Here is a 72,089-nt window from a genome sequence, read left to right as displayed (position 1 = left end):
AGTATGGTGGGTCTGACACACCGGTGTCAATGTGTTCTTTTTTCCATTTCCAGGAGTGTAGTAAGGATCCCAAACATTCGGGCAGTACTCAAGAATAGGTCGCACCAGCGTTCTATATGCTGTTTCGTTTACAGGTGAACCACTCTTTCCTAAAATTCTCCCAATAAACCGAAGTCGACCATTTGCGTTCCCTATCACAGCTGTCACATGCTCGGTCCACTTCATATTGCAGCGTTACGCACAGATAATTAAACGACTTGACTGTGTCAAGCGGGACACTGGTAATACGGTATCCGAACATTAGAGGTTTGTTCTTTCTACTCATCCGCGTTAACTTACACATTTAGGGCTAGCTGCCGTTCATAGCACCAACTGGAAACTTCGTCTAAGTCGTCTTGTATCTTCCTACAGTCACTCAAACACTTTACCGTACACCATGGCATCATCAGCAAACAATCACAGATTGCTGCCCCCCCCCCCCCCCCCCCCCGCATTCGCCAAATCATTTATGTATATAGAGAACAATAGCAGTCCTATCACACTTCCCTCGAGCACCCCAGACGATGCCTTTGTCTCTTATGCACACTTTCCGTCGAGGACAGCATGCTATGTTCTATCATTTAAGAAGTCTTCGAGCCACTCAGATATCTGTGAACGCATTCTGTATGCTCGTATCTTCGTTAACGGCCTACACCGTGTCAAATGCTTTCCGGAAATCTAGAAATATGGAATCTGCCTGTTGTCCTTCATCCGTAGTTCTCAGAACATCAAGTGAGAAAAGGGCAAGATGAGTTCCGCACGAGCGAGGCTCTCTACGACCATGCTGATTCATGGACATAAGCTTCTTAGCCTCAAGAAAATTTATTATATTCAAACTGAGAATGTGTTCAAGGATTGTGCGGCAAACAGAAGTTAAAGACATTGGTCTCTAATCTGGCGGGCACGTTCTTTTACCTTTCTTATATACAGGGCTATTACAAATGATTGAAGCGATTTCATAAATTCACTGTAGCTCCATTCATTGACATATGCTCACGACACACTACAGATACGTAGAAAAACTCATAAAGTTTTGTTCGGCTGAAGCCGCACATCAGGTTTCTGCCGCCAGAGCGCTCGAGAGCGCAGTGAGACAAAGTGGCGACAGGAGCCGAGAAAGCGTATGTCGTGCTCGAAATGCACTCACATCAGTCAGTCATAACACTGCAACGACACTTCAGGACAAAGTTCAACAAAGATCCACCAACTGCTAACTCCATTCGGCGATGGTATGCGCAGTTTAAAGCTTCTGGATGCCTCTGTAAGGGGAAATCAACGGGTCAGCCTGCAGTGAGCGAAGAAACGGTTGAACGCGTGCGGGCAAGTTTCACGCGTAGCCCGCGGAAAATTGGCTCATGCCACAACTGGAGACCGACAGCGCCGACTTCATCTTTCAACAGGATGGTGCCCCACCGCACTTCCATCATGATGTTCGGCATTTCTTAAACAGGAGATTGGAAAACCGATGGATCGGTCGTGGTGGAGATCATGATCAGCAATTCATGTCATGGTCTCCACGCTCTCCCGACTTAACCCCATGCGATTTCTTTCTGTGGGGTTATGTCGAAGATTCAGTGTTTAAACCTCGTCTACCAAGAAACGTGCCAGAACTGCGAGCTCGCATCAACGATGCTTTCGAACTCATTGATGGGGACATGCTGCGCCGAGTGTGGGAGGAACTTGATTATCGGCTTGATGTCTGCCGAATCACTAAAGGGGCACATATCGAAAATTTGTGAATGCCTAAAAAAACTTTTTGAGTTTTTGTATGTGTGTGCAAAGCATTGTGAAAATATCTCAAATAATAAAGTTATTGTAGAGCTGTGAAATCGCTTCAATCATTTGTAATAACCCGGTACTGGAGTCACCTACGCTATTTTCCAGTCGCTTGGGACTTTTTGCTGGGCGAGAGATTCACGATAAATGCAAGCTAGATAAGCGGCCAATGCCGTAGAGTGCTCCTTGTAAAATCGAATTGGGATTCTGTCCGGATCTGGTGGTTTATGTGCTTTCAAACCTTTAAGTTGGTTCTCTGCGCCATGCATGCTTATTTCTATGTAGTCCATCGTGAAATGCCGGTATGTTCGCACGGTTCTCCAGTATGAAGGATTCCTTGAACGTGGAACTTAAAAAGTTCGCACCTGATTTTCAGCTTTCTTCTGTAGTGCCACACTTCAAAAACTGGTTTTGTCTTTTGGTATAAACTGTTTATCGTCCACGTTTCAATTCCATACATGGTTAAACTGCAGACAAATACCTTCGGAAAACACTTCCTAACACTTAAATATTTATTCGATTTTACCAAATTTTTCTTCTTCAGATACGCTTTTCTTGCTATTGCCAGTCCACATTTTATATCAACTGTACTTCGGCACCATCACTTATTCTGCTGCTCAGATATCAAAACTCATCTACTACTTTAAGTGTCTGTTTCCTAATCCAGTTGCCTCATCATTATCTGATCTGATTCGACCACATTCCATTATCCTTGTTTTGATTTTTGTAGATGTTCATCTTATATCCTCCTTTCAAGACACTGTACATTCCATTAAACTGCTCTTCCAGGTCCTTTGGAGTTTCTCACATGATTAGAATGTGATAGGCAATCCTCAAAGCATTTATTTCTTATCCCCGAACTTTATATCCTACTGTAAATTTGTCTTTGGTTTCCTGTACTTCTTGCTCTATGGACAGAATGAATAACATAGGAGTTAGCTTACAACTCCATCTCACTCTGTTTTCAACCATTGCTTCCCTTTCATGCCCCTCGACTCATAACTTGCAGCTGGTTTCTGTACATGTTGTAAATAGTCTTTCGCTCCCTGTATTTTATCCTGCTACCTTGAGAATTTCAAAGAGAGTATTCCAGTTAACTTTTTCAAAAGCTTTCTCTAAGTCGAGAAATGCTAAAACGTACGTTTGCCTTTCCTTAAGCTACGTGCTAAGAGAAGTCGTGGGGTCGGTATTACCTCGCGTGTTCCAACATTTCTACGGAATACAAACCGATCTTCCCGGAGATTGGCTTCTACCAGTTTTTCCATTTTGCCGCAAAGAATTCGTGGTATATTGCATCCATGACTTACTGTACTGACAGATCAGTAATATTGACACCTGTCGACATTTGCTTCCTTTGGAACTGGAATTATGATTTCTTCTGTACGTGTGACGGTATTTCCCTTGTGTCATACACCTTACGCACCAGATGGAAGAGTTTTGTCATGGCCCACCCAAGGCTAGCAGTAGTTCTGAAGGAATGTCGTCTTCTCCAGGGACCTTGTTTCGACTTAGATATCTCAGCACTCTGTCAAATTCTTCTCGCAATATCATATCTTTCATATCAGCTTCATCTATGTCCTCTTCCCTTTCTATATTATTTCATTCAAGTTCACCTCCCTTGTGTAGACAGGGATAACTGAATAGTAGTTTTGACAAGATTAACATTAGTCTGACAAAACACCCCCCCCCCTCCACCCCATCTGATTGCAGTTGTGAATAAAATCTGATTTTCTGTCCTTCGGGCATTCGTGCGGCATCAGTCAGTCGAGCACATCCCAAACACACACACAAAACAATGTGATGTTGGAGATTCGTTTAAGTTAGTCGACCAGTCTAATTTTAGAACTTTATTCTCATAAAGCAGTCTCCCCTCTTCTTTTCTTAGTGTTGATCCTGTATAGTACGGGCTCTGCTTTGCAGGATTTGGCAAATGTTATTTTATTATTTAAAGTTGTGGCCGTGTGTCCTGCCTGACGTCACAGTCGTAAAAGTAATCTAAGGTGTGCCTTCTGTCTGTGAACCGTGTAAAGTTTGTTCTGTGTGTTAAAATACGTTATCTACTTGAGTATGATTATCAGTTTGTTAGTTCCTTGTTCCATTCATAACATTAACGACACACATTATTATGTGTAACTTCTGGTACGATACATAGAACTTACGAAGTTTATAAAAGATTATGCACTGCGAGAAAAAATGTAACACTTTTAAAGACAAGACAATTTTATTGGAAAGTGATGTGACGGATAGTTCATTATTGAAAGGGCATGTGATAACAAATTCTGACAAATAAAACAAATATGTCACAGTAAAGGGTGTCCAAACAGTAACATAAACAGACAGTGTACCGCCCTCTAGCGGCAACGGAGAGCAGGAATGGCTCAAATGGCTCTGAGCACTATGGGACTCAACTGCTGTGGTCATAAGTCCCCTAGAACTTAGAACTACTTAAACCTAACTAACCTAAGGACAGCACACAACACCCAGCCATCACGAGGTAGAGAAAATCCCTGACCCCGCCGGGAATCGAACCCGGGAACCCGGGCGTGGGAAGCGAGAACGCTACTGCAGAGCAGGAATGTATTCTCTCATGTAAACAATAGTGAAGTGCCGAGGAGCATTCTGCTATAGACTGTCCCAATAATCTTGCACTTTTCATTGCAATTCTTAAATGGTTTTTGCTGGCCCTGGAGAACGAATAAGCTTCACCATGTCCCATACGTGTTCAGTAGGCAAGAGGTCTGACCAAAGCAATTGTTGCACAGCAAGTGGAGCACGTTGCGGTGTGCCAGCCGTATGTGGACGTGCGTACATTGTGACAGGCACTGTCTATTTCAGCCTGCAGGGACACCAAATGTCACCGCGAGTTGTAAATAATGGCCCCCACACCATGAAGCCAGGGGGGAGGGGGGGGGACACCTTTGTGTGTGCTCGAATACAATCCGAAACAGGCCGACCACCAAGTCCACGCTGTTCACGTGTACACCCACCATCATGACTGGAGACAACAAAATGCCGTTCCACTCACCAGCCGACCCTTTCGCCACATCAGAGCAGCCATGTTTGGCGGTGTCGTGGTGTCAGTGTGGCCTGGCCAAAGAAACGTGTGACCTTAGTCCTGCTTGAAGCATACGGTTGCCAACGGTCCTCGGTGATACGTCAAATGCGGCATGTGCCCACAGTTATTCCTTCGATGACGTTCAGTCGCCCATTGTTGCTATTACAATACGTCGATCTTATGTGCGTCGGTACCACGTGTACGTCCAGAGCCTGATCAAAGGGTGTGGAAATATTCCACCGACCACTGTTGACAGTAGCGACATGTCATCGGTACACTGTGCCCGACATGTGCAGCAGTCTGTGAATACGTTAGTCCAGCTTCCTGCAGGCCCACAGTGCCACCCCGTCGCGGGGCGTGGTTTTTCCCTAGAATGAATGCTGCACACAGTGTTCATCTCTAGCCTCAGCACAGTTACTGCCTGCGGAATCAAAATAGAAGACGCACAGACAGGCCTCCAGAGCGAAATCTTATCGCCGAAGACAGCAGCAAATGAATTGCTAACATCACAACGCCTCAGTATGCGCATATTATACCCCTATACCTCGGTGCTACTGAAGACAATCCGTGAGGGTGCTGCATTATTTTGCGGCAGTTTGTTTATATGACTATATGCTAGCCATTTACAGTTTTTTTAAATAACTAATTATCTATACTCAAGAATTCATCTACGATATAGATGGAGGAACATTTTTAACCTACATTTGAAAACACTTCAGCTATCTGTCAGACATATTATTTCCATTATCAAGCAGTCTTCTAGTTGTATATTTCACCCCTTTCTGTGCCAGAGTTAGATTCATGCAAGGATAATGCGAATCATTTTTCCTTTTACTGTTGTACTTTATCTCTGTTACTCTCATACTTAGATGGATTGTTGAAAGCAAATTTCACAAGTGTACTGTGAGGCTTTGGTTAATATTCCAAGCTGTTTAAAGAGAGGGCAACGGCCTTGCCGCAGTGGTTACACCGGTTCCCGTGGGATCACCGAAGTTAAGCGCTATCGGGCGTGGTCGGCACTTGGATGGGTGACCATCAAGGCCGCCATGCGCTGTTGCCATTTTTCGGGGTGCAATCAGCCTTGTGATGCCAATTGAGGAGCTACTCGACCGAATACTAGCGGCTTCGGTCATCATAACGACCAGGAGAGTCTCTCTTTATATCCGATATACACTCCTGGAAATTGAAATAAGAACACCGTGAATTCATTGTCCCAGGAAGGGGAAACTTTATTGACACATTCCTGGGGTCAGATACATCACATGATCACACTGACAGAACCACAGGCACATAGACACAGGCAACAGAGCATGCACAATGTCGGCACTAGTACAGTGTATATCCACCTTTCGCAGCAATGCAGGCTGCTATTCTCCCATGGAGACGATCGTAGAGATGCTGGATGTAGTCCTGTGGAACGGCTTGCCATGCCATTTCCACCTGGCGCCTCAGTTGGACCAGCGTTCGTGCTGGACGTGCAGACCGCGTGAGACGACGCTTCATCCAGTCCCAAACATGCTCAATGGGGGACAGATCCGGAGATCTTGCTGGCCAGGGTAGTTGACTTACACCTTCTAGAGCACGTTGGGTGGCACGGGATACATGCGGACGTGCATTGTCCTGTTGGAACAGCGAATTCCCTTGCCGGTCTAGGAATGGTAGAACGATGGGTTCGATGACGGTTTGGATGTACCGTGCACTATTCAGTGTCCCCTCGACGATCACCAGTGGTGTACGGCCAGTGTAGGAGATCGCTCCCCACACCATGATGCCGGGTGTTGGCCCTGTGTGCCTCGGTCGTATGCAGTCCTGATTGTGGCGCTCACCTGCACGGCGCCAAACACGCATACGACCATCATTGGCACCAAGGCAGAAGCGACTCTCATCGCTGAAGACGACACGTCTCCATTCGTCCCTCCATTCACGCCTGTCGCGACACCACTGGAGGCGGGCTGCACGATGTTGGGGCGTGAGCGGAAGACGGCCTAACGGTGTGCGGGACCGTAGCCCAGCTTCATGGAGACGGTTGCGGATGGTCCTCGCCGATACCCCAGGAGCAACAGTGTCCCTAATTTGCTGGGAAGTGGCGGTGCGGTCCCCTACGGCACTGCGTAGGATCCTACGGTCTTGGCGTGCATCCGTGCGTCGCTGCGGTCCGGTCCCAGGTCGACGGGCACGTGCACCTTCCGCCGACCACTGGCGACAACATCGATGTACTGTGGAGACCTCACGTCCCACGTGTTGAGCAATTCGGCGGTACGTCCACCCGGCCTCCCGCATGCCCACTATACGCCCTCGCTCAAAGTCCGTCAGCTGCACATACGGTTCACGTCCACGCTGTCGCGGCATGCTACCAGTGTTAAAGACTGCGATGGAGCTCCGTATGCCACGGCAAACTGGCTGACACTGACGGCGGCGGTGCACAAATGCTGCGCAGCTAACGCCATTCGACGGCCAACACCGCGGTTCCTGGTGTGTCCGCTGTGCCGTGCGTGTGATCATTGCTTGTACAGCCCTCTCGCAGTGTCCGGAGCATGTATGGTGGGTCTGACACACCGGTGTCAATGTGTTCTTTTTTCCATTTCCAGGAGTGTATACTATTCATGAAGAAATAGGTCAAATATTTATTGTGTTTTAGAAAGCACAGTGACATTACGCTACTGGCCTACCTTTGTCCTATTCCTGTGATATATGTTTATTTAATTTGTTTATGTATTTAATAATGTGTGTTGGAGCGTGTTTATGGTCCAGCCGTGAGAATATTTATTTAATTTCAAGTTACTTAAATGTAAATCCAGTATTTCGAATGTGTTTGATTATGTTTTTGTGGGCGCATTGGATTGAAGACATGGCGCGAGGTCTCTAGCCAATCACAGCGCTCGTGATTGGACGGAAGCGAGTTCCGAAGAGAGGACACGCGAGTACGGGAGAGGACACGGAAGGTGCTGGACAGTACGGCGACGGACGCAGAGTCGCGAGAGGGACTTGCAGAGTGTGGAGCGGTTTACGCGTGGTCGCGGCACATAGAAATATTTCTTAGTGCCGACTTGTGTACTTGTGAGATTTCCGAGGCTTATGCAGTGGAGACGTAGTATGCGTAGAAAGTGAATGTCTCGCGAGCTTTGTCGTTTTTCATAACTAATTATGTGCAGTAGGAATCTATTGTTTCCCTGTTATTCAACTTATATTTTATTTAATTGCTGGACCATCGACACCATTAAGTGTTTTGCAGAAATATACTGCATACTCAAAAGTACTTCTACTATCGTACTCATCATTTAAAGTCGTTAAGATAGTACCTGCAGATTTTATTTAATTGCAATCTTTCATTTATAAATTTATATGTTACATTCATAATTCGCAACTGCCGAGTGATAGAAACCTTCGACCATTCGATTCATGTGTGGATTCTTATCGTATACTGTAGTCTCAGCAGTATTTGGTCTTCCCGGGTTCGATTCCCGGCGGGGTCAGGGATTTTCTCTGCCTCGTGATGGCTGGGTGTTGTGTGATGTCCTTAGGTTAGTTAGGTTTAAGTAGTTCTAAGTTCTAGGGGACTGATGACCATAGATGTTAAGTCCCATAGTGCTCAGAGCCATTTGAACCATTTGAGTATTTGGTCTGTAACGCGGCAGCTGCGCATCCCAGCCCCTAGACGACGAAACCAGCCAAAACTTTTAATATTGGAACGTTGAGTCGGAGGGTACGACACCGAGCGAGGTGGCGCAGTGGTTAGCACACTGGACTCGCATTCGGGAGGACGACGGTTCAATCCCGTCTCCGGCCATCCTGATTTAGGTTTTCCGTGATTTCCCTAAATCGCTTCAGGCAAATGCCGGGATGGTTCCTTTGAAAGGGCACGGCCGATTTCCTTCCCCATCCTTCCCTCACCCGAGCTTGCGCTCCGTCTCTAATGACCTCGTTGTCGACGGGACGTTAAACACTAATCTCCTCCTCCTCCTCCTCCCGGAGGGTACGTAGTTGGGGGCCACCACACCATCATATTTTTCTGTTTCGAAGCCCGCAGTCACATTCACAGGAGCACTGCTATTAATTGTGTTCCGTTCTTCCGGGCTAGCCGCAACGCTTCCGCTATCTGTTGCTCCCCTCCTCTCATTAAAGTGGCCTCTAACCGCCTCCTACACCACCTGCGCCTACGCCTCCGGTTGCTGCCGGGTTTGCTCTAATGCAGTTTATCCAGTTTCAGAGCCACCTAATGACGCAGTTGACGACGACAGTCCAGCAGCTTATGCACACTGAAGCTGCTGCTGCATTTACAACGCCACAACAGCCAGCTATATTCACGACACCGCTTCCAACGTTTCGAGCTTTCAGGGAACACCAACAGTAACGGAACGAGTATTACTGTTCGACGCTCGTTGTGCTACACATCAACTGCAAGCTACTGTGAAACTTTCTCATTTCTTGCCAACGAACGGCACAGGAGTTTACTGCCTCACTCAAGAAGTTATTCTCGACTAGTAGGCCGGAGTTGCTAGTTTTTGAAGATTTAGTTTCTGCCCTAAGTTTTACGAGGCTCAGGAACAGGCTGCTGCAGCTCGCTACAAGCAGCTGTAGAGCAACTGTCAGTCCACTTCCGCGCACACCAGGAGGAAAACTTGCCGATGAGAAGCCGAACGCTGATTGGCGGACAGCTACCAATCGCTGACGACACGGACATCCACGAATAGCCTCTTTTCTTCCAGCTTTCCTTACGCCATGACTAGCCAATCATATTAGAGGGCCAATTAAAAGTTTTACAACAGTGACGTCAGATATAGTCTGTAATAAATAGAAGCACCTATCCCCATGCAAAACCAGTCGTGGCCTGAGGAAGGCCATTGCAATTCGGCCGAAACGTCGGTTTCAAGTTTATTATTGTTGTTAGTTTTTAGCAATGACGCGGCATAATACCCAGAAGGATTTTAATCACTATGACACCGGCCCCGGAAGCCTACGCTCTTATATCGCTACAAGTGCTTTCGAGTGCAGAAAAAGCTAGAGCAGACATACCGTCAGTGGGTCACTGAAATTCAGGGTTTAACATGACAGTGTCATTTTCAATGTAGCTGTTGACAATACTACAGTGACGCAGTATTTCGTGATGCAATTGCACAGAACGTGCCAGACAGTAGGATTCGTGAACAAATTCGGAAACATTCTGGTGGTTGTTAGTGGTGGTTGTTAGTGTTTAACGTCCCGTCGACAACGAGGTCATTAGAGACGGAGCGCAAGCTCGGGTTAGGGAAGGATTGGGAAGGAAATCAGCCGTGCCCTTTCAAAGGAACCATCCCGGCATTTGCCTGAAACGATTTAGGGAAATCACGGAAAACCTAAATCAGGATGGTCGGAGACGGGATTGAACCGTCGTCCTCCCGAATGCGAGTCCAGTGTGCTAACCACTGCGCCACCTCGCTCGGTGAAACATTCTGGTCCTACTTTGAAACAAGTGTTACAAGTTATTGAAAGTGAGGGCTCATGTGATAGTGCCCTGGAAAACTTTGAGGTAGCTCCCGTCTGCTGTGTAATGCAAAATGATAAACACATATGGCCTTGCAACCGACCGCCACGTGCAAACTCGCCACCACACCATGGAGATTGTAATCAAGTGTCATTGCGTATAGCTGCTGTGAAATCGTGTTCCCGCTGATTTTCCACGCATAACAGACAAAATTGTCCTTCGCGGAAAGAGACTTCCTTTGCTTGTGCGAAGCCAGGACATGTACAGTCTGTGTGTTCGCAACAGAAAATGAACTCTCCCGCGTTCACTCTCATTAGCACGGAGCACCTCCCCATTCAGTGACTAGTTTTTTCTAAGCCGGCTAGCATTGCTAGTAATGACCAAATTCAGGGTGTGCCTTCGCCCCACCCAAGTGCCGTGCAACGTCAATCAAAGTGTTTGTGAACTTAATGACTGCTGGACGCTGTGTGCGACTTCATTTAGACCGTAGAGCTTCCGTTACATTGCTTAATTGTGCCACTTATGAACAGCTGGGCTCGCCACAGTTGAAAAAACCTTGCACGCAAGTTGCAGTATATAACGCTCAGCACATTTCAGTGCTTGGTACATGCAGTTTGCCTGCCACATTACAGTCTCACACCAGAGCAGTGACATTTACAATTTTGCGTTCGCGAGGCTGCGAAAATATTTTTGGGTTAAGTTCTTTCGATTTGTTTGCTCTTTATGTTTAGGACAATATACTTTCTGTTACTGCTTTCCACACAAAAGACAGTGCCACTCCTTTGACTGAGGAGTTTCCTGATTTCTTTTCTGAAGGGTTGGCAGAGCAAATAATTTTGTGGCGCCTGTTACAATGAAGGTCAATACGTAACCCAAGTTTATTCGGGCGCTTCCCATCCCTCAAGCACTTAGAGACAAAGTTGCAAGTGACCTTAAAGAATGGCAACACAGTGGTGTTATTGCCGCTATCCACGATACTCAGTGGTATTCTTCCTTTGTAATCTCATGAAAGACTTCGTCTTTGTGTTGACTTTAAGTCCACTGTGCGTCCACAAACAATAATTGGCTCTTATCCGTTGCCACGCCCTGAGGAATGATTGGACAAACTTGGCGCAGGCCGCTATTAGGCCGCAATTTTTCAAAAATTGACTTACGTGTTGTGTATTTAAAAATTACGCTAGACGACGAGTCTCAGAAAATGTTTGTGGACAACACACATTTAGGGTTGCTCATACTTTGGCAGTGTTTCCGCGGCTGCCATATTGGCTCTGAGCACCATGCGACTTAACTTCTGAGGTCATCGGTCGCCTAGAACTTAGAACTAATTAAACCTAACTAAGGACATCACACACATCCATGCCCGAGGCAGGATTCGAACCTGCTACCGTAGCGGTCGCTCGGCTCCAGCCTGTAGCGCCTAGAACCGCACGGTCACTCCGGCCGGCGGCTGCCATATTCCAACGGTTTTTAGAACAGCTTACGGCAAAGGTTCCATTCTGTTCAAATCATTTGGACGATATTATGGTGTCAGGACGTACACCGGAGGAACATATAAGTAACCTTCGTACGCTTTTCCAAGTACTTTCAGCTGCAGGTTTGAAGTGTTGCCTGGACAAATGTGCCTTTTTTACAGACTGAAATTCAGTACTTAGGCCATTTTCATAATAGCCAAGACTTCAACCTCTTCACTCACATTTGCTGGCCATCCGGGATTTCCCTGCCCCGCGGAACGTGACGGAACTGTAGTCACTTCTCGGGAAGTTGACATATTCGGTTTATACCGAACGCAATCCAGATCGCGGCTCCGTTGCATCGTTTGCGCCTCAAGAATGTGCCCTTTGTCTGGACCAAAGAGTGTCAGGATGCATTCCAGAAACTTAAAAATGCCTTGTTGAGTGGCAGTTGCCTTTTCCATTTCGATCCCACTAAGCCTGTGGTTTTGGCAATGGACGCTTCATGGTACGGAATCGGAGCTGTGCTCTCGCACGGATTTGGTTCGTAGGACAAGCCGTTTGCTTTCGCTTCCAAGTTATTGACCAAGACTAAATGCAACTCTTCCCAAATCGAGAAGAAAGCGCTCACTACTATCTATGGCGTGAAAACGTTTCACCTTCATCTGCTTCGTCGCACGTTTAACCTAGTGACGGACCATAAACCGCTTTAGACTTCGTTTCATCCGTCCAAACCTGTTACGCCACGCACGGCTCAGAAGCTGCACCCTTAGCTTTGTTATTGCCTCAGGATCAGTAAGAAATATTGTACCGGCCCACTTCGAAGCATGCAAATGCGGACGCCCTTTGTCCTCTTCCTGTTGCTCCTGATTCTGAATTCGATGCTACTGCCTCATTTTGTTGTGCGAGGGACACTGATCTTTTATAGACTTTTCCACTACACTATAGGAAAATTGATCAGGCCACAGAAGGAGACCCTGACTTAAACCTTTTGTTGCACTACTTCCGTACTACTCGGCCTCGATGATAGAAGCCATTTAGAATTCCTTTGTGCGCCGATACTTGGTTCGTCGGCGTGGCAAAAAATGGTTCAAATGGCTCTGAGCACTATGGGACTTAACTACTGAGGTCATCAGTCCCCTAGAACTTAGAACTACTTAAACCTAACTAACCTAAGGACATCACACACATCCATGCCTGAGGCAGGATTCGAACCTGCGACCGTAGCGGTCACGCGGTTCCAGACTGACGCGCCTAGAACCGCTCGGCCACCGCGGCCGGCCGTCGGCGTGGCCTCTCCGCCCAGACGGTGTGATTTTATTGCAAGATGACTCTGGACAATCGCGTGTGCTTATTCCTAAAGTGTTGCAAAAAGATGCGTTGCGATTGCTCTACCAAGGACATGGAGGAATTGTTCGCACAAAATATTTGGCCCGTTGGCACTGTACTTGGTCGAATATGGACGCCCACACTGAAGAGATGTCACGAAGGTCGCGATTGTGCTGAGGATTTAACGGCCGCATCGCAAACACATCCACCTTGGCCGAAGTTTCAATTGCCGTGGCAACGTGCTCGTATTGACTTTGCTGGTCCCTTTTGGAACACTACTTGGGTTCCTGTTGTGGACTTTCTTTTTTTTTTTTAAAAAAACAAATATCTGTTTGCAATGGACTTAACTACATCGCTTAGTAACATTCAGGCTTTGTCATCTATTTTTTGCACAAAAGGTTTGCCTGAAGTGTTGGTTACAGAAGCGGACCACGGTTTACGGCTCAGGACTTTGAAAAGTATTGAATAGCCAGTTGTATGACTCACATTACCAGTGCTCCGTTTCACCCTCAGTCGAATGGAGAAGCTCAACGATTTGTGCGTATGTTGAAGCGACAGATGAACGAACAACGTGCCTCCCACACACGGGAGCTACAACTGCTGCTCTTTCTTGCAACGTACCACTCGCAGCCCTGCGACGGTCCGTCTCTGGTTCAAAATGGTTCAAATGGCTCTAAGCACTTCCCTGTGGTACCCCGGATATTACCTTTACATCTGACGATTTAGTTCCGTCAAGACTGACGCGTTGAGTTCTATCTGCAAAAAAGTCTTGAATCCAATTGCAGGTCTGCTCCGATACTCCGTAAGCTCGTATTTTTATCATTAAATGGCGATGCGGGACGGTGTCAAATGCGTTACTGAAATCAAGGAACACGGCATCAACCTGGGCGCCGTTGTCCACTGCGCTGAGGATCTCATGGGGGAACAGAGCGAGCTTAGTTTCGCACGATCTCTGTTTGCGGAATGCATATTGATTTTTATAGACGAGATGTTCATTTTCTAAGAACGTCATAATTCTTGTGCATAAAACATGTTCCATAATTCTACAACAGATTGACGTCACTGATATACGTCTGTAATTGTGTGGGTCTGTCTTATGGCCTTTTTTTTTTTAAAAAAAAGGGGATTATCTGCGCCTTTTTCCAGTCGTTAGGTACCTTTCGTTGCTCAAGCGATCTACGATAAATTACTGCTAGAAGGGTAGCAAGTTCTTTCGCATAATCTTCATAGAATCTTATAGGTATCTCATCTGGTCCTGAAGCCTTTCCACTACTAAGCGGTTGTAGCTGCTTTTCAATTCCGATATCTGTTATCTCAGTATCTGTCATTTCGACGTTCGAACGGCAATTGAAAGGAGGGACAGTGTTACGATCTTCCGCGGTCAAACAACTTCAGAAGACCGAATTCAGTAGTTCGGCCTTCTCTCTGTTATCTTCCGTTTCGATGCCGGTGTGGTCGCTAGAAGAATGAATAGATGATTTTCATCCACTTCCTAATTTTACATATGACCAAAATGTCTTTGGCTTTTTACTCAGTTCGGTTGGCAAGGTCTTACTTTAAAAATCATTAAACGCTTCTGTCATTGCTCACCTTACGCTCATTTTCGCTTCGTTCGGCTTTTGTTTGTCAGCTAGGTTTTTACTTGAGTAAATAAATCTCGGGTGTACAGCCAGGTGTGACTGTACAAAGGACACAATATTTCGGCAATCGACCTTGTTGCCGTCATCAGGTGTGCTGATATCACATCAGCACACCTGAAGATGGCAAGGTCGACTGCCGAAATATTGTCTCCTTTGTACACTCACACGAGGCTGTTCACCTGAGATTTATTTCGTCATGAAAAACGCCTTGGCCCGCATCTCGTGGTCGTGCGGTAGCGTTCTCGCTTCCCACGCCCGGGTTCCCGGGTTCGATTCCCGGCGGGGTCAGGGATTTTCTCTGCCTCGTGATGGCTGGGTGTTGTGTGCTGTCCTTAGGTTAGTTAGGTGTAAGTAGTTCTAAGTTCTAGGGGACTGATGACCATAGATGTTAAGTCCCATAGTGCTCAGAGTCATTTGAACCATTTTTTGAAAAACGCCTTGAGAAATTGAAGATCTCAGGTGTTTACTTCCCTCGAATCTGAGATGAAGTGCTCTTTATTTACGTAGCGCTTTTCTTCGAATGGCTCTAAGCACTGTGGGACTTAACATCTGAGGTCATCAGTCCCCTAGAACCTAGAACTGCTTAAACCTAACTAACCTAAGAACGTCACAGACATCCATGCCCGAGGCAGGATACGAACCTGCAACCACAGCAGCAGCGCGGTTCCGGACTGGAGCGCCTAGAACCGCTCGGCGACAGAGTCTTTCGCTGGCGGAGCTTCTAAATAGCCGGCGCCGCGGCACGCTGCTTCAACTGCTGTACCCACCGCGACGCACGGCGCCTCCCACGCTGCCCAATTATCACTCTGCGACTAATGATTCTATTCTTTTCAGAGTTTTGGTCGCACCAGGCGCAGGGAGAGAGGCACGATTCTTAGAAATCTGGCCCATTGAATGTATTTAATTCAAGATCCTGCTGGGGTACTGCGCCGCCATCACAGCCAGATTCGTGCCTGTCGATTGTGAGATTCTTCTGCAGTTGTTCTGGCCACATATTCGCATCCTGCCGGGATTCACTGAGGCTTTTTGCAGATGACGCTGTGGTGTATCGAGAGGTTGTAAAAATGGAAAATTGTACTGAAATGCAGGAGGATCTGCATCGAATTGACGCATGGTGCAGGGAATGGCAATTGAATCTCAATGTAGACAAGTGTAATGTGCTGCGAATACACAGAAAGATAGATCCTTTATCATTTAGCTACAAAATAGCAGGTCAGCAACTGAAAGCAGTTAATACCATAAATTATCTGGGAGTACGCATTAGGAGTGATTTAAAATGGAATGATCATATAATGTTGATCGTCGGTAAAGCAGATGCCAGACTGAGATTCATTGGAAGAATCCTAAGGAAATGCAATCCGAAAACAAAGGAAGTAGGTTACAGTACGCTTGTTCGCCCACTGCTTGAATACTGCTCAGCAGTGTGGGATCCGTACCAGATAGGGTTGATAGAAGATATAGAGAAGATTCAACGGAGAGCAGCGCGCTTCGTTACAGGATCATTTAGTAATCGCGAAAGCGTTACAGAGATGATAGATAAACTCCAGTGGAAGACTCTGCAGGAGAGACGCTCAGTAGCTCGGTACGGGCTTTTGTCAAAGTTTCGAGAATATGCCTTCACCGAAGAGTCAAGCAGTATATTGCTCCCTCTCCTACGTATATCTCGCGAAGAGACCATGAGGATAAAATCAGAGAGATTAGAGCCCACACAGAGGCATACCGACAATCCTTCTTTCCACGAACAATACGAGACTGGAATAGAAGGGAGAACCGATAGAGGTACTGAAGGTACCCTCCGCCACACACCGTCAGGTGGCTTGCGGAGTATGGATGTAGATGTAGATGTAGATAATTGCGACTGGCACGGCCGCCCACGGGTTCCTCTTCGGCACCGCCTGCAGAACCGATCGAGCTGGACCCGTCGCCTTCGCCGCCGCAGCAGCAGGATGATTTCCTGGCGCTCGTCGCGGCGCCCACTGAGAACGCGTTGGCGTCGTCGTCGTCGTCGTCGTGATCACCACCCTCCTTATCGTCAGACCAGCTAAGGAAGAGGGTGGGCACCTATCCGGGGGTTATCCGACAGACGTTCCAGTCGGAACGCAGGACGGATGTCGGGGCGCGGCAGGGGACTCGCCGTCGGTCCCAATTTTGCTCCTGGCTCCTCACACAACCCAGTTTCCTGTCCCTCCCCCCATCCCTCCCACCACCACATTGTCGTAAAATGGCTCCCTACACGACAACGGTGGGCGGCATTTTGGCGATGAGGAACGCGCAGTCCTAAGGCATCGACTGCACACTGACCACCGCAGCGCAGCGAAACGACATCAAGAGGGCGCTGACCCGTTCGCCAATGGAAAGAGTGGGCAGTGTCACATTTCTAGGCTGACTTATACAACTGCTCATCGCTAGTTGGCAGATTTCAAGAGAGTCTGTGCTGACAAGGGAACCTCCCCATCGCAGCCTCCTCAGATTTAGTTATAAATTGACACACTCGATAGGCCTTGAAAAACTGAACACGGATCAATCGAGAAAACAGGAAGAAGTTGTGTGGAAGTATGAAAAAATAAGCAAAATATACAAACTGAGTAGTCCATGTGCAAGATAGGCAACATCATGGCCGATGTGACCTGAGGAGCGCCGTGGTCCCGTGGTTAGCGAGAGCATCTGCGGAACGAGAGGTACCTTGGTTCGAGTATTCCCTCGAGTGAAAATTTTACTTTCTTTCTTTTCGCAAAGTTACGATCTGTCCGTTCATTCATTGACGTCTCTGTTCAATGTAATAAGTTTAGTGTCTGTGTTTTGCGACCGCACCGCAAAACCGTGCGATTAGTAGACGAAAGGACGTGTCTCGCCAATAGGAACCGAAAACATTTGATCGCAAGGTCATAGGTCAACCGATTCCTCGACAGGAAAACACGACTAAAATATTATATGCGACACTGGTGACGGCATGTGCGTCACTTGACAGGAATATGTTGTCGACCCACCCAACTTGCACACTTGGCGAATGGGTAAAAAGATTCTTCTACCTTGCCCGATTTAGGTTTTCTTGTGGATGTGATAATCACTCCCAAAAAAATGATGTAAACATAAGAGTTTGTCACATAAACTGAAACAAATTAATGCAACAGTTTCACAGTCGCACATATTTCCCTGTGATCTCTCAAAACATATGTTTTTTACGTTTTCAAATGTTTCCGTATGTAGACCGTCAAATCCTGCATATGTCCAAGCAAATCTGGAATTTTGGAGAGCGAAGTTGATTATGTGTGAGTGCCTGAACTTTGATAATCGTCTGAAAATAAGAAATTAAACTTTTCACTCGAGAGCAGACTTGAACCAAGGACCTCTCATTCCGCAGCTGCTCACGCTAACCCCGGGACCACGGCGCTACTAAGCTCACACTCTCCTTGATGTTGCCTACATTGCGCATGGACTACCCAGTTTGTATATTTTGCTTATTTTTTTTCATAGTTCCACACAACTTCTTCCCGTTTTCTCGATTGATCTGTGTTCAGTTTTTCAAGGCCTATCCCTGTGCTAACTTATAACTAAATCTGAGGGGGGGTGCGATGGGGAGGTTCTCTTGTGAGTAATACGAAGACGATACTTAGCCTGCATTCTGCGTCGTGTCAATGTTGACGGAGCCATGCGTGGCTCGTGTTCGTGCCATCTCTTATTTAACATCCTGATTTTTTTTGTCCCGTCCTACCACCTCGTTATTTAATTTCAATTACTTGTGTCACTGAGTTGCTGCTTTCCCTGCCCATGAGCGGCATCAGCGGCGCTTATCAATATAAGCCCTGTCGTATTTTCTTTGCTGGACTGCACTTACTTCCCGGTCGTCGAGTGTCGACCAGTGAGTTGGAACGTGCCAGCAGTTAGTTCGGACCTGGCAGTGCTTGAGTTGGCACGCGGCCCAAGTTCATTTGGGGCGCGGCAGCAGTGAGGTCCCGACCGTCATGACTCGCTCGACGGTTGCCGACACACACGATTGGAATGGGGACGACTTTGGTTGGTCGTCGGTCGGTCGTCTTGCCGGACGACGTGTATTTGGCTGGCGATCGCTTACGGGTTGGCTATGTGTGCCGACTCGTGATTCGTCCCTGTTATTGTACGGTCACTGCCGTTAGCATTGTCTGGCTCTTCGTGCAAGTGTTCCTGAAACTCTGTGTAGTTGGTGTGATTTTGATTGACAAGTTATTTTAAATGTTGTCGGTGTACTGGCTCTGAGCAGTCGGTTGGTTGGTGTGGATCAGCCACGAAATCTCCGCGCGACGCAGTGGGCTTGAGCCACTGGCCGTCTCTACACAGTGTCGGAGTGTGTGGGAGCTGTTCTGATTGCTACTAGGTTTGTGGCTCACCGACCCAGGACAACAGAGTTGAGCGGTGATTTAATTACCGAAGCCATTCTGCTCACACTGTGCCGTTGGTTTTCATAGTTGGCTGTTGGAGGTATTCCGTGAACAACTCCGAGTGTTCGAGTCGGCGAAAGTCTGGCCACCATCCGGTGGAGTTTAACTGTATTTTCGTTATTTGAAGTCCAAGTGCACCAGCGGAATTGTCTGCCTTTTGGCCGTTAGCGTTCCGGTTACCTGCCCGGGCCGCTGACGTAAAATTCAGGCAGTGCCCTTTCCTCACCGTGTTGGCGCTGTCCAATACGTGTGAATAGTTTGACAGTTTATGCATACTTGGTTGTGGACGGCTACGCCTTTTACATTTTGGCTTTGGAGTTCCTTGTGTACTGGTCGGGTGGAAAGCAAGTCGTCTTGTCGGTGGGTCCGTTGACTGTCTCTTGATTGGGTTGCCGGCGTATTGGATATAGTTGGGACGACTATCTGTCTGCCCTAAGCGAACGTTAATATTTCAAGTGCAGACCGACCCCCGGAAACTCCTGAGCGCCGCTGGCTGTACTGCCTTTTCTTATTGGTGTTTGATTGTATATTTTAATGGCTCGTAGCCAATGGTTTGAATTTGTATGCATTTAGTTGGGTTATATAATGGGCCTTCAGTCGTTTTAAAATTAAAATTCCTTACTTGTCGTGTCTTAGATTGTCTGGGCCTTCAGCCTCATTTGAAATATTATTTAAGGATAAAGCCTCGCGCCTTCTGCCTTTTAAAAATTTATTGTAGTTGTGTTTCAAATCATTACCTTCAGCCGTTTTAAAGATTTAAGAGGTTGTGCCCTTGTGTGCCCTTGTGTGAATATTCAGTCGATAGTTAAGCTCGGAAATTTCCGCTGTAATGTTTGGGCAACTAAACAAACTTTATGTGTTCGAGTGTAACTGACAGCCGCTCATTTTTGGCCCCTTTCCACAATTTCAACTACCTGTTCTGTCCTGCGGATTTAACCAGGCGTTTCACTGACTTCCACAGTAGTCGACACAGCATTGTTATGTGTTGTTTCCAGTTTAAGTTTTCATCAATATGCATATTACAATTTTCTATCCTGTTTAATAATTCATTTTGGTACCCCACGTCAATAGGAGGTGCGATATTTTTGCCATTTACAAAACTGAATGAATTGCGTTTTTTCAAAGTTTAAAGTGACTTTTACAAAACATTATTTACCATTTTCTCCGTTGATGCTTCTTTTGCTAGGCTTCACAACAATGCCTGTATCATGATGTTTCCTGAGGCGGAATCTGGGCATTAACCCAGCATTTGCCTAAACGAGAGTAGGAAACCGCCTAAACATCGCACTCAGGCCGGCTGATGTACCAGACCAACGAGCGTTAATCCGTTGCGCGGATTGTATCCAGCTCTGGCTAACCTCCCAGTCTCGCAAGCTAGCGCGTAGTAGATTACGCTATACGGGCATGTTATTCTAGTCAAGCATCGACTCGAAAGTAGCTTTTCAGATTACGAGGAGGGCATTCAAATAGGGTAGACCGAAATATTCTTGCTGTCTAGCTGCAGTAGAATGAGTCCTTGGATCCTTGGATGAAGCGTGCCTTGTATTAGCAAACGCGTCAGCCATGCATACCGCTCGTTGGCCGGCAGTTCGCTCGGCATCCGACGGTCGGACGCTCGCCCCTCTCAACACACTGAACCTTGTGTTTTAGGGCTGCGCGCTGCTTTCAGTGTTGGTGGAAGTCGGGAAGATGCCTCCTACTACGGTCCTATACGAACAGCTGCTTCGCCGATTATGCCTTGTACAATAATTCTTTTTTCCACATCTCCGAGCAGAATCAGCACCTCACCGAAGACTTCCATCTTTGATGCATCTTTGCTGCGTCCTCAGATAGAATCTGTACCCTTCTCATTAACTGACCACAGTCTCGCTCAAGACTCCAACGTTAGGCTGGTTATGGGGCCCCTTAGGGACTTGGCTGACAAGGAGGGTAAGAAAACCCATGTGCACTCCGTGTGCATACCGGGTGGAGTCATTCTAGATGTGGAAAGGGTCCTCCCGAATGCCATGAGGAGCACAGGGTGCAGCAAACTGCAGGTGGTTGCTCACGTCGGTATTAATGATGTGTGTCGCTTTGGATCAGAAGAGATTCTCTCTGGTTTCGAGCGGCTAACAGAAGTGGTAAAGGCTGCCAGTCTTGCTTGCAAGATGAAAGCAGAGCTGACCATTTGCAGCATAGTCGACAGGACATTGTAGACCTCTGGTACAGAGCCGAGTGGAGGGTCTGAAACAGAGGCTCAGACGGTTCTGCGACTGTGTAGGTTGCAGATTCCTCGACTTACGCCAAAGGGTGGTTGGGTTTCAGGTTCCGCTGAATAGGTCAGGTGTCCACTATACGCAGGAGGTGGCTACACGGGTAGCAGGGGCTGTGTGGCGTGGACTGGGAAGTTTTTTAGGTTAGAGGGTCTCGGGGAAAACACAAGAAGGACTTCAGTCACAAAGGGTGCAGGCTGAACACAGGAAGAACATAGATACAGGAACCATTGGTATAACAGTTGTAAATTGTCGCAGCTGTGTTGGGAAAGTACCAGAGCTCCAAGCGCTAATAGAAAGCACTGATTCTCAAATCGTTATAGGCACTGAAAGCTGGATATAAGCTCAGCCTAAATTTTTGCGAAGAACCTAACGGTGTTCCGAAAAGATAGGCTAAACACGGTTGGCAGTGGCTTGTTTGTTGCTGTTACAAGTAGTTTAACGTGCAGCGAAATTGAAGTAGATACTTCCTGTGAGTTAGTATGGGCAGAGGTCATTGTTGGCAACCGGAATAAAATAATAATTGGATCCTTTTACCGACCTCCCAGTTCAGATGATGTAGTTGCTGAAAGGTTCAAAGAAAACTTGAGTTTGATTTCAAACACGTATCCGACTCATACGATAATAGTTGGTGGTGACGTTAATTTACCCTCGATATGTTGGCGAAAATACATGTTTAATTCCGGAGGTACGCATAAAATATCATCCGAAATTGTGCTAAACGCATTCTCTGAAAATTATTTCGAGCAGCTAGTTCATGAGCCCACGCGAATAGTAAACCGTTGTGAAAACACACTTGACCTCCTAGCAACAAATAATCCTGAGTTAATAACCAGCATCAAAACCGATATAGGGATTAGTGAACACAGGGTTGTCTCAGCGAGATTGAATACTGTAATCCCAAATCCTCGAAAAATAAGCGAAAAATATACCTATTCAAAAAAGCAGATAAAAATTCACTTGACGCCTTCCTGAGAAACAATCTCCACTCATTCCAAATTAAAAATATAAGTGTAGACCAGATGTGGCTTAAATTCAAAGAAATAGCGTCAGCAGCAGTTGAGAGGTTTATACCAAATAAACTAACAAATGACGGAGCTGATGCTCCTTGGTACACAAAACGGGTTAGAACACTGTTGCAGCCCGCATCTCGTGGTCGTGCGGTAGAGTTCTCTCTTCCCACGCCCGGGTTCCCGGGTTCGATTCCCGGCGGGGTCAGGGATTTTCTCTGCCTCGTGATGGCTGGGTGTTGTGTGCTGTCCTTAGGTTAGTTAGATTTAAGTAGTTCTAAGTTCTAGGGGACTTATGACCACAGCAGTTGAATCCCATAGTGCTCAGAGCCATTTGAACCATTTGAACACTGTTGCAGAAAAAACGAAACAAACATGCCAAATTTAAACAGGCGCAAAATCGCCAAGATGGGCTATCATTTACAGAAACTCGAAACTTAGCGCGGAGTTCAATGCGAGACGTCTATAACAATTTCCACAACGAAACTTTGTCTCGAAACCTGGCAGAAAATCCAAAGAGATTGTGGTCGTATGTGAAGTATGTTAGCGGCAAGAAACAAATCAATGCCTTCTCTGCGAGACAACAATGGAGATACTATGGAAGGCAGTGCTGCCAAAGCAGATTTACTAAACACAGCCTTCCGTAATTCCTTCACAAAAGAAGACGAAGTAAATATCCCAGAATTCGAATACAGAACAACTGCCAACATGAGTAACGTAGAAGTAAATATCCTCGGAGTAGTGAAGCAAACAGGCCGGAGTGGCCGAGCGGTTCTAGGCGCTACAGTCCGAACCGCGCGACCGCTACGTTCGCAGGGTCGAATCCTGCCTCGGGCATGGATGTCCGTCATGTCCTTAGGTTAGTTAGGTTTAAGTAGTTCTACGTTATAGGGGACTGATGACCCGAGCAGTTAAGTCCTATAGTGCTCAGAGCCATTTGAACAATTTTTTATTGAAGCAACTCAAATCAATAAAATCACGTCTTCTGGTCCAGACTGTATACCAATTAGGTTAGTTTCGGAGTATACCGATGCATTAGCTCCATACTTAACAATCATATGCAACCGTTCGCTCGGCATCCGACGGTCGGACGCCTGACCCTCAGAAGACACTGAACCTTGTGTTTTTGAGCTGCGCGCTGCTTTCAGTGTTGGTGGAAGTCGGGAAGATGCCTCCTACTACGGTTCTATACGAACAGCTCCTTCGCCGATTATGTCTTGTACAAGAATTCTTTTTTCCACATTTCCGAACAGAAAAAGCACCTCACCGACGACTCCCATCTTTGATGCCTCTTTGCTGCGTCCTCAGATCGAATCTGCAACCTTCTCCTTAACTGACCAGTCTCGCTCAAGTCCGCTTTTTAACAAGCCGCATGATTGGCTGAAATACTCCTCGCCTTCATTTAGCAATGTTTGTCAGAGGAGATTTCCGTCCAAGAACTAGCCCTCGTGTTCCCATCACCGTTTGTTAACAAAGTATACAGTAGCCACCTACTGGTCTCCAGGGACTTTCATTCTTAACGGGGTTTACTGTCATAGGATGAGCCCCCCACCGTGGCAGATCTCAACTTTCTTAGGCGGGACGTTAAACCAAATGCAGCAAAATGAGTGGTGCACTCAGATATTTTCTGTTACCAGCAATAAATTTTAAACTACGACAATAAATTGTTTATTAGGATTCTTTCTTAATACAGGTACAATAAAATACATGTCAGAATGAGATTTTCACTCTGCGGCGGAGTGTGCGCTGGTATGAAACTTCCTGGCAGATTAAAACTGTATGGCGGTCCGAGACTCATACTGGAAACGTCACCCAGGCTGTGGCTAAGCCATGTCTCCGCAACATCCTTTCTTTCAGGAGTGCTAGTTCTGCAAGGTTCGCAGGAGAGCTTCTGTAAAGTTTGGAAGGTAGGAGACGAGGTACTGGCAGAAGTAAAGCTGTGAGGACGGGGTGTGAGTAGCCGGCACGGTAGCTCAGCGTGTTCGGTCAGAGAGCCGGTTGGCCTCTGTAATAAAAAACTGAGTGGAAGGATCAACCACCAGACATGAACAAGATGTCTTGCGACGTCCGCAACAACCAAACACAACGATCAATAACGAAAAAAAAAAGGTTGGTAGAGCACTTGCCAGCGAAAGACAAAGGTCACGAGTTCGATTCTCGGTGCGGCACACAGTTTTAATCCGCCAGGAAGTTTCAAATCCTTGTCAATTTAACATACGTAATATTTAATAAAAAGTGCTTCACAGTATTTTCATTGTATTTGGTTAGGCAGTGATTCTTCATTGATTGCTCAAGTTTCTCCGTTACTGTACATTATAAATAACAACTTTAATACAAACCAATACAGTTGTTATTGGAGGTGCGTTTATTACGCCACATTTTATGCGCCACACCCGGTCTCGTTCTAAATGAAGATTTTCGGGCGGCTTTGACTTCAGTAGGCGACACATTACGCTAGAAGCTACTAAGACATTGTAAGGTGTCAGGGAAATCCAACACCTTCCATGAAAACCCTGACATGATAAGCAAATCCAGTAGTATGTCACATAGCTCCGAATAAATCGTGACATTAAATTAATCAAAGTAATACGAGTAACGAGTGAGCAAAAAAATGGTTCAAATGGCTCTGAGCACTATGGGACTCAACTGCTGTGGTCATAAGTCCCCTAGAACTTAGAACTACTTAAACCTAACTAACCTAAGGACATCACACACATCCATGCCCGAGGCAGCATTCGAACCTGCGACTGTAGCGGTCGCGCGGTTCCAGACTGTAGCGCCTTGAACCGCGCGGCCACTCCGGCCGGCAACGAGTGAGCAAATGGAACACCACAGACTAACACAAGAATGCCTAAATGCATGTCAAACCCTCCCACCGTGAGACAGACGCAGTTCCGAGGGGAGAAACGAGAACAGAAGCCGAGAGCAGAATCGTGTTAAGCTAGAAGGCTCTACGATAAGGGACGAACACCCACGTCGCCAGTTAACCGCCAGAACCACCCCCCAGCCCATGTTAAAAGCTAGAGCCCTCTAGAAGAACAGTACAGATCTTACGACAACATTAAAAGGGCCACACCAGCCGCAAGTTTTAGCGTGAGACTTTTTCGCGTCTGTGTTACGTTGCAAACGTTAAAAACATTGCCCCACCACGAAAAGTATAACGTTTCTCATTGGATAGACAGAATTTTTGTAGGTGGAGCTTAAGGTTAACATTGAGACCCTGATTGGTCAGATGAAAACACAGCCAGATAGTTTTTTTTTAAACCAACTTCGGTAAATTGTCGTAAGGAGAAGTTAGGAGGGAGTTGCTTCCGAGACGGCGAGGTGAGCGGAGCTGTGCTGTCCGCCGCCCCCTGACGAACACCGACAAGGTAATGAACGCACGCGATGCCGCATAACAGCGCATAAAGCTACACTCAGAACTGTAGAAGTCTCATCTGTTACATCCCCTTTTTACGTAATACTAGTGTCGATCGTCAATTGAAGCTCATGGTATTCACGTTTGCTACGTAAGTTAAAATCTGAAACGCGATGATTTTTCTGTTATATAATTATTGAGAAGCCACATCAGCCACTATAATTTACGACAATTTACAATTACGACGATAAGTAATTAAAGATAATTGAGGGTCACTGTAGACCATTTTGATAGTTTTCTCTTTTGTGAAACTTAATTTAAATCTAGATTATAGATGCGATATGGCATAGGTCATCCTTCGATCCATTGTAGAACTTGGAAACCCATTCAGGGAATATTCGTTCACATTTTTGTTGAACGCAGTTGGTTTTTATCACCCTGTATTAAAACATTTCCTTTTATCAATAGTGCAATTTATAAACAATGTTTTGTGAGTAGAATAAAATTTCCAATGGTAAACTTAACTGCTTTTTCGTCGTTATTTTACCAGCTAACTAAAAATAGGAAAGCCTAGAACCCCTTCCACTAAATTTAGTTAGTATTAAGATTCTTTTACAGGGAGTGCAGTGGAGCTGACGCTGGAATCATTAAGTATTTGGTTATATCATCGCTAGTCTCACTGAACTCTTCTGAACTCTACATGTCATGTGTGGTCTGGCGTCTCCTTACCAGCAACAGGTCCCAGGTTCAAACTAGTCAATTCCCTAAAAAACCTGCTCAGAGTGTCGTTGCACGGAAGTGGTAGGGAGACACGACTTAGAACGGACAGACACCACGCAGAATGTTAGAGAATGGCGACCCTGCCAGTATGGTAAAATACCATACTGAAGGTCGACCACATGCCTAACTAGGTCAGAAAAATATCCTGTTAAAAAATTTCCGTAATAAAATTTTTTTTTTGAAAGGCATAAATAGTTGAAAACAGTAGCTGCAGCGATAGATAGTAATAAAGTATTCAATAGATAGTGACACATTCTAGCAGAGACAATAGCATAATTGAGTTATGAATTTTAATATTGTTAGAATTAAGTTTTCTCCTCAATGCAAGCGCACAGGTGGCGGATACATCGTTGACAAGTTGGTTCTGACCCAACAAGTAAGTGAATGGATTGTCAGTCTTGGGTATAATAAGTGTCAAGTCGTGTGAACAAAAAGTTTATGAAACGCGTGAGATCGTATGAGCGCATGTTGACTCGAAGTAGGGCGCCTGAATTGCTTTTAAAACAGATAATAAGGGATTCGGAAAGATTAGCAATGGCAGATCGATACCTTGACCGAATTGAGGTAGAGACCCAGCATGAAGATGGACAGAGAATAGAGGACAGTACAATAGACGATGCAGTATCGCGAGAAATAGGACATATAACGCACCATAACGAGGATAATGTACGTCAAGGCATAGAAAACGTAAGTCAGCACACGACAGAGGAGCAGGAAAGTAGAGAGACAGTCGATGAGGATTCTAACTTGCGTCTTGAATACGTAGAACCCATAGTACAAGTAATCAAAGCTCCCTCACCACAGAGTACAAGGAATGCGAGCAGAAACGTGTCACCGCACAGTTCAATGCAATCGGTTGCGAACCAACACTTGGGCGAAAACACAGAGCATAGGACGTCGGAAGAAAATAGGACCCACCAATCTGGCAGAATTATTACAACAAATAACGGAAATCATGACAAGACAAAATAAAGAAATTGCGAACCAAATTAAAATTCGGAATGCAGAAACCACGAGACAAGTGCGTGAGATTAAAGAACAAAACAAAAAAATTCAGTTACACCTAAGTCATATTGAAGACGAGGCAAAAGAATCTCGAGAAGGAAACTTAATAACTGGTCACAATCAATTGCGAACAGACATTTACAAGGTACAAGCGGACGTACAAACATTGCATAATGACATTCAGGACGAAATCAGAACATTACGTAACAACACCCAGGGAGAAGTCAAGAAACTAGAGAAACAGATAAACGTAATTACTAGACAAGCAACAGGTACAGCGCGTGAAATTTTGAAAACAGTGTGTTACACAAACGTATCACAAAAGCAGCGCTGAAAAGATATGATAATCGCATAGTCAAAATAGAAGCGCAAACGAAGCGACAATTTCAGAAATTGCGAACAGAGTTGTTGCAAACCATTGAAGAGCGTAGTGAACAGGATCGAACAAGCACAGAGTCTGCAACCACACCCGTATCTGTAACAGCACCGGAAAAACAAGCAATTAACGAAGATATTACGCATTTGCGATTCCAATCACAGGCGGAAAGTAACATACGTGAAATCAGACAGCCTGCACAGCAACAAACACGTTTCGAAATTCTTGATGAACAAACGGCACCAAAAACACATGCAGAACCACAAATGTATGTTTCAAGACAGTTCGGATCGTGCAATGAAGCGGCAAGGTTAGCCAGACAAGATACCCAACCAATACGTGACAGTGGAAAGCCAGGTCGCGAAGAGTACAGTGCAATGCATTCAGCTACACGTTGACAACCGATGGAAGAAAATTATTGCGTACCACTCCAGCGATACCACGCAAGGGTATGCGAAAGTTACAGTGGACAATATCCAATGGATCTACCACAACCGGAAAGAACGACGGGAGAAATGATCAGAAACAAAGTGGCGAAGAATCGCGAATTTCATATGGAACTATGACGAAGTACGATAACGATCATTTCCTCACAGTCAGAAAATTTCAACACTTGCGAGAAGGAAACTCATTACATCCACGAACTTTTATTGATCAATTCCGAGTAGGATTACCAGAACACTGGACGCTAGCACACAAATTAGACTTTATATGTGCACACATGTCAGGAACAGTCGCAGAAACCATGCAGAATGTTGCAGCGACATGCCGATCGTACGAAGAGTTCAGAGAGAAGTTTCTCTCACGATATTAGTCCAGCGAAGCACGGAACAGAGCGAAGTACGAATTATTACAGAACCCATATTTTGAAAATTCAGGAGCGAAGAGTCCCGTGAAATTTTTCGAATTAATGTCAAAGAAAAATCAATGCTTAGATGTACCATACAGTGACGGAGAGTTGATTAAATTATGCGCGATGAAGTTACCATTGAAATACCAGCAATCATTAGTAGGTCGCGGAGGCAATGACGTCGAAGCATTTAAAGGTATTCTAAGGGAACTAGAGTTCATATTTTCGGAAGATGACGCAAAAGAAGCGCACGTGAAAACGAAAGCAAAAAGCAGTGGAATCCACAAGACACAGTACGAAGAAACAATAATTACGAACCACGTAATAACTTCGCACCAAGAAACGACAATAGATTTCAACAAAGAACCGGTTATGGATTTAGAAGAGAATATGGCAATAACTATAATTCACCCAGGAACGGCAACAACTATTACAGAGGGAATAACGACAACCGGAACGGGTACTGGAGAACCAATAGACCGACAAATTATCAACAAAGAAATCACTATCAACAAGCTGAACAAGAAAAGAGAATACAGATAGAAGAGGTGGAGGTAAGACCACCAAATCCCGATAAACGTTCGAATTGACAGCTAAGCGCCCATGCCAAAGAGAATGACGCACCGACCCAGGACAATTACAGCACCTTGAACAAAGAAGTAAAAATCTTATCACGAGAAGAGAAGAAGGAAGAAACAAATCCGCAGGGACCAGATGAAAACGAAGACAGGAAAATAACAATATCGTGTTGGGACGAATTTAATTGGGAGAATACTGACGAGGAAGATGAATTACCAGAGGCATGCACAACGAATGTAGGAGGAAAGGACGAAGTAATGAGTATTGCAGAGCTATCTGAGATGGAAACCAGGGAAAGCGAATTCAATGAGGATAATGCGCAGTCAACAGAAGTTGAAAATAAGTTACTAGTGGGCACATAACCCAACGTAAATAATGAAGTTATGGAGCGATAATTAGAGCATTTAAATGCGATTATGTGCAAGTAGCGACGAAGAAGGAGAAGATAGACGAGGATGAGGAAAAAGTAGAGGATGTTGAAGAAAGCGTAAATGAAGGAAGAAATAGAGAAGAGGAAGTAAAAGAGAGAGAAGTAGCAGTCGAAGCTTATCCTACAGAAAGTTCGAATTCACAAGGGAAATTCCTGAAAAGACTCATGTATGACTCAGTGAAGGATTCGTTGATGCAAGAAGAAGAAGAACAGAACCAACCCTTTCAAATTCAACCAATTTTGAAGGCCATGGTAAAGCATATCCCAGTCAATACTGTAATTGATAGCGGAAGTGAACTGACCGCGATCTCAGAAAATTTATTCATGCAGTGTAATGCCAATGAGGAATTGCCTGTTCTGAAAACATGTAAGATTAAAGTAAGAGGTCCTATTAGAAACAATGCTGCGGAAGTTACGAGACGAACAAGGTTAACTCTTTCGTGTCAAGGTCAAAACATCAAAGCCAACTTCGTGATTATACATAAACTAACTGTAGATTTGATTATAGGTGCAGATTTTTTAAATGAGAGACGAGCGATAATAGATATAGGGAAAGGTAGCGTAACATTCAGGAATGTCACACTTCTCTTTGAGCAAAAGCTGAAATTAGAAGATATACCAATCATAAACAAACAATTATGAATGATGTGAGATAAAGAGGATGAAGAATTAGAATGGTATGCACAACGCCTCAACTCATGTTAGAAGTCCATAAAGAAATCGACGAAAAATTGCAAGAAGTTCAAGGTATTTTGGAACACAGTAAAAGAGAATTAGAGGGTATTTTACGAGATAAAGCAGAGGTATTTTTACCTAAGACTGGCAGTATTAAACACTTTCAGTACAAGTTTGAAGATTAATTTTATTACTGGTAAATAATCAGCACAGTATTTCAAGATTATGTTGCACATAAGATCGTCAGGAGAAAGAAGAATGAAGAGAGAGGAAGGTGGGAAAAAGAAAGTAGTTTCAATAAAAACAAAAACAAAAATTACACCAATAGTACCATAATTAAGGTGAAGGGATAAAACGTAGATAGTCTAACAGCATGAAATACTAAAATGCTATACACCACGACACTACACAAAAATAAAGCGAATTTGAGTATTCTTGTAGTAGTTAAGACTCAAAATATCTTAGAATTGTAACATGGAAAGGGCGCCGAAATTTGTAAAGCTTTTTAAGAAGGTGTAAAACAATATAAGTACTAGACATATGTTAGATGATTATAAGTAAAACTTTTTGTAAGAACCATTGTAAAAACTCCAGCAAAGACCAGATGCAACGAGCCACAAGTTACAATGCGAGAAGTATCAAGAAAGAAAAGTACGTAATTAGCAAGACATGATTCCTACAAGGCAGAAGGGTCAAGAGAAGGGAAAGGACAGCGAGATCAACAGAGGGCTCTTGTAGCAGAAGTGGGCAGTAAATCTGTTGAACCACAGGGTGGCGGAACCCCACCGGGACAGAACACGACAGGACACGGAACACCAGAAGGGTCCCCGGGGCGCCCCGAATGAACAGAGCGAGTAAAAAAATGGCCCAACGAGAAGACCACTTGGGCAAGCAACCACTGGCAAAAAATATGTGTAAAAGTCACACTACTGCTATTAAACAGCACGCTGATGCACGAAACTGAAGAAAACTTCCACAAAGTAGAAATGACATGCCCAAACAATTTATCAAACTGTTACTAAGAGGAGAACTTCAAAGCGACTAGTTATCAATAGATATTTCCATATCCTGCCCAGAGAAGAACCAAGAAGCAAGTAAGAAGCAGAGAAAAAGCAGAAAGAACAGAAGTGGAAGATTCGCAAGATTGAGACCAAGAAAGAAAATGGGTGAAGAATAGACGACATACCTTCCCAAATCCCTATCCTATTGTAAACTAGTCATCTGCGAAGTATTACTACAAAAAACGACCGCTTTCAGCGACACATAACCATGACTTTCACACATACAAAGCCAGCAAACCACGAGATTCTGCACTCACAGCTCCATTCCATTATGGGACCTCCACAACAGCAACACACACTTGCAAAGCCAACAAGGAATGACGAACGAAGCTGTACATCAAATACTTGCCCACATCCATCTTGCTCAATTCCATCACTTTCGTGCAAAAACATTCGCCAACCTGATGCTTAAACATTCATAGGATTGTGTGAATGTGTGAAATCAAATTATGTGATGTAGGAATTGTGCAAAAGTAACGTGTGAAAAACGAAATAAGTTAAGCACACCAGACAGCTAATAAACTACAAAATAACAGTCATTGACTATGGACTTAAGTAAAAAATAGACTATCGATAAAAATAAGTCATTAGTTCTGAAATGGACAGTACATAAAGAACAAAAGTAAGGCATAATAAACACTAAAACTATATGCCACTTATTTTCTCCTCATAAAAATAAAAGAATAACTGTTGTTGTTGTGGTCTTCAGTCCTGAGACTGGTTTGATGCAGCTCTCCATGCTACTCTATCCTGTGCAAGCTTCTTCATCTCCCAGTACCTACTGCAACCTACATCTTTCTGAATCTGCTTAGTGTATTCATCTCTTGGTCTCCCTCTACGATTTTTACCCTCCACGCTGCCCTCCAATACTAAATTGGTGATCCCTTGATGCCTCAGAACATGTCCTACCAACCGATCCTTTCTTCTGGTCAAGTTGTGCCACAAACTTCTCTTCTCCCCAATCCTATTCAATACTTCCTCATTAGTTATGTGATCTACCCATCTAATCTTCAGCATTCTTCTGTAGCACCACATTTCGAAAGCTTCTATTCTCTTCTTGTCCAAACTATTTACCGTCCATGTTTCACTTCCATACATGGCTACACTCCATACAAATACTTTCAGGAATGACTTCCTGACACTTAAATCTATACTCGATGTTAACAAATTTCTCTTCTTCAGAAACGCTTTCCTTGCCATTGCCAGTCTACATTTTATATCCTCTCTACTTCGACCATCATCAGTTATTTTGCTCCCCAAATAGCAAAACTCCTTTACTACTTTAAGTGTCTCATTTCCTAATCTAATACCCTCAACATCACCCGACTTAATTCGACTACATTCCATTATCCTCGTTTTGCTTTTGTTGATATTCATCTTATATTCTCCCTTCAAGACACTATCCATTCCGTTCAACTGCTCTTCCAAGTCCTTTGCTGTCTCTGACAGAATTACAATGTCATCGGCGAACCTCAACGTTTTTATTTCTTCTCCATGGATTTTAATACCTACTCCGAATTTTTCTTTTGTTTCCTTTACTGCTTGCTCAATATACAGATTGAATAGCATCGGGGAGATGCTACAACCCTGTCTTACTCCCTTCCCAACCACTGCTTCTATAACTATATTTTACTTATTTTCCCCTTATAAAAACAAAGAATAAAAAATTATCTGGTTGGATGTTTCCCCCTTTTTTTTAACATTTGTAACAATTATTAGGATAATATCTCAATACTTGTGTATGTATATTTCTTTGTCAAAGCAATACTTGGAAATAATTCTTATTTGTTAGTGTAACACTGTTGAAATGAGTGTCTAGAAACAAAAATATTTTACTTGTACATGATATTTAGGAATAGATTTAGGAATAGATTTTACTTAATTACTACATTTATAAAAAAAATATTTCTAAGAAAATCTATGTGAAAGACACCTCACTTTCGATAACAAACTTCTTAAAAAACAAACTTCACACTTAAATAAAGAAAGAAAATAATTAAAAATTAATAATAATAATAATAATAATAATAATAATAATAATAATACAAAAATATTCTTCTCTTGTCAATATAAACATATTTTTGAGAATAATGTGGAAGAATATAAAAATATAAATTACTAATACAAACTAGCATAGAACCAGAATAACCTGGCTGAACAGTAGGCAACAACATTTAGATAAAGGAATAATTTTTGACTGACTTAGACAACGATTCAATCATTGCCTAACTTCAGTGCAAAAATTAAGTTCGAAGGGTGGTGATATGTAAGGTGTCAGGCAAACCCAACACCTTCCATGAAAACCCTGACATGATAAGCAAATCCAGTAGTATGTCACATAGCTCCGAATAAATCGTGACATTAAATTAACCAAAGTAATACGAGTAACGAGTGAGCAAATGGAATACCACAGACTAACACAAGAATGCCTAAATGCATGTCATACCTTCCCACCATGAGACAGATGCAGTTCCGAGGGGAGAAACGAGAACAGAAGCCGAGAGCAGAACCGTGTTAAGCTAGGAGGCTCTATGATAAGGGACGGACACCCACGTAGCCAGCTAACCGCCAGAACCACCCCCCAGCCCATGTTAAAAGCTAGAGCCCTCCAGAAGAACAGTATAGATCTTACGATAACACTAAATGGAGCACACCAGCCACAAGTTTTAGCGTGAGACTTTTTCGCGTCTGTGTTACGTTGCAAACGTTAAAAACATTGCCCCACCACGAAAAGTATAACGTTTCTCATTGGATAGACAGAATTTTTGTAGGCGGAGCTTCAGAATGGTTCAAATGGCTCTGAGCACTATGGGACTTAACATCTATGGTCATCAGTCCCCTAGAACTAAGAACTACTTAAACCTAACTAACCTAAGGACAGCACACAACACCCAGCCATCATGAGGCAGAGAAAATCCCTGACCCCGCCGGGAATCGATCCCGGGAACCTGGGCGTGGTAGGCGGAGCTTAAGGTTAACATTGAGACCCTGATTGGTCAGATGAAAACACAGCCAGATAGTTTTTTTTAAACCAACTTCGGTAAATTGTAGTAAGGAGAAGTTAGGAGGGAGTTGCTTCCGAGACGGCGAGGTGAGCGGAGCTGTGCTGTCCGCCGCCCCCTGACGAACACCGACAAGGTAATGAACGCACGCGATGCCGCATAACAGCGCATAAAGCTACACTCAGAACTGTAGAAGTCTCATCTGTTACATCCTCTTTTTACGTAATACTAGTGTCGATCGTCAATTGAAGCTCATGGTATTCACATTTGCTACGTAAGTTAAAATCTGAAATGCTATGATTTTTCTGTTATATAATTATTAAGAAGCCACATCAGCCACTGTAATTTACGACGTTAGATAAGTAATTAAAGATAATTGAGGGTCACTGTAGACCATTTTGATAGTTTTCTCTTTTGTGAAACTTAATTTAAATCTAGATTATAGATGCGATATGGCATAGGTCATCCTTCGATCCATTGTAGAACTTGGAAACCCATTCAGGGAATATTCGTTCACATTTTTGTTGAACGCAGTTGGTTTTTATCACCCTGTATTAAAACATTTCCTTTTATCAATAGTGCAATTTATAAACAATGTTTTGTGAGTAGAATAAAATTTCCAATGGTAAACTTAACTGCTTTTTCGTCGTTATTTTACCAGCTAACTAAAAATAGGAAAGCCTAGAACCCCTTCCACTAAATTTAGTTAGTATTAAGATTCTTTTACAGGGAGTGCAGTGGAGCTGACGCTGGAATCATTAAGTATTTGGTTATATCATCGCTAGTCTCACTGAACTCTTCTGAACTCTACATGTCATGTGTGGTCTGGCGTCTCCTTACCAGCAACAGGTCCCAGGTTCAGACTAGTCAATTCCCTAAAAAACACGCTCAGAGCGTCGTTGCGCGAAAGTGGTAGGGAGACACGACTTAGAACAGACAGACACCACGCAGAACGTTAGAACATGCAAATACTACACTGAAGCGGCAAAGAAACTGGTATAGGCATGCGTATTCAAATACAGAGGTATGCAAACAGCCTAATACGGCGATGTGGTCGGCAACGCCTATATAAGACAAGTTTCTGGCGCAATTGTTAGATCAGTTACTGCTGCTACATTGGTATGCTATCAAGATTTAAATGAGTCTGAAAGTGTTGTTATAGTCCGCGCACGAGCAATGGGACACAGTATCTCCGACGTAGCGGTGAAATGGCGATTTTTCCGTACGACCATTTCACGAGTGTATCGTGAATATCAGGAATCCGGTAAAATACCAAACCTCAGACATCGCTGCGGCCGAAGAAAGATATTGCAAGAACGGTATCAACGACGCAATGCGCTGCAGATTTCAGTGCTGGGCGATCAGTGTAAGCCTGCGAACCATTCAACGAAACATCATCGATATGGGCTCTCGGAGCCGAAGGCCCACTCGTGTAGCCTTGATGACTGTACGACACAAAGCATTACGCCTCGCCTGTGTCCGTCAACAACGACATTGGACTGTTGATGACTGGAAACATGTTGCCTTGTCGGACTAGTCTCGTTTCAAATTGCATCGAGCGGATGGAAATGTACGGGTATGGGGACAACCTCATGAATCCATGGACCTTGCATGTCAGCAGGGAACTATGCAAGCTGGTGGAGGCTCTTTAATTGTGTGGGATGTGTGCAGTTGGAGTGATATGTAACCCCTGATACGTCTAGATGCGACTCTGGCAGGTAATACGTACGTAAGCATCATGTCTGATCACCTGCATCCATTCACGTTCATTGTGCATTCCGACGGACTTGGGCAACTACATTATTACAATGCTTGACTACAGATATCCAGAATTGCTACAGAGTGGCTTCAGGAACGCTTTTCTGATTTTAAACACTTCCGCTGATCACCAAACTCCCCTGACATGAACATTATTAACCATATCAGGGATACCTTGCAACGTGCTGTTCAGAAGAGATCTCCACCCCGTCATATTGTTACGGATTTATGGACAGCCCCGAAGGATTCACGGTATCAGTTCCCTCCAGCACTACTTCAGACATTAGTCGAGTCCATGGAACGTCGTGTTGCGGCACTTCTGCGTGCTCGCGAGGGCCGTACACGATATTAGACAGGTGCACCAGTTACCTTGGCTCTCCAGTGTATATATGCTTACATAATTCATTCGAAAAATCGCCAAGTCTTTATGTATCATACCAAGTAGCAGAAACGTGGCATCATAACTCAGAAATGCTTAATCGCAAGACACGACGCCAAAAGGCGTGTTCTGGAACAGAGAAAGTTAACTATGTCACTTCTCCGACCTCTTGGCAGAAGCGCAGCTAGCAGCGGGAGCAGGGAATACAGTTGCAGACAGCGCAACATTAGAGGTTCAGACGGGCACGCTCAGCGAAAGAAGTAATTGTGTAAACATATTGCTCGGCATCTATCGAGTGCGACATAATGATCAATGATGTCATAACCATTTCAAGTAAAGGTAATAATCGACAGTGCGAGGGTGCAACCTAATAAAAGCATATACACACAAGTTCAGCTTAAAAGTAAATTGCAAACTTACTTCATTCACTAATTACACGATGATCATACAAATAGATTTTTAAATGACGATTTTCAAAAGATCGAATTAAAGAGATGTTCGCCAAGTGTAAAAGACACCGTACAGTTATTCGAACAATTTACAAAAACGGCATAAAACAGAACAGAACAGTTACCTACAAGGTAAACAAAAACTAGTGCTTAAAAATGTCGTTTAGTCATGTAACATGTAAAATAGGAACTAATTGCGATTATTCAATATGGTTGTCACTGATGGATTTAAAGAATGGTTACAGAAAATCATGTCATTACATTGGTAAAACAGTTGAATTACTAAAGTGGATGGTTCAGTCGTCTGTTGTTAACAAGAGTAGAATCAAGCTATGATGAAACTGCCTAGGGGATTTAAGGAAAGACGTTGCGTAACTATATTAAAGTGACCTTTAATCCAAATAGTGAAACAAACGGCAGATGCACTTTCAGCTCTAATATACGGCATAAAACCAGAATAGTAAATCAGCAAGAGAGGACTAGAAGAAGTTTAGTCAAAGTGGATTAACGTAGCAGTTGGGTATAATTAGTAGTGCCCGTTGTTACTAACATTCACATTGTTCAACTGTGGAAGCACAAATTCATTTTTTCTAAAAGTAACTGGTTTGTAGCTTCCGCCATCACATGTCTGGCTGATCCACTTTGTACGATGGCGGTGCCTCACTGTGCAACACAGTATGTCCTCGGAGTCTTTCGCTGCGGCATGCCTGAATAAAATCTTCTCGGTTTTCAAGCCGCACGAATTTCAATAAAATTCTTGAGCTTTCGATGGCTATCTCCGTCTTCGTCGTCAGGAGTAAAATTACTGACAGCCGGGTCTGGTACGATTTTCCACTTATGTAGCCTCTGGCACCAATCAGAGAGGGCCGAAAAGACGCGTGCGCGGAAGGTGAGTTGGACAGCTCACAGCAGCTCCGGCCCGTCGTGGGACCGAGGACCACGACAAGGACAGGCCGCGGCGCGTACGTTACGAAGGTAGGCCTGAGCACCAGCTCATCGCTTCGGCGAACGAAATGCTTTTCTAAGCCTTTTAACTCGTAACTGTATTTTTACGTACTAATGAGAATTGATTATTGTTCTGGAATCTGCTTTTATGAAGTCTTACCGGTTACAAACACTGAAAAAAAAGAAAAGAAAACAAAACCACACAGCTGTGCATTACGCTGTGTTTTCAAGATATATGCTCGGGATAAATGGTATAACAGCTCATTTATAACATTTAGTCTTTTTTGCCTAACAGTCCTGATTTAATACAACATGTAGTGCCTCATGCAATTGATAATAATTTTGGCATGATTTTCATTTTACTGTACCCAGTACAGCCGCAGCAAATTATCAGCAGGCCTATGCACTTCCTGTGCAAGCTTCTTCATCTCCCAGTACGTACTGCAGCCTACATCCTTCTGATTCTATTTAGTGTATTCCTCCCTTGGTCACCCTCTACTATTTTTACCCTCCACGCTGCCCTCCAATTCTAAATTGGTGATCCCTTGATGCCTCAGAATATGCCCTACCAACCGATCCCTTCTTCTAGTCAAGTTGTGCCACAATTCCATTCAGTACCTCCTCATTAGTTATGTGATCTACCCATCTAATCTTCAGCATTCTTGTGTAGCACCACATTTCCAAAGCCTCTATTCTCTTTCTCTCTAAACTATTTATCGTCCATATTTCACTTCCATACATGACTACACTCCATACAAATACTTTCAGAAACGACTTCCTGACACTCAAATCTATACTCGATGTTAACAAATTTCTCTTCTTCAGAAACGCTTCCCTTACCATTGCCAGTCTACATTTTATATCCTCTCTACTTCGACCATCATCAGTTATTTTGCTCCCCAAATAGCAAAACTCCTTTACTACTTTAACCATCTCATTTCATAATCTAATTCCCTCAGCATCACCCTATTTAATTCGACTACATTCCATTATTCTCGTTTTGCTTTTGTTGATGTTCATCTTATATCCTCCTTTAAAGACACTGTCCATTCTGTTCAGCTGCTCTTCCAGGTCCTTTGCTGTCTCTGACAGAATTACAATGTCATCGACGAACCTCAAAGTTTTTATTTCTCTCCATGGATTTTAATTCCAACTCCGTATTTTTCTTTTGTTTCCTTTGCTGCTTGCTCAATATACAGATTGAATAACATCGGGGATAGGCTACAACCCTGTCTCACTCCCTTCCCAACCACCGCTTCCCTTTCGTGCCCCTAATTCTTATAACTGCCATCTGGTTCCCGTACAAATTGTAAATAACCTTTCGCTCCCTGTATTTTACCCCTGCCACCTTCAGAATTTGAAAAAGAGTATTCCAGTCAACATTCTCAAAAGCTTTCTCTAAGTCTACAAATGCTAGAAACGTCGTTTGCCTTTCCTTAATCTATTTTCTGAGATAAATCGTAGGGCCAGTTTTGGGTCACGTGTTCCAACATTCCTACGGAATCCAAACTGATTTTCCCGGAGGTCGGCTTCTACCAGTTTTGCAAAAAATGGTTCAGATGGCTCTGAGCACTGTGGGACTTACATCTGAGGTCATCAGTCTCCTAGAACTTAGAACTAATTATACCTAACTAACCTAAGGACATCACACCCATCCATTCCCGAGGCAGGATTCGAACCTGCGACCGTAGCGGTCTGCCGGTTCCTGACTGAAGCGCCTAGAACGGCTCGGCACCAGTTTTTCCATACGTCTGTAAAGAATTAGTGTTAGTATTTTGCACCCATGGCTAATTAAACTGATAGTTCGGTAATTTTCACATCTGTCAACACATGCTTTCTTTGAGATTGGAATTATTATATTCTTCTTGGAGTCTGAGGGTATTTCGCCTGTCTCATACATCTTGCTCACTAGATGGTAGAGTTTTGTTTGGCCTGGGTCTCCCAAGGCTGTCAGTAGTTATAATGGAATGTTGTCTACTCCTGTGGCCTTATTTCGACTTACGTCTTTCAGTGCACTTCAAACTCTTCACGCAATATCATATCTCCTGTTTCATCTTCATCTACATTCTTTTCCATTTCTGTAATATTGTCCTCAAGAACATCGCCCTTATATAGACCCTCTATATACTCCTTCCACCTTTCTGCTTACCCTTCTTTGCTTAGAACTGGGTTTCCGTCTGAGCTCTTGATATTCATACAAGTGGCTCTCTTTTCTCCAAAGGTCCCTTTAATTTTCCTGTAGGCAGTATCTATCTTACCCCTAGTGATATGTGCCTCTACATCCTTACGTTTGTCCTCTAGCCATCCCTGCTTAGCCATTTTGCACTTCCTGTCGACCTCATTTTTGAGACGTTTGTATTCCTTTTTGCCTGCTTCATTTACCGCATTTTTATATTTATTCCAATCAATTAAATTCAATATCTCTTCTCTTACCCAAGGATTTCTATTAGCCCTTGCCTTTTTACCTTCTTGATCTTCTGCTACGTTAACTATTTCGTCCCTCAAAGCTACCCATTCTTCTTCTAGTGTATTTCTTTCCCCCTTTCTTGCCAATCGTTACCTAATGCTCTCGCTGAAGCTCTCTACAACCTCTGGTTGTTTCAGTTTATCCTGGGCCCATCTCCTCAAATTCCCACCTTTTTGCAGTTTCTTCAGTTTTAATCTACAGTTCTAACCAATAGATTGTGGTCAGCGTCCACATGTGCCCCTGTAAATGTCTTACAATTTAAAACCTGGTTCTGAATCCATGTCTTACCATTATATAATCTATCTGATACCTTCTAGTATCTGGGTTCTTCCATGTATACAACCTTCTTTCATGATTCTTGAACCAAGTGTCAGCTATGATTAAGTTATGCTCTGTGTAAAATTCTACCAGGCGGCTTCCTCATTCATTTCTTCCCCCTAACCCATATTCACCTACTACGTTTCCTTCTCTCCCTTTTCCTACTATCGAATTCCAGTCACCCATGACTAAGAAATTTTCGCCTCCCTTCACTATCTGAATAATTTCTTTTATCTCATCATGCATCTCATCAATGTCTTTGTCATCTGCGGGGATAGTTGGTATATAAACTTGTACTAATGTGGTAGGCGTGGGCTTCGTATCTATCTTGGCCACAATAATGCGTTCACTATGCTGTTTGTAGTAGCTTACTCGCATTCCTATTTTCCTATTCATTATTAAAGCTACTCCAGCATTACCCCTATTTGATTTTGTATTTATAACCCTGTATTCACCTGACCAGAAGTTTTGTTCTTCCTGCCACCGAACTTCACTAATTCCCACTATATCTAACTTTAACCTATCCATTTCCCTTTTTAAATTTTCTAACCTACCTGCTCGTTTAAGGGATTTGACATTCCACGCTCAGACCCGTAGACTGCCAGTTTTCTTTCGCGTGATAACAGCGTCCTCTTGAGTAGTCCCCGCCCGGAGATCCGAATGGCGGACTATTTTACCTCCGCAATATTTTACCCAAGAGGACGCCATCATCATTTAACCATACAGTAAAGCTGCGTGCCCTCGGGAAAAATTACGGCTGTAGTTTCCCCTTGCTTTCAGCCTTTCGCAGCACCAGCACATCAAGGCCGTTTTGGTTAGTGTTACAATTCCAGATTAGTCAATCATCCAGACTGTTGCCCCTGCAATTACTGAAAAGGCTGCTGCCCCTCTTCAGGAACCACACGTTTGTCTAGCCTCTCAACAGATGCCCCTCTGTTGTGGTTGCACCTATGGTACGGCTATCTGTATCGCTGAGGCCCACCAACGGCAAGGTTCATGGTTCATGGGGGAGGTATTCGTGGGTATGTAAGTGGAAGATCGTGTTATCCCCAACAGTCAGTGGTTGCACTCCTGATGACGATGTCGGAGATAGCCGTCGAAAGCTCGAGTATTTTATTCGAATTGACGCGGCTTGAAAACCGAGAAGATTTATTCTGTACTATACATTTCCCATCCTCTAGATGTTCACTTTCCAGACGTATGTTGTAAAGACGCAGTAAATACAAGCCATTAACTCACAATTTAATTTTTCTTTCATTTCGAGCTCAGTTGACGCATTTGGGAATATGCACGTTTTTTTTTATTGTAGGGAACAACTACTGCCAACAATTCGTGGCAAGTGAAATTATTTCAAAAAATTGTATACCTTCGGAAGTTCCAAATTTTATTATGGTTGTATCATAGATTATCGTTTATTATATCAATAATTTAAAATGTACTCCTTCCAAATAGACCTCAGAATGCCGATCAGTAGTGACCGACAGCCGTGTCATCCTCATCTTGTTGTCGTCACTGGATGTGGATGTGGAGGGGCTTGTGGTCAGCTCACAAGTGTTGTCAGTTTACGAGACCGGAGTCGCTACTTCTGAATCAAGTAGATCCTCAATTTCCCTCACAAGTTTTGAGTGCACCTCGGTTGCCAACGGCGCTCGGTGGACTGTATGGTCATCCATCTAAGTGCTAGCCAAGCCCAGCACCGCTTAACTTCAGTGATCTGACAGGAACCGGTTTTACCAATGCGGCAAGGCCGTTGGCATTAGTAATTTAAATAATGTGAAAATAGTAGAATGTGCAGTGTAATAGACAATATTCATTTACAGACCTTTTGTTAACGTTAAAGAGAGAGAGAAAGAGAGAGAGAGAGGAAGGAAGAGAGAGAGAGCGCGAGCTGCATTACGTAGATCAAATATATTGTTTTGTTATTCAACAAATAGGCGAACAGTCAGTAGTTGGCAGTAGTGGCATAGCAAGGAGATTTCGGGGACTGATAACGATCTTGTCACGTTTGTAATTAGGTTATACATCTCGTGTCAAATTATACACTTGGCTGACTTATATCCAATGTCAACCACAACTCCCATCCCCCGCTAGGTACCCACCGGCAATTAATCAAAGTCATCTAGGTGAACCCGCCACAAGCCTTAGACAGTTGTGCTATAATGGTCATATGATATACAAAATTGAAGGGAAACTTCTCCCTCTCCCTCTCTGCCAGTAAAATAGCGGGAGACCCAATGGACCAGAAGGAATCGAGATCTCCTCTGCCCTCTGTTTATTATATTACGAATCTAGCAGCATGAGCCCCTCACATTCGAGGTCTCGTTCTCATAGTGACAGGATGACGCAGCGTCAGTATGTTAGCAGGGACCAGCCAGCAGCCATAGGCACAAGACCAATAAGACTGTTAGATATGAATAACAGTAATAACAATTTAATTACTATTGTTATTGATAAATATATATTTGGATATATACTTACGATCTCTTGTTGTTCCAGCAGCGTAATGCATCCGTGAGCTGCTGATAGTGGAACTGCTGACTGAGGACATAAACACACTACTGGCCGCACTATAACAGCAGCAGAGGCAGCACATTCTAATGTCTTTCAGCTCTACGGTACACTGTCGCTGCCACCATCGTTCAGTTACACTGTATCATTGCCGCAGCAGCCACCACTGTTCGAGTTGCCACAGTTCGCAAAACTACAGGAAAGTCCGCCATCAAGAGTAGTACTGTTCGCCGATACATATAATGTTACTGCGCGTGAATCTAGGCGAGAGAACGTGGGTCTACCATTGCACAACGAGTTTGCCATGGCTACTGAAGTTGAAATTGCTCAGCACATTGGTAGCAGAGTTCAATATTCACGGTACGAGTTTGAATATTTGTGTAATATGATGGGTTACATGAAGAATAAGGTGATGGACTAGTATAATCCATGATTATGCTGCCATTTGGCTTGAACACCATACAGGATGACTTTGAGGCATGCAGACGGTTGCTGTTTTCAAACTTTTGTGTTGCCACGACACAATGAAACTTGTAAAAAATGAATAAATTACGGTGTCTTTTTCCTACAGAACTGCTTCAGTCACGGACCTCCACCTACCTATTTCCTATCTGAGTACCTATTATAAAGAATATATAGCTGCTTATCGGGAGTGAGAGCGCTCAGCCAATCAAAATATAGCATGGCTCCAAATTATCTATCATTGCTACTGAATCACTCTTTTACTGTCTTCAACTTTTACAGCTGGGAACACTTGAGTGGCACGATAGGGAGAAGTTTTAGTCTGCGTCCATTTGTTAATAACAAAATACGTTATGTCACTTCTCCTAGGTCTATTTGTTAATAACTAGTTAATATTACATCATTCGAGTCACAAACAGGGACCACATGTAAGCAGATATGTAATTACTCTCATTCTTCCCCAGTGAAGCGTATTTTTCACTTATTTTCGTAGTTTTTCATATTTTTGCGTATTTTCCCCAATTTTACATACTTTATCGAATTACGTGGGTTTTGTCGCACTGCTTTCGACGTCACATTAACGTCGCGTTTCGTCATGTCAGGACATCGCATTGCATCGAACTAACATGATGGTAGTCTAAGCCAGTCACAACACGGCATGTACCCAATTTATTTATCACTGCTAAGCCAACACTTCAGTAGTAGTGTGTGTTAGAAATGAACGCATTGTTCGATGTCACATCAACATTACGTCAAGTCACGTTGGTATGGTCATCACTATTAATGTAATTTCGACTGCTCTGTTGAATTCCAGAGACACTCGTTGGACAGCTAGCATTCTCCTGTATTGTTGTGAAAACTTGTCTGGGTATTAACGATGCATGAACTCACATAGATATGTACACTTGAATAGTGGAAACAATCACATTACTAATAATCTTCCACAGCACAATATTTGTACAAACAAACCCAGCAATATAATTAATTTGTGGCGATGCTATAAGACTTGTAATCCCGAAAGCGCACTGACCGTTGACAAGATCCGCCACGGTTACCAGGCAGAAGAAAAAGACATTAATTCTCACAGTGTTAGTGTGTGACATCCTTGTAAGGCAGTTAACTGTAAGCCCACCACAACGGCAGGCTGGGGTGGTCGAGCGATTCTAGGCGCTACAGTCTGGAACCGCGCGACCGCTACGGTCGCAGGTTCGAATCCTACCTCGGGCATGGATGTGTGTGATGTCCTTAGGTTAGTTAGGTTTAAGTAGTTCTAAGTTCTAGGGGACTGATGACGTCAGAAGTTAAGTCCCATACTGCTCAGAGCCATTTTTGTACCACCACAACGGGACCATGGAATAGTTCCGTTCAAAAGTAATCACCACACACATTAAGACATTTATCGCAGTGGGAGATGAGAAGATCAATTCCTGTTTCGTAGAATGCGGTCAGCTGCTGACGGATCCAAAACCACACCCACTCTTGCACTTCCACGTCCAACTAAAAACCGACATACACCCATGGGTTTCTTCAGGTCGCTAAAGACTTGCAAATCAAGCATTGAAAAATACGACAGCCGAAGTGCAAATGGAAAAGCCAACATTGGAAATATCCCACATCTCCCCCGCCAAAAAAAAAAAGAAAATGTCCAAAGCTCTTCGGAAAATTTCTGGTAAGATAATGATAGCCTTCTTCTTTGATTTCAGGGCCCATTGCTCGTCGAGTTCCTTGAACGTGGAACTGCAATCCATGTGCAGCGGTATGATGACACTTTGCAGAAACTGCGATGCACCATAAAATCAAAACACACATCTTTGGCGACACGAAGAGAGAAATGCATGGACTTCGGTTTCAGTCGGACAACGAAGTGCAAGAGTGGGTACAGTTGTGCATCTGTCACTAGCCATTAACAGTCTACAAAACAGGTATCAATCGTCTGTTCTCCAAAAAATGGTTCAAATGGCTCTGAGCACTATGGGACTCAACTGCTGAGGTCATTAGTCCCCTAGAACTTAGAACTAGTTAAACCTAACTAACCTAAGGACGTCACAAACATCCATGCCCGAGGCAGGATTCGAACCTGCGACCGTAGCGGTCTTGCGGTTCCAGACTGCAGCGCCTTTAACTGCACGGCCACTTCGGCCGGCGTCTGTTCTCCCAGTGACATAAATGTCTTAATATGTGTGATGGTTACTTTTGAATAGAGTCATTCCATGGTCCCACTGTGGCGGGCTTTTCGTTTTCATTTGAATGCCTGTTATAACTGCGGATATAATTCGAAATATTTACTTCCTCAACAGATACAAAATGAGACTAAGCAGTGCAGCAACATTACACTATTTCTACAAACACATTCATAGACTGACAGAGGTCACAGTACCTCTTTTGCTGTACGATAAAATGCGATCTTAGAAAGAGCTTCTTAGTTGGCCCAAAGTCTGTCGATGTGCATTTTCCACTAGGATCAATTATTATTATTAACCTACCACCAAAGTGATTCAAATTCTGTTCAACACATGCTCAATGACTGACGGAAGAAATAGGCTGCACATATCTGATAGCAGTAGAATCGCCCCCATTTCTTCTTGATTCCTGCGACCCTCACAAGGCATCAGACAGCTCAAAGGTGTCGTAGCAACAGTAGTCCCCGTGTAAATGAAACAGCTAGTCCCGGCATCCACTGTCTCAAAGTGCAGACATTGTCTGACGCGAACAGTGGGGAAACGACCTGGGCAAACTGATAAATGGGGGGAATCACCGACCTCTATGACTCGCTTACGTTAACGGTCAAGAAATTCTTTTCCAACAGCGCAGGCGAATCTCCATCACATTGTCCATAGGCTGCTCTGCTCTATGACTGTTAAGGAAACGGCATCTGAGGAGAGCCCTGGCCTGCAAGTGATGCCTCTGATCTCAAGAAGCCAGGGTTACATCAGGTTTTTAGCGCTCTGCAGCCAGGGACTCTGTTTGAATAAAAACGCTATAAAATTATTGCCCGATGTGAAAGGCAGCACTTCGGCTTTGGAAAAGAGTGGAATATATAAAATTACTTGTAACTGTGGCAAATTCAGTAATGGTCCGTCTGGCAGGGCAATATATAACCGCTAGAAGGAATACCACAGAAGTTGGAAACTTAGAATAAAAGACTCTACTTAACCTGCTTAAAGAAGGTCATAGGTACAAGGTGAAACATGAAGTATTACATCCGCAAAGGAAGGAAGATGAACTGTCTTGAAATTAGGAAACACATGTCAAACAACCCAAGCCTAGTACTGAATGACCATACACACTTCCCTTACTCATCACTTCTAACTACAGATACTAGTAATAGTACCATCCAGGCCATATTGTAAATTACCCCTCTTACTCACATGCTCTATTTCATTTATTTCAGTTACTATGATTAGGCTTGTGTTAAAAAAATTACTTTATATAATCAGAGTTGCATCACTCACCTGCTTAACATCAGTATTAAATATTATCTGTTTGTAATTTATGGTCTGTTAAAGATAAGGTTATTTTATACCGGGACATCTTTGGAATATGTCACCAAAGCATATTGTTTAAATATGTTCTTCCATGTACAACTATTATAATTTGTCTATAGTTCATTAATTAATATGTAACATATTGTATCTTACAAGGGAACCTCCCCATCGCACCCCCCTCAGATTTAGTTATAAGTTGGCACAGTGGATAGGCCTTGAAAAACTGAACACAGATCAATCGAGAAAACAGGAAGAAGTCGTGTGGAACTATGAAAAAATAAGCAAAATATACAAACTGAGTAGTCTATGTGCAAGATAAGCAACATCGAGGACAATGTGAGCTCAGGAGCGCAGTGGTCCTGTGGTTAGCGTGAGCAGCTGCGAAACGGGAGGTCCTCTGTTCAAGTCTTCCCTCGAGTGAAAAGTTCTCTTTCTTTATTTTCGCAAAGTTATGATCTGTCCGTTCGTTTATTGACGTCTGTGTTCACTGTGATGAGTTTAGTGGCTGTGTTTTGCGACCGCACCGCAAAACCGTGCGATTAGTAGACGAAAGGACGTGCGTCTCCAATGGGAACCGAAAACATTTTATCGCAAGGTCATAGGTCAACCGATTCCTCCACAGGAAAACACGTCTGATAATATTCTATACGACACTGGTGATGGCATGCGCGTCACATGACAGGAATATGTTGTCGACCCACCTAACTTGTACACTTGGCGAATGGGTAAAAAGATTCTTCTACCTTGGCCGATTTAGGTTTTCTTGTGGATGTGATAATCACTCCCAAAAAAGTGACGAAAGTTTGTCACAGAAACTGAAAATAAAAAATTAAACTTTTCACTCGAGGGAAGACTTGAACCTAGGACCTCCTGTTCTACAGATGCTCACGCTAACCACGGGACCACGGCGCTCTTGAGCTCGCATTGTCCTTGATTTTGCTTATCTTACACATGGGCTACTCAGTTTGTATATTCTGCTTATTTTTTCATAGTTTCACACAACTTCTTCCCGTTTTCTCGATTGATCTGTGTTCAGTTTTTCAAGGCCTATCCACTGTGCCAACTTATAACTAAATCTGAGGGGGGTGCGATGGGGAGGTTCCCTTGTTAGTTAAATAATCATATATCGCATTTGCACTGAAATAACCTACTTGTTTTATATCTAGTCTAGCATTAACATTTTTGTCTCTAGGACTGGAGATAATCTGTACACGTACTAGTTTAAAATCTTGGATTCAACAAAATTTCACTGCACCATATACTTATCTTTGTACCTGATGATGGCGTAACAGCCGAAAACCGGCTCGTGTAAGAAATAATAAATGTTGTACAATATTACACCAGTGTTGTGTTTGTTTGATTCATAATGTACAAAATATTCTACCAAGAACCGACGGAATAGTCAACCAGTGCAAATTATTTTTATTACACTACTTAGGTACGTCGTTGCCCTGCTGGATTTATGCAAGCAATCTTTTTAATAAAAACACATTGTTTAGTAGCAAAAGTATACCTATATATACTCGATACAGTAACATAATTAGTTCTAAAGTATTGAAAGTGAAAATTTTATGAAGAATTCAACTATTACGTGGCGCTCACGTGTCGTTAGAACTCTGACAACGGCCTGACTAAGACACTGTCATTGATGATGCAGTATAAATCAGCTGATAGAGTCACGTTAACGCACTGGTGCAGCAGAGAGGAGATGGCTTTAGACAGGATATTACTAAAGCTTTTTCACCTCGTTCTCGTACAAGGCAGTAAGTCCAACAACTCGTTTGGAAAATATCTGTAATCCTTGCATGCGATGTTTTCCTCTTGTAGCTCTCTGCTGGGTGATTTGTTTAGGAACCATACGTTCAACGAAGGATGTTTGATTATTATATATAATTATATCCCAAATTTATATATCCAACCTTGTGTGGGGCTCAGACTGACATGCATATCACACAATGACATTTGATGATTTTGTTGGCCACACTTCGTAGCAGTGAATCTTTTGTTGCTTGATGATATGCTGTAAGGCGCCCTTACTGGGCAGCGTTATGATCACGTGATCAACATTTGTACCTCATATTACTTCCCCCATAGACAAACTGCAGAACAAGATTAGGACTACACATACGTTCATTTTATTACGTAATAGTGTAAGGCTGGTCTACAAATAATACCACCCATACGTGTCAGGTAGGTATAACTTGTTCTATGTCATTACCAGCAACACCCACCTCTCAGTATCATAATAACTGCCATTAGAATTTTTCCATGATCTTAACATGCTATAAGATGGTTGTGCGTTTCACAGCCATAGCAACTGCAAATAACAAACATGTTTACCATACTTAGTAGTGTAGCATGTATCTAAAACAACTAACTTGGCTGGCAGATTGTCCTTCTATGTCGAGTATCAAGATGTGGTAGTGCATCCTGCAATTAGCAAGTAATCCATTAAAACTACAGTTTTCCGCAACATGTACACATCCAGCTAAACATATAATATTTACAGATTCTAATTTTAGGAGTCATAACGAGAAAGATGTCATGATCAGGCGATCAGCAACATCTAAGCTAGTATTACATTGGACAAAACTGCAGAACAGTCTTGCACCTACACGTACGAAAACTTTAGCAGGTATTGATCAAGGTAAGTCTTCTTGACACACATTACCTGTTTTGGATATCTGGTAGGTATACACTGAGGTGACAAAAGTCATGGGATACCGCCAGATATCATGTAGGACCTCCTTTTGCCCGTTGTAGTGAGGCAACTTGGCGCAGAATGGACTCATCAAGTAGTTGGGAAGTCCGCTGTCGAAATACTGATCATGCTGCCTATTTACCCGTCCATAATTGTGACAGTGTTGCAGGTGCAGTATTTTCTGCACGAACTGGCCTGTCGGTTCTGTCCTATAAATTTTCAGTGGGATTCATATCGGGCGACCTGGGTGGCCAAATAATTCACTCGACCTATCCAGAATGTTCTTCAAATCAATCACGAGAAATTGTGGCCTGGTGACATGATCCATGGTCATCCATAAACATGTCAGCGTTGTTTGGGAACACAACATCCATGAACGGCTGCAAATGGTCTCCACGTTGCCGAAAATTACCGTTTCCAGTCACTGGTCAGTTTCTTAGGTGAAAGGATCCAGTCCGTTCCATGTGAGCACACCATTATGGATCCAAGTCCGACTTGCACAGTTGACAACAGGTTCACAGCTTCGTGGTGTCTGTGCAACACTCAGACCCTGCCATCAGCTCTCACCAACAGAAATCAGGATTGTTTCAGTCGCCTAGAGTCCAATCGATATGGTTACAGGTCCAGGAGAGGCCCTGCAGGCGACGTTGTGCTGTTAACATAGGCACTGGCGTCTATCGCCCTATGCCCTAGCTCATTAGCGCCAAATTTTACAGCTCTGTCCTAACGGATATGTTCGTCGTACGTTCCACATTGATTTCTGTGGTTATTTCACGCAGTGCTGCTTGTCTGTTAGCACTGACAACTCTAAACAAACGCTGCTGCTCTCCGTCGTTAAGTGAAGCCCGTCGGCCACTATGTTGTCTGTGGTGAGAGATAATGCCTGCAATTTGGTATTCTTGGCACACACTTGACTCTGTGAATCTTGGAATATTGAGTTCCCTAACGATTCCCGAAATGAGACGACCCATGCTTCTAGCTCCAACTACCATTCCGCGTTGAAAGTTTGTTAATTCCCGCTTCACGTCGGAGGAAACCTCTTCACATAAATCACCTGAGTGCAAATGGCAGCTCGGCCAACGCATTGCTCTTTTATACCGTGTGTGTACGCAATACTAGCACCATCTGGACACGTGCACACCGCTGTCTAATAAGTTTTGTCACCTAATTGTAATTCGTTCTATATCTTTGCCAGCAAAACACTCAGAACCTCTAGAGACATATGATTGTTCCTGGTATCCTCAGATTTACTGCTCCTTTTTTTTTAAATTCCGATTTTGGCCGTCTAGGGACCGCGTTAAACAACTATTTTTCAATGTACATTTCTCCTATTGCGCTCCTCCTCTTTTCTCTTCTGCCAATATGTCTTCATCCTCTCTCTGTGCTGCTCCCTTCGGTCTTCTTTATCTGGCCATACTTTGTAATCATATTGTTCGGTGCCTCTTTTACATTGGTTAGGTACTCTGTCTTTTCAAAGGAGATTTTCAGTCCTGCTTTTTCTGCTGTTTCATTCAGAATATTGATCTGTTTGACTGCTTCTTCCAAACTTCCTGCCAGAATCGCTAAATCATCAGCAAAAGCGAGGCAATCTACTTCTAATCCATCCTTTATTCTTCCTAATCTGATTTTTATTTTTAAGTAGCATTTGCTGTTGGTGGTCATACTACCATGCCAAGACACATTCCACCTTTGTGAATATTAAAATATACTGGCATGAAGTCTAAACCAACAATATCCAGAGAATTAAAGTAAATACTGTTCAATAGTGTGGATGGACATATATTCCAAGTATTTAAGACGTAATTGGTTATAAAGCTATGTCCTGTATGTCAATAATTTTTAATTATTTAACCTAGAAATCGATTACGTGATCTACCAAACAGCGATGAAAACAGTTTTACTGTACACAATCTCCCAGTTGATGTCTGCTTATTGGTCAAAATTAAATCTGTATATGGTACAATATCTTCCTATAGTTTTCTTTTTTTGCTGGAGTTATCAACATGGAAAATAACTGTGCCGTGCTGCGGCTCGCGTTGGTGCTGTTTGTAGGTTTCCGCCCTCTGTTGGAGGCCAGACGGTATCGTTTAGTTGGCTTCGTCGCGGTTGTTTGTCTTCTTCTCGTGTTGACTGGCGCCACTCTGTTTCGCTAGTGTTGCCTGTCCGCTAATGGTAGCAGCGGCGGTTATCGATATGTAGTTACTGTTGCCCTATCTGTGGGGTGACGTCGTTGTTTATGCTGGTCGTGTGAGTGGGTCAGTTCCGTTGGGGACTTAGGAGTGCCAGAACACGCCGGGATCGCTGGCGGGCACGCATGGACTGCCGGATGGAAGGGTTATGGCCACAAGGGTGAACGACCTCGTCGTAAACCGGATCCAGCAAGCTTTAAGATGAGTGCATTTCAACCCAAGTAGAGAAACCTCCACCACTGTGATATCTCGCGATTCTCCAGTGACTTGGGTTCGTGTTGCTGCTCGTAGTGTCGCCGAGGCGAAGAGCAGCGAGTGCAGTGCTTGGGAAAGGCGGATCCGATTAGCTTTCCTCGAATTCTATTACTATTTTCTGCGTTCAAGTTATTACAATTTGTTAAGTTCAACCAGCGGTAATTTTTCTTGCCTGGTGGCCGCTAACGCCCCAGTTACCTGCCCTGGGGGTTAGTGTATGTAAAGGCAGTGTGCGTTTCCTCGCCTTGCCGCTGCTGTCCGGTAAGGCGTGTGCTCTTGACAGCTTTCTTGATTGTAGGCCGGTTGTTGATTCTTCTACTCTGGTGGTAGAGATTCCTTTCTCCATCTGAGGACGTAGTGCAGACCGCCGGTTCCGGCTTTGGCGTATTGTTCCATCGTTGCATTTGGTTTATCGGACATCAGGTAGCTTCAGTAAGATTATCATTAGTCATTTGTTGGACTGTCGCTAGTCTGAGTTACCATCTTGTGAAGTGAATGCAACTCTTGGCTGCCTACATCATCGCTCGCGAAAGTGTTTGTTGCCGGACCTTCTCAGAGGTCGATTTCTGGAGCACCGTCTGTGGGCCCTTGGTTCTTGTAAGACATGTGTGTTCTAAAAGGAGGACTGATGGCCAGTAGTTCAGGGTAACACTCCTTCAGTCCACGCCTACTGCGGGTATAATCTGCCTGAGTAGCCTTTAAGGAACTTATGTACTGGTCCTTGTGTTTTATTATTGTATTATTTATTACAATACCTTGTAATACCTACACTAAAGGTTATATATGTATAGTTCATAGTCCTGGTGGCCTTCTGGGATACATTTAGCGGTGTAGTGTTCAGTGGATGTTGAGGGTTGTGTTACAAAGCTTACCATCATCTTATTTTACCCCTTTGGTGATCAGTTGCTTGTTTTTTTATTAACCTTTGCTATTGTATTTGCTGTTTTACAGCAGGTTTCTAAATTTTTTATATTATTGCCGTTCCTGGCGTGTAAGGCCTTCAGCCGTGATTGTGGTCATTTGGCTTGAAATTCTAATTTGGTATTTGTCTTTTAGCAGTAAACCTTAAAACCTTATTTTCTGCCATTCCTGGCGTCTCATGCCGTCTGCTGTGTTTATGGCGACTTGCCTTTAATATTTCAATACCTGTAAGTTGTACGTTGCAGCGAGTTTTAAACAATTCTTAATTTATTGCCATTCCTGCCGTGTAAGGCCTTATGTCCAGATCATAGTGGCTTGCTTTTAAAACATTATCTGCTGTATCTGTATTTAATGGTGATTTGCTAAATTGTAACTCACTGAAAACACTGTTATTTACACAGTTGTTTATCCCTTCGTTAATAACGTGTGGTATTTTTTATTTATTGTTGAGTCTGGAATTAATGGTTTAAAATAAATTGTGTGTAACTGTTAAAGGCAACCAACAGTAACTGATTACGCCCCGTCCGCAATCGTAACCGAATCCTGCCTTGCCTTGACTAGCAGGTTTCAATAATATTTACAGTCAGTCTGAGAATGCAAAGAACGGCTGCACATCACTACAGGTTCTGAGTGTCTTTCTGGCAAAGATATAGAAGAAATTACACTTTCCGCATACGTAAAGGAGGCAATGCATGTCGAGTGGACCGATACCACTACCTGCTCCAGTGTTTGGTATCCTTATCAGGTCGGCTTGATGGAAGACAACGAAGCAATTCAGATGCAGGCTCGTAGACTTGTTACTGGTGGGTTCGAACAACACGTAAACGTTATGGAGATGCTTCGGGAACTCAAAAGGGAATCCCTGGAGGGAAGGCGACGTTCTTTTAGAGAAACGCTTTAGAGAAAATTTAGAGAATCGGCATTTGAAGCTGACTGCCGAACGTTTCTAGTGCCGCCAACATACAGGGTGTTTCAAAAATGACCGGTATATTTGAAATGGCAATAAAAACTAAACGAGCAGCGATCGAAATACACCGTTTGTTGCAATATGCTTGGGACAACAGTACATTTTCAGGAGGACAAACTTTCGAAGTTACAGTAGTTACAATTGTCAACAACAGATGGCGCTGCGGTCTGGGAAACTCTATAGTACGATATTTTCCACATATCCACCATGCGTAGCAACAATATGGCGTAGTCTCTGAATGAAATTACCCGAAACCTTTGACAACGTGTCTGGCGGAATGGCTTCACATGCAGATGAGATGTACTGCTTCAGCTGTTCAATTGTTTCTGGATTCTGGCAGTACACCTGGTCTTTCAAGTGTCCCCACAGAAAGAAGTCACAGGGGTTCATGTCTGGCGAATAGGGAGGCCAATCCACGCCGCCTCCTGTATGTTTCGGATAGCCCAAAGCAATCACACGATCATCGAAATATTCATTCAAGAAATTAAAGACGTCGGCCGTGCGATGTGGCCGGGCACCATCTTGCATAAACCACGAGGTGTTCGCAGTGTCGTCTAAGGCAGTTTGTACCGCCAGAAATTCACGAAGAATGTCCAGATAGCGTGATGCAGTAATCGTTTCGGATCTGAAAAATGGGCCAATGATTCCTTTGGAAGAAATGGCGGCCCAGACCAGTACTTTTTGAGGATGCAGGGACGATGGGACTGCAACATGGGGCTTTTCGGTTCCCCATATGCGCCAGTTCTGTTTATTGACGAAGCGGTCCAGATAAAAATAAGCTTCGTCAGTAAACCAAATGCTGCCCACATGCATATCGCCGTCATCAATCCTGTGCACTATATCGTTAGCGAATGTCTCTCGTGCAGCAATGGTAGCGGCGCTGAGGGGTTGCCGCGTTTGAATTTTGTATGGATAGAGGTGTAAACTCTGGCGCATGAGATGATACGTGGACGTTGGCGTCATTTGGACCGCAGCTGCAACACGGCGAACGGAAACCCGAGGCCGCTGTCGGATCACCTGCTGCACTAGCTGCGCATTGCCCTCTGTGGTTGCCGTACGCGGTCGCCCTACCTTTCCAGCACGTTCATCTGTCACGTTCCCAGTCCGTTGAAATTTTTCAAACAGATCCTTTATTGTATCGCTTTTCGGTCCTTTGGTTAAATTAAACCTCCGTTGACAACTTCGTCTTGTTGCAACAACACTGTGTTCTAGGCGGTGGAATTCCAACACCAGAAAAATCCTCTGTTCTAAGGAATAAACCATGTTGTCTACAGCACACTAGCACGTTGTGAACAGCACACGCTTACAGCAGAAAGACGACGTACAGAATGGCGCACCCACAGACTAGGTTGTCTTCTATATCGTTCACATCACTTGCAGCGCCATCTGTTGTTGAAAATTGTAACTACTGTAATTTCGAAAGTTTGTCCGCTTGAAAATGTACTGTTGTCCCAAGCATATTGCAACAAACGGTGTATTCCTATCGCTGCTGGTTTAGTTTTTATTGCCGTTTCAAATATACCGGTCATTTTTGAAACACCCTGTATATTGCGCGTAAGGACCACGAAGATAAGATACGAGAAAATAGGATTCGTACGGAGGCATATAGTCACAGTCGTTCTTCCCTCGCTCTATTAGCGAGTGGAACAGAAAAGGAAATTACTAGTAGTAGTGCAGGACATCGTCCACCACGAACGTTACGATGGCTTGTGGAGTATCTATGTAGATATGGATGTAGATATTAAAGCTTTTGTATGTATAGGCCTAAGATCGTTCTGCAGTTTTGTCTAATACGATGTAATACTAGCTTAGATGTTGCTGATCATCTGATCATGATGTCTTTCTGGTTATATATCCTATAACTAGAACCAATAAGTTTATAACAATAGTATGGATAGTCGCTGCTCACAATATAGCGGAGATATTGAGCCGCAGATGGGCACATCAAAAAGACTGTCACACAATAAGCTTTCGGCCAACAAGGCCTTTGTAGAAAAAGACACGAGAAATAAGGGTTCATACGGAGGCATATAGCTAGTCCATCTTGAATTTTCCTTTGTTTGAACCCATATTATATTTTTAGGTGGATGTGTACATGTTAAAAAAGACTGTAATTTTAATGTGCTATTTGGTAATGGCAGAATGCACTACCGTACCTTGGTACCCTTCTTGAAAAACAAATCCTTACAGTGTGTGAAGATCATGGAAAAAAATCTAGTGGCTAATTATGATAGTGGAAAGGTAAGTTTGTAACGTTCTTTTTATATTTGTGTTTGTTACAAGTGTAACGTTCTTTAATAAAACATATTATTTATGTTTGTTAATGGATAAGCAATGCGTAATGTTTGTCTCACGGAAATTTACTGTGTGGTGTGTTGTTGTGCAAAAGGTGAGCTTAATCAGTTTTACTGTAATCTACAGAAATATTAAACAACTTAATCTGGAAAACCCGTATGTAATGCCTATAATGAAATCAATCCCCCTGAAATTTGCACAGTTTCTGAGCACCGGGTTCTATGGCTCTGTGCAATAAACTGGTAAAATTCCCTATGCAAATAAATAATGAAATACATTTTTCCTTAGCTCTTGAGTTGGATGTAATTTTGGTATTCTGTTCTCTCCGCGGTATGCATACAAAATATTCAATCTTGGCTCAGCGAAGTGCAATGCCGGCCGTGGAGAAGCATCATACAAAGAATGTCACACGACATGGTAGAGGATAAGGTACTGATAAAAGGATATGCTAAGATCGAATCCTTCAGTTCGAAAATCGTATTCAAAATAAAGTTCCTCCTTCTGAAAATCTAATATGAAACATTTTACATTAACTTCAAAATCAGCGAACTACTCAACTGGTCTACAGTTCTCACTTACTGACATAGTTAACAATACTTGGACTGTTACATGACAAAAGGTCTGACATCGTTTGACAAAACAGATTCCAAAATTTAACTTGTCTGTATCAGTATTACAAAATACACAAAATATTACAGATCGGGTATACCTACTGAACCTATACATTAAATCAGATGGATGATACTTGGTTCCTACATTCAAGGGACGGTACTGTTAGAATTAGAAAAATCCACATTGAGTTGCTGCATACTTAAAATTAAATACACAACATTTCATTACCTTACAGAACTGTATTATGCTGCATCCGTAGGTCAACAGCTAAATTCTCACAGATATAGCCACTAGCTTTAAGTCTTACATCCTATCTTTAACAGAGTGCAACGGCATCTGCCGTAAACGTATTAGGTCTCGCTGAGGTCGTTGATCACACCCCCGCCTACCTTAGTAAATCATATTTCATATTCTGAATCTTTTCTTTTAAAACACGCATCAGAGTGCAATAACTGCGGGTAATCGCATTCTTGCTAGCTGCCGCACGACGTTGTGTGTCCGATGGGCCAATCAGCATTCCTTAGTATGAAAGGTGATTCAAATTACGAAACCCGGCTAGAGTGCTGCAGCGCTCTATGTTAGACCGGTTACGACTCGCCCGCTGAAGGGAACCGAGCCGCGAGTGACCGGGCACGTGCACGTGACTCTACTCGGTCACGTACACGTACTCGCTCCATGCCTGTTGTCCAGCGTCCGGACATGCGACTAACCTACCGAGCCTAACCGGTCTCCGCTGACATCTCACCTTGCTTCGCCTCGCCGCTCTGCGAAAATGCAACGGTTCTATCGCTCTCTCTTTCTCTCTCTCTCTCCCTCTCCATTTGTTTCTTTCTCTTTCTCTTTTCAAGATGAAACTAACATTTCCAAGAATGCTGTCACGACAAGGTTAACATCGTACAGTTCCACAATTTAATACAATTGTAGAAGAAAGATAAAGAGTACGGTACTTTCCAAACAGAAGATTTATTCTTCCTGTCATTAATAGGAAACTGCGTCCACATTAAATAGACACTATCCTTTAAATCTAGGAGACGACTGTCTTTCTAAAGAAAGCAGACGAAAACAAATATGTTCAAACAAATTTCGGGCTTGCAGCCGGTCGTCGTTCAATACTTCGCACGATATTTCAACTGGGCACCTGCCAGTCATCTTCAGGTGAGCCGTCGCAGACTGTCGATAACGTCTTTTTTTTTCCTTTATTGGGTTTCGATTCCCCCTAAAGGGGGCGGGCTGGCAGCAGCTTATTACGCCGCTCTTCAGCCTACAGAATTTTTTAAAAAGATGAAGATAATAAAAAATAATAACAGTTGGCGATAAAATCGGTGACTTAAAGGTAAAAATGGCAGAAAATTCTGGAGCATAAAACATAAAACACAGGGTCGATGAAGCTAATAAAACACACAGGAAGCAGAAAAACAATAGACAGACAATTAAAAAAACACTGCGACAGTCTGGCTTCTGTTCGCAAGAGATATAAAAAACACACCCAGCGACAGCATGATTTCTGTTCGCAACACTGTGGAAGGACGCACAACACGGAACACTCACTTAAACACTGCGCTAAAAGTTGGCACAAATACAACATACCACACCTGAGAGCAGGTGGGGGAAACTGGTCAGATGACGGGAAAAAGGGGGGGGATGGAGAGGAAAAGGGAAGGTGGTGGGGGGAAATGAGCCAATGGAAGAGGAGGATCCATAAGAGGGGGGGGGGTGCTGAGCAGATGGGCCAGGGATTGGGGAAGGCAGAGGAGGGGAGTACGAAAGGACTCTGGGGGTGGGGGAGAGAAAGGAGATGATAGGCGGGGAGAAAACACAGGATGGAAGGGGAAAGGAAGAGGGAGCCCAGGGAAAGGACAGAGGAAAGGAAGAGGGGTTGAGGATCAGAGTTGATAGGAAGGATAAATGGAGGGAGAGAGGTCGATAACGTCCTCCTCTCCGCAATATATAGCGTACTGTAACTATTCTGCGCATGCGTCGAAAACTTGATAGTTGAACCAACACTGCCCGCCGGCAGCGCCCTCGCTGGTGGAATAGCGGAACTCAGTCGCCCTCTGCGTTGCTGTTTGCCACGGCCGTCGACGCACTCTGTCGTCTTCGATTTGAGCAAATCGTGGACATGATGGGATTCCATGCACTGTCCAGCTGGTAGCCGCTGTCACGGTTTAACAGATTTTCTGCCAGTCGTATTTCTACGGATTCTTTAATAACGGAGTCCCAGAAAGACGTTGCTGTGGACAAAATCATTGTTTTCTCATACTCCATTGAATGTCCAGTAGAAATACAATGTTCAGCAATAGCGGACTTGGCCGCCGTCACCCCCCGTCCACCTTCTCCAGTTTGCCGATGACACCGCCTTCCTTGCCCTTGCCCCCACCCTGCAGTGCTCCCAACACCTTCTCCAATCCCATCTTGACCGGTTCACCGCTTGGAGCAACCAGTGGTTGCTCAAGGTCAATCCCTCCTAAACCCAGACGATCATTGTAGGCAAAACCACCCCTTCCTTCCGCCTCCTTGATTTCTATCTCACCATCTATGGCTGTCCTATCGCCCTCACTCCCACCCGTAAGTACCTTGGCGTCACCCTCGACCGTCGCCTCTCCTGGACTCCCCATCTCCGGACAATCCAAGCCAAGGCACACTCCCGACTCAGTCTCCTCAAGCTCCTCTCCGGCTGTACGTGGGGTCTGGACCCCTCCACCATCCTCCACACCTATAAGTCCTTCATCCGCCCTATCCTTTGTTATGCCCATCCGGCTTGGATCTCCGCCCCCCTACCTTTTACAAATCCCTCCAAATCCTTGAACGCCATGCCCTCCACATCGCTTATCGCATCCGTCTCCCCTCCCCCACGCGGATCCTGTACGATCTCATCCCCTTACCCCACCTCCTCCTTTTCCTTGAATGGCTACGGATCCTGTACACCTCCCGTAAACTCGATCCTCCTCACCTGCTAGTCTCCCCGATCCTCTACCACCCCCGCCCGCTGCCGCGCCTGTATTCCCACGTCCCACCCAGTCTCCATCTCTCCACCCTCCTTACCCTCTCCCAAGGTGGCTTCCGCCAGCTCCCCCTCCCTGATGATGTCCTCCTCCCCTCCATCTACCCCTCCTATCAACTTTGATCCTCCCCCCCTTTCCTGTGTCCTTTCCTTTAGGCACCCTCCCTCCCTTCCCTTCCCTTCTCTTTCCTTTCCCCCTTCCTCCTCCCCTCTTCCCCGGGCTTCCCCTCCCCCTTCCTCCCTCCCCCTCTCTCCTCTGCCCATGGCATCTCTGCTCTCCCCTCTCCCATTCCCCTCCTCCTCCCCCTCCTCCTCCTCCTCCAGTCTTGGCAGGTCCCCGGACTCGTACACGCTCAGTGAACATTCGCGCGCCGGAGATCGTCGCCGTCAGTGTTTCGTGTGTGCGCCTTCGTTTGTGTGTAGTGTTGTTCGCCGTCACACCACCACCGTTCACATGCCCACCGTTTTGACTGTCTTCTCTGTGCCACCTTTATGTACTACTTGTTGTCAATCTCAAGGCTGAAGAGCGGCGTATTGTGCTGCTGACAGCCCGCCTTTGTATAAGGTGTTTAAAATCACAATAAAAAAAATAAAATAAAAAAAAGCGGACTTGCTCGGCTGCAAAAGGCGGGTGTAACGTTGATGTTCAGTGCAGCGTTCTTTCATGGTGCGTGTCGTTTGACCTATGTAAGCCATACCACATTGGCACGGTATCTTGTAAATTCCGGCATTTCGTAGTAACAGATTGTCCTTAACTGAACCCACAAGGTCCGCAATCTTCGATGGTGGGCGGAAAACCACTTTTACCTGAAATCGTCTTGTATAGCAAATCCTCTCCTTGACAATAGCATGACTAGCCTTCTCAGTAATCTTCCGTGCAGTAGCAGTCTTAATGGTTTTCCGCCCACCATCGAAGATTGCGGACCTTGTGGGATCAGTTAAGGACAATCTGTTACTACGAAAGGCCGGAATTTACAAGATACCGTGTCAATGTGGTATGGCTTACATAGGTCAAACCACACGCACCGTGAAAGAACGCTGCACTGAACATCAACGTTATACCCGCCTTTTGCAGCTAAGCAAGTCCGCTATTGCTGAACATTGTATTTCTACTGGACATTCAATGGAGTATGAGAAAACAATGATTTTGTCCACAGCAACGTCTTTCTGGGACTCCATTATTAAAGAATCCATAGAAATACGACTGGCGGAAATTCTGTTAAACCGTGACAGCGGCTACCAGCTGGACAGTGCATAGAATCCCATCATCTCCACGATTTGCTCAAATCGAAGACGACAGAGTGCGTCGACGGCCGTGGCAAACAGCAACGCAGAGGGCGACTGAGTTCCGCTATTCCACCAGCGAGGGCGCTGCCGGCGGGCAGTGTTGGTTCAACTATCAAGTTCTCGACGCATGCGCAGAATAGTTACAGTACGCTATATATTGCGGAGCGGAGGACGTTATCGACCCCCCCCCCCCCCCCGAGTCCTTTTGTACTCCCCTCCTCTGCCTTCCCCAATCCCTGGCCCATCTGCTCAGCACCCCCCACCCCTCTTATGGATCCTCCTCTTCCATTGGCTCCTTTCCCCCACCCCCTTCACTTTTCCTCTCCTTCCCCCCCCCCCCTTTTTCCCATCATCTGACCAGTTCCCCCCCACCTGCTGTCGGGTGTGGTATGTCGTATTTGTGCCAACTTTTAGCGCAGTGTTTAAGTGAGTGTTCGGTGTTGTGCGTCCTTCCACAGTGTTGCGAACAGAAATCATGCTGTCGCTGGGTGTGCTTTTTATATCTCTTGCGAACAGAAGCCAGACTGTCGCCGTGTTTTTTTTAATTGTCTGTCTATTGTTTTTCTGCTTCCTGTGTGTTTTATTAGCTTCATCGACCCTGTGTTTTATGTTTTATGCTCCAGAATTTTCTGCCATTTTTACCTTTAAGTCACCGATTTTATCGCCAACTGTTATTATTTTTTATTATCTTCATCTTTTTAAAACAAATTCTGTAGGCTGAAGAGCGGCGTAATAAGCTGCTGCCAGCCCGCCCCCTTTAGGGGGAATCGAAACCCAATAAAGGAAAAAAAAAAGACGTTATCGACAGTCTGCGACGGCTCACCTGAAGATGACTGGCAGGTGCCCAGTTGAAATATCGTGCGAAGTATTGAACGACGACCGGCTGCAAGCCCGAAATTTGTTTGAACAGTCAATTCGCCGGGAAAATTTTAAAATTCACGAAAACAAATATATTTATAGTAGTAACTTTTCACTTTTTCGTAAGAAACGGAAATTTGTTCATTATATTTATTCGCGATTGTGAAAATGGACAACTATCGACAGTGGAATGGAATGTCGGCAATGAAAATTTGCTCTGGAGGAGGACTCGAAACCGGATTTCCCGTCTATCGCGAGCTGTCGCCTTACCATCTGGCTGCTGTGCACGACTCACGGCCATACCCAAACTTCAGTATGTCGTCAACAACGCGTCTACAATCAAGAGATAAAGCTTCTAAGGGTCTAACAGCAATAAAACAAATGAAAGATGAAACAGGAATAATTCTGCATGACCAAAGGTGGTTGAATTATTTTGAGAAATTGCTGAATGAAGAAAATGTAAGACTGAAAACTGAGGAAGGAGGGGCAAACGAAGGATTAACGATGGATATAAGTAGAGATGAAGTCGAACAGGCAGTTGAAAAGATGAAAAATGGGAAGGCAGTTGGCCCAGACCAGATCCCCGCTGAGGTATGGAAGTGTCTCGGTAAAAAGGGAATTGAGCTCTTTTGGGATTTAATGAAGAAGATTTGGCGACAGGAGAAGATGCCAGACGAGTGTAGAACTAGTGTACTGATCCCAATATTTAAGGGGAAAGGTGATGTGCAGGACCGCAGTAACTATAGAGGTATTAAACTGATGGCACACAGAATGAAAATATGGGAAAGAGTTATAGAAGCAAGATTACGCAAGGAGACTGTGGTGTGTGAAGAACAGTTTGGGTTCATGCCTGGAAGAGGAACGAGTGAGGCAATACTTGCTTTAAGGCGGATAGTGGAGAGACATGGGGAGCTACAAGCCGATCTACATATGGCTCTCATTGATTTGGAGAAATCATATGACAGAGTCCCAAGGGACGAAATATGGAGAAGCATGAGACAGCAGGGCGTGCCAGAGAAGTATGTGAAGTTAGTGAAGGAAATGTACAGAGAAGCAATGACAGGTGAGAAGTAGTGTGGGCATGACAAAGGAGTTTCCAGTAAAAGTAGGGTTACATCAAGGGTCTGCGCTTAGTCTCTACCTCTTTGACCTGATTATGGATGTGTTGGTGAAAGATGTGAAAAAGGAAGCACCGTGGAATATGATGTTTTGCGGATGAAGTGGTTCTTTGTGAGCAGAGTATCGACAGACTTGAGGAAAAGCTGGAGAATTGGAGGAAGGCACTAGAAGAAAGAGGGATGAAAATTTGCCGGACAAAGTCAGAATATTTAGCACTGAAGGATATGCAGATGAGGTCTTGCAAGATCCAGGATGATGAGCTGAAATCGGTCTGCAAATTTAAGTACCTGGGGTCGTACATACAGATGGACGGAGGACTAGAAAGCGAGATACAACACCGAATAAATTGCGGTTGGAACAACTGGAGGAAAATGAGTGGAGTGTTGTGTGACAAGAAGGTGAGCATTGAGTTGAAAGGGAAAGTGTAAAAAGTCGGTGGTAAGGCCTGCTATGATATACGGGGCAGACACATGGCCAATCACAGTGGCCCAGGAAAGGAAGATGGAAGTGGTGGAAATGAGGATGCTGAGGTGGATGTGTGGGGTAACAAGGAAGGACAGGATTAGAAATGAATTTGTTAGAGGAGCTGTGAAAGTGGGACCCATCGGGAAAAAGATACAAGAGAGCAGACTAAGGTGGTACGGACACTTACAGAGAAAAGGGGAAGAGTATATCGGAAAGATATAAAGATTGAAGGAGCGAGAAGGAGAGGAAGACCGAAGATGAGGTGGAAGGATAAGATATCCGGGGACCTAAGAGAGAAAGGATGGAAGAAGGAAGAGGCAATGGATTGAGTACTATGAAGGATCCAGAAGAGCAACGCAACCCTACGTGACGTGGGACAGGGCGACGATAAAGAAGAAAGAAAGATGAATGCGTCTACATTTTGTACCAGCACATCCATTGTGTATATTCCCGTACAGATGAGGCACTGTATTGAAAGTCGCTTTCCCGGTGTCGGCGGATAATACGATGTTGCAGTGCTTGTGTTATTCTGAATACGATGCAAAGTATTCATGCAAGTATTGCATCGTATTCAGAATAACACAGACTCTGCAACATCGCACGAACATTTATGGTTAATGTTGACCAGCAGTGTGTCACAAACACGGTCTGGATTTAACTGGATGCGGAAATTTGTGAATAATATGCAAGCCTTACTAAAGCACCGTTCATTAGGCTAGGATGCACAAAATACAGCTGCAGCCAGGTGTTTTAGGTCTTTTCTATGTCTGCTCCACCACTTTAGTATGTCATCGTTATCATCTGGGAGCATTAAAATATCAAGATCTACCTCATTTGCTGTGAAGCACTTCTTATCTTCGAATTCTTGAATCGATCTCTCTTCTAGGTGGCGATGAAACTACACAAGAAGGCTGTCTGTTGATAAACAAAGAGAGAGAGAACCACAGAGAAATAGACAGAGACTGATGCGGAAATCACAAAGGCGTACCTTGAAATACGTGCGTTTCATTGACGAAATATTGCAGGAATTATAATACTTCCGTTTTACTTTAAGACACTGTGCATTAACTACCCAAAAACGATTAAGGACTGTATGTAGCAGCTGATTAAGTTGTATACATTTCTCGCACACTGATAAGAACTTTCCATTTATATCAAGCATATTAAAGTGCAACGGTCTCACCATAGGAGGACAAATTGGGTCCGACCGACCGCCGTGTCCTCATCTGCCAATTGCGTCATCGGATGCGGCGAGCAGGCCGTTCTCCCTACGTTTGCCTGGTTTCTTGACTTTGGAGCCGCTACTGCTCGGTCAAGCAGCTTCTCACTCGGCATCACGAGGCGGGGGAGCGCCATTCCAGAAGTCCCGTGGAGGAGAAATTCCTCCCAGTACCAGGGTCCCCCACATGGCAATCGAACTCGCTGACCACGCAGCTACGAAGGCGGACTGTTTAAGCGTACGGAGACCGCAGAAAGACGACCAAAGGAACGAAGGAATTTTATGCTCGGAAATAACTACTATTTTCTCCTGGAGAAAAAGTCAATGCTCGATTTTTATCCTTTGAAACCATTGTTAAAATTCAGTATCTGTTACTATAAAACAATGGCACTACTTCATTACAAATCTGTTCTTTCCTCGTATCATAATGAAACAGTACTTGTAACTGCTCTAATTATACTCAGCTTATAGCTATTGTCATTAGAACTGCAAATTGGTTGAAGTATATAAAATCAAAGAATTAATGAACTTGACTATACGGGTGTGTTGTTTTTAGTCTTCTAATTCTCCCGTGGCATCTTTAAATGGTTTCAGGAAATCTACAGGTCTTCCTGCAAGCTCATTACCACACCTCTGTAATCTGTAACAGGAATTATTTTGCGCCAGTAAAGTAGCAACTTCGTTACTCTGAGTGTGTAGGGATCCTAGCATAGTGTACAAGCTATCATTGATGCTGCGATGCTCGGGGTATCTGACGTTATCTTCATCGAAAGTGTGGCTAGATGCTGTCTTTATACACTCCTGGAAATTGAAATAAGAACACCGTGAATTCATTGTCCCAGGAAGGGGAAACTTTATTGACACATTCCTGGGGTCAGATACATCACATGATCACACTGACAGAACCACAGGCACATAGACACAGGCAACAGAGCATGCACAATGTCGGCACTAGTACAGTGTATATCCACCTTTCGCAGCAATGCAGGCTGCTATTCTCCCATGGAGACGATCGTAGAGATGCTGGATGTAGTCCTGTGGAACGGCTTGCCATGACATTTCCACCTGGCGCCTCAGTTGGACCAGCGTTCGTGCTGGACGTGCAGACCGCGTGAGACGACGCTTCATCCAGTCCCAAACATGCTCAATGGGGGACAGATCCGGAGATCTTGCTGGCCAGGGTAGTTGACTTACACCTTCTAGAGCACGTTGGGTGGCACGGGATACATGCGGACGTGCATTGTCCTGTTGGAACAGCAAGTTCCCTTGCCGGTCTAGGAATGGTAGAACGATGGGTTCGATGACGGTTTGGATGTACCGTGCACTATTCAGTGTCCCCTCGACGATCACCAGTGGTGTACGGCCAGTGTAGGAGATCGCTCCCCACACCATGATGCCGGGTGTTGGCCCTGTGTGCCTCGGTCGTATGCAGTCCTGATTGTGGCGCTCACCTGCATGGCGCCAAACACGCATACGACCATCATTGGCACCAAGGCAGAAGCGACTCTCATCGCTGAAGACGACACGTCTCCATTCGTCCCTCCATTCACGCCTGTCGCGACACCACTGGAGGCGGGCTGCACGATGTTGGGGCGTGAGCGGAAGACGGCCTAACGGTGTGCGGGACCGTAGCCCAGCTTCATGGAGACGGTTGCGAATGGTCCTCGCCGATACCCCAGGAGCAACAGTGTCCCTAATTTGCTGGGAAGTGGCGGTGCGGTCCCCTACGGCACTGCGTAGGATCCTACGGTCTTGGCGTGCATCCGTGCGTCGCTGCGGTCCGGTCCCAGGTCGACGGGCACGTGCACCTTCCGCCGACCACTGGCGACAACATCGATGTACTGTGGAGACCTCACGCCCCACGTGTTGAGCAATTCGGCGGTACGTCCACCCGGCCTCCCGCATGCCCACTATACGCCCTCGCTCAAAGTCCGTCAACTGCACATACGGTTCACGTCCACGCTGTCGCGGCATGCTACCAGTGTTAAAGACTGCGATGGAGCTCCGTATGCCACGGCAAACTGGCTGACACTGACGGCGGCGGTGCACAAATGCTGCGCAGCTAGCGCCATTCGACGGCCAACACCGCGGTTCCTGGTGTGTCCGCTGTGCCGTGCGTGTGATCATTGCTTGTACAGCCCTCTCGCAGTGTCCGGAGCAAGTATGGTGGGTCTGACACACCGGTGTCAATGTGTTCTTTTTTCCATTTCCAGGAGTGTACAATAAGTAGCACAAGAAGCCTTCCGAGATTTTTCAAGGCTTTTGTTATATCGGCAACCACGCCAGACACAAAAAAATTATACAATAAGTTCCAATCAGTCTGTTTCTTTCAGGATACTTCCAGCTTCCTGACGTCGGGAACTTAGTTGTAAATAATACCTTTCTCACAAGAGACCAAGAGACCAATCTGAATTTGTTGAATGTGCTGTAAACATGAAGTAATGCATCTGATTGTGTGAATCAGTACATACTTTATTAATAACTTCTGTAATAGCAGAAAGCATTACGTTGTTTCGAATTGCATCAGCCTGTTCTACTTATAGTAGAGGAACGTTATTGGAGATCTCAAATGCTGACTTTTCCGTGTATCTAGAACTATTCATTCTTGGCCTATTTCTTCGAACATTTCAACAGACAGGGCATTAAGAGGTAGCATGCCTTTAGTACACATTGTAACATTCTTTGCTGTTATTTGTTATTACTGTCAGTATCCTGAAGGAGTTGTGTCAGAGTGGGATTTCTAACAACTGTGTTTCTTTAAATGAGTCCTTCCCGACTGTAAACATAACAACGTTGTGCAGTTAGTGCACGATACGTATCTAATATACATGCCGTTATCGACTATAACCAACAGAAATTTGACAAACTGCCTATTGGCTTCTGTCTCGGGTTCTTCGGCCGACGTTCGTCTGATGATTTTACTGACGTTTCGCCAGCACGAGTGGCTGGCATAGTCAAAGCTTCACACTCCATTGCCGGTGGTGAACTGGAGCCGAGCTCGCGGCCGCAGACTATATGTACCTGGCGCGCCAACGTCCGAGGGCTTCTCCGCGGCCATTTCCGGTGCGGTTCTCCTCTTGCTACCTGCGACGGTCGTTCGCTGCAGTACGGGAAGCCAGGATCCGTTTACCTTCAGGCTTTCCTCTTTCTTGTTGAAGCTATTCTCGTGTATTTGTACTTCTACAGCATCTCGGAACAAGCAGGTGTTATAGTGCTTCTCTACAGCCAGAACTTCCGTGTTGGCGAATTTTATTACGTGGCAGGTCTCACTCAGTGCGTGCTCTGCCACGGCCGATTACTCCACCTGCCCAACGTGCAACGTCGCTTATGTTCTTTAATCCTGGTGTTGATAGTTCGTTCAGTCATTCCAACATAAACTTTTCCGCATGTGCATGGTATGCGGTATATTCCCGACATTGCACGTGGGTCCCTTTTCTCCTTTGCCGATCTAAGACACTCTTTGATCTTCCTTGTCGGTTTGAAAATCGTGTTTGCACAATATACGGCCGATTCTGTTCGCCACTCTCGGAATGTATGGCAGAAAGGCCGTACCCGATATTTCTTTTTCTGATTTGCTTCCCAGCAAAAATTCTGCAGCGTACTCGAAACAAACTTGGCAAGATGTTGGCTAAAGACTAGTTTACATAACGATACTAGATTGCGAAAACAGTTTTTGAAACTGCGCTACCGACCACAGCGCATTCGAGACACTGTTGCGTAAGTCGCTGAGGGAAATAAACTTTGGCCAACCGAAGCTAGTAGTTGCGCGTGATTTGAGTTTAGGAACTGTGCCAGTAGCCTGTAAACAAAATTAAATTTGAAATGGAGATCGAAGCAAATTACTCGCTTCTTGGACATGTACGCAGCACATAGGTGTTTATGGGACTTACGTGATGCTGACGTGTTGCTGTATTACGCGACATAAACATGGATGATTGACGATAATCGAGACGAAGAGAAAAATTCGTTCTCTTAAAAATACATACAGAAATGAATGACGAAAGACACAGGCAAGTAAAACCTCTTGTTGCTGAAAAGACATCCAATGCAGAGACGAATATGAATTTCCACTTGCAGAAGACTCATCAACTGTAGCGTATTCTGGCCACAGTGATTCAATCATTACAGTATATTTATTCCCTGTCGTATCATTAACACTATTATGAAGAAACGTGTACTGTTCTTCTGACGTTCTAAGACGGTTGAAATAGCTTACCGGATCCTCCACAGTAATTTCTTGAAGCAAGGTCTCTGAAAAACAGAGCAGATGTCTTTTTCTATCCATTCAAGAATCCAAATATCTCTTATTTTTTCCTATTGAATCTGTCTCATCCAGACAAGTATTAACTTCACCGCTACTCCACCAGATGCCAAAAGTTTCATTTCCTAGACGAATCTGGCATTGCAAAATGAAGCTGAAGTGTACACTTGTAGAGGGACACTACTTGTTTGGGTTTGAAGTTCTGATGTCAGTATCAGTATTCCTGGAATTGCTGATGTCAGCATCAGCATTCCTAGGATTCTCTCGACATCGCCATTTCTCGGTATTCCCCCGTCCTTCGCCTGTGGCCAGCAGTGTGACTGCGTCGTCGTCATCATGCTCTTAGCCAATTGCGTTGGGATCCTGGGGCACAGACGCTTCAGCCAATAGCGTGAAAGCTCTGCCCCTCCCCCCCCCCCCCCCCCTCCACCCCTCGAGAAATTTTAATATTTGTAATTCGATAGCGTGAGCACTATCATTTGTTCGCTGTTTGTGGCTGTGTCTAAGTCTCATGTGTTTAACTGACAAGATGCTTGTACCCAGCGAAGAAGACTTTAACAGGTCTATTTATTGTTAAACGTGATTCAGAGAAAAGTATTCAGTTTTCTCCATCAACAATGGAAAGGCATACAGGGATGGTCCATTGATAGTGACCGGGCCAAATATCTCACGAAATAAGCATCAAACGGAAAAACTACAAACAACGAAACGCGTCTCGCTTGAAGGGGGAAACCAGATGGCGCGATGGTTGGCCCGCTAGATGGCGCTGCCATAGGTCAAACGAATATCAAGTGCGTTTTTTTAAATAGGAACCCCATCTTTTATTACATATTCGTGTAGTACGTAAAGAAATATGAATGTTTTAGTTGGACACCTTTTTCCCCTGTGATAGATCGCGCTGTAATAGTCACAAACCTATAAGTACGTGGTATCACGTAACATTCCGCCAGTGCGGACGGTATTTGATTCGTGATACATTACCCGTGTTAAAATGGACCGTTTACCAATTGCGGAAAAGGTGGATATCGTGTTGATGTATGGCTACTGTGATCAAAATGCCTAACGGGCGTGTGCTATGTATGCTGCTCGGTATCCTGGACGACATCATCCAAGTGTCCGCAGCGTTCGCCGGATAGTTATGTTATTTAAGGAAACAGGAAGTGTTCAGCCACATATGAAACGTCAACCACGACCTGCAACAAATGATGATGCCCAAGTAGGTGTTTTAGCTGCTGTCGCGGCTAATACGCACATCAGTAGCAGACAAATTGCGCGAGAATCGGGAATCTCAAAAACGTCGGTGTTGAGAATGCTACATCAACATCTATTGCACCCGTACCATATTTCTATGCACCAGGAATTGCATGGCGACGACTTTGAACGTCGTGTACAGTTCTGCCACTGGGCACAAGAGAAATTACGGGAAGATGAGAGATTTTTTTGCACGCGTTCTATTTAGCGACGAAGCGTCATTCACCAACAGCGGTAACGTAAAGCGGCATAATGTGCTCTGTTGGGGAACGAAAAATCCACAATGGCTGCGACAAGTGGAACATCAGCGACCTTGGCGGGTTAATGTATGGTGCGGCATTATGGGAGGAAGGATAATTGGCCCCCATTTTATCGATGGCAATCTAAATGGTGCAATGCATGCTGATTTCCTACGTAATAGTTCTACCGATGTTACTACAAGATGTTTCACTGCATGACAGAATGGCGATGTATTTCGAAGTTGATGGTTGTCCGGCACATAGCTCGCGTGCGGTTGAAGCGGTGTTGAATAGCATATTTCGTGACAGGTGGATTGGTCATTGAAGCACCATACCATGGACTGCACGTTCACCGGATATGACGTCCCCGGATTTCTTTCTGTGGGGAAAGTTGAAGGATATTTGCTATCGTGATCCATCGACAACGCCTGACAACATGAGTCAGCTCATTGTCAATGCATGTGCGAACGTTACGGAAGGCGAAATACACACTGTTGAGAGGAACATCGTTACACGTATTGCCAAATGCATTGAGGTTGACGGACATCATTTTGAGCATTTATTGCATTAATGTGGTATTTGCAGGTAATCACGCTGTAACAGCATGCGTTCTCAGAAATGATAAGTTCACAAAGGTACATGTAACAAATTGGAACAACCGAAATAAAATGTTCAAACGTACCTACGTTCTGTATTTTAATTTAAAAAACCTACCTGTTACCAACTGTTCGTCTAAAATTGTGAGCCATATGTTTGTGACTATTACAGCGCCATCTATCACAAAGCGAAAAAAGTGGTCCAACTAAAACATTCCTATTTATTTACGTACTACACGAATGTGTAATAAAAAATGGGGGTTCCTATTTTAAAAAGACGCAGTCAGTTTGACCTATGGCAGCGCCATCTAGCGGGCCAACCATAGCATCTGGTTTCCCCCTTCAAGCTAGACAAATTTCGTTCTTTGATGTTTTTTCGTTTGACGCTTATTTGTCGGCCTTTGTGGCCGAGCGGTTCGAGGCGCTTCAGTCTGGAACCGCGCGACCGCTATGGTCGCAGGTTAGAATCCTGCCTCGGGCATGTATGTGTGTATTGTCCTTATGTTAGTTTGGTTTAAGTTGTTCTAAGTCTACGGGA

This window comes from Schistocerca cancellata, chromosome 8 (assembly GCF_023864275.1).
Source record: "Schistocerca cancellata isolate TAMUIC-IGC-003103 chromosome 8, iqSchCanc2.1, whole genome shotgun sequence".
Lineage (NCBI taxonomy): Eukaryota > Metazoa > Arthropoda > Insecta > Orthoptera > Acrididae > Schistocerca > Schistocerca cancellata.
This window is presented reverse-complemented; position numbering follows the sequence as displayed.